The sequence below is a fragment of the Oryctolagus cuniculus genome, chromosome 5 (genome assembly GCF_051225735.1).
Source record: "Oryctolagus cuniculus isolate XC-2025 breed Fujian yellow rabbit chromosome 5, ASM5122573v1, whole genome shotgun sequence".
Taxonomy (NCBI): Eukaryota; Metazoa; Chordata; class Mammalia; order Lagomorpha; family Leporidae; genus Oryctolagus; species Oryctolagus cuniculus.
In genome coordinates, this window is record NC_142871.1 from 18,053,182 (window position 1) to 18,122,538 (window position 69,357).

Genomic DNA, 69,357 nt, shown 5'->3' on the forward strand with positions numbered 1-69,357 from the left:
CTTGTATGCCAGCAAACAGGAAAATCTATCAGAAATGCATAGATTCCCTGGACACATGCAACCTACCTAAATTGAACCAGGAAGACATAGAAAACCTAAACAGACCCATAACTGAGACAGAAATTGAAACAGTAATAAAGGCCCTCCCAACAAAGAAAAGCCCAGGACGAGATGGATTCACTGCTGAATTCTACCAGACATTTAAAGAAGAACTAACTCCAATTCTCAAACTATTCAGAACAATTGAAAAAGAGGGAATCCTCCCGAATTCTTTCTATGAAACCAGCATCACCTTAATCCTTAAGCCGGAAAAAGATGTTGCATTGAAAGAAAATTACAGACCAATATCCCTGATGAACATAGACGCAAAAATCCTCAATAAAATTCTCGCCAATAGAATGCAACAACACATCAGAAAGATCATCCACCCAGACCAAGTGAGACTTAACCCTGGTATGCAGGGATGGTTCAATGTTCAGAAATCAATCAATGTGATACACCACATTAACAGACTGCAGAAGAAAAACCATATGATTCTCTCAATAGATGCCGAGAAAGCATTTGATAAAATACAACACCCTTTCATGATGAAAACTCTAAGCGAATTGGGTATACAAGGAACATTCCTCAACACAATCAAAACAGTTTATGAAAAACCCACAGCCAGCATCATATTGAATGGGGAAAAGTTGGAAGCATTTCCACTGAGATCTGGTACCAGACAGATGCCCAGTCTCACCACTGCTATTCAATATACTTCTGGAAGTTTTAGCCAGAGCCATCAGGCAAGAAAAAGAAATTAAAGGGATACAAATTGGGAAGGAAAAACTCAAACTATCCCTCTTTGCAGATGATATGATTTTTTATTTAGGGGATCCAAAGAACTCTACTAAGAGACTATTGGAACTCATAGAAGAGTTTGGCAAAGTAGCAGGATATCAAATCAATGCACAAAAATCAACAGCCTTTGTATACACAGGCAATGCCACGGCTGAGAAAGAACTTCTACAATCAATCCCATTCACAATAGCCACAAAAACAATTAAATACCTTGGAATAAACTTAACCAAGGATGGTAAAGATCTCTACGATGACAATTACAAATCTTAAAGAAAGAAATAGAAGAGGAGACCAAAAAGTGGAAAATCTTCCATGCTCATGGATTGGAAAAATCAACATCATCAAAATGCCCATTCTCCCAACAGCAATTTATAGATTCCATGTGATACCAATCAAAACCAAAGACACTATTCTCAAATCTGAAGAAAATGATACTGAATTTCATAGGGAGGCACAGGAGAACTTGAATAACTAAAGCAATCTTGTAAAACAAAAACAAAGCTGCAGCATCACAATACCAGATTTCAAGACATACTACAGGGCAGTTATAATCAAAACAACATGGTACTGTTACAGAAACAGATGGAAAGACCAATGGAACAGAATAGAATCACCAGAAATCAATCCAAATATCTACAGCCAACTCATATTTGATCAAGAGCTAAAACCAATTCCTGGAGCAAGGACAGTCTATGCAATAAATGGTGCTGGGAAAACTGGATTTCCACATGCAGAACTATGAAGCAAGACCCTTACCTTACACCTTACACAAAAATCCACTCACAATGGATTAAAGATCTAAATCTACGACCTGACACCATCAAATTATTAGAGAACATCAGAGAAACCACACAAGATATAGGCAAAGGCAAATATTTCATGGAAAAACCCCAGAGGCACAGGCAATCAAGAGCAGAATTAACAATAAGGATTCCATCAAATTGAGAAGTTGCTGTACTGCAAAAGAAACAGTCAGGAAAGTGAAGAGGCAACCAACAGAATGGGAAAATATTTGCAAATATGCAACTGATAAAGGATTAATAACCAGAATCTAAAATGAAATCAAGAAATTCCACAACAACAGAACAAACAACCCACTTAAGAGATGGGCCAAGGACCTAAACAGACATTTTTCAAAAGAGGAAATCCAAACAGCCAACAGACACTTGAAAAAATGTTCAGGATCACTAGCCATCGGGGAAAGGCTAATCAAAACCACAATGAGGTTTCACCTCAACCCAGTTAGAATGGCTTACATACAGAAATCAACCAACAACAGATGCTGGTGAGGATGTGGGGAAAAAGGCATACTAACCCACTGATGGTGGGAATGCAAACTGGTTAAGCCACTAGGGACGACAGTTTGGAGCATCCTCAGAAACCTGAATATAGCACTACCATACAACCCAGCCATCCCACTCCTTGGAATTTACCCAAGGAAAATTAAATTGGCAAATAAAAGAGCTGTCTCCACCTCAATGTTTATTGCAGCTCAATTCACAATAGCTAAGATGTGTAACCAACCTAAATGCCCTTCAACAGTAGACTGGATAAAGAAATTATGGGATATGTACTATATACAATTATATACATTGATAAAAAAAAAGAAATCCTGTCATTTGCAACAAAATGGAGGAATCTGGAAAACATCATGCTCGGTACTCTCTCCCCCATCACTGGGAGACAGCTCCTTCAGGACACTCACCTGCCTGTCCTACCTGTCCTCCTGCCCACCCCCACCACCCCCCCGTCACTGGGAGACAGCTCCTTCAGGACACTCACCTGCCTGTCCCACCTGTCCTCGTGCCCCCCCACCCCCGTCACTGGGAGACGGCTCCTTCAGGACGATCATCTGCTTGTCCCACCTTTCCTCGTGCCCCCCCCCCGTCACTGGGCGAGAGCTCCTCCAGGACGCCCACCCGCCTGTCCCACGTGTCCTCCTGCCCCCCCCCCGTCACTGGGAGACAGCTCCTTCAGGACGCCCACCCGCCTGTCCCACCTGTCCTCGTGCCCCCCCCCCCCATCACTGGGCGAGAGCTCCTCCAGGAATGCATTCTTCACCTGCCCACAGCACCCTAGGTGATGAAAACTGCAGTTGACCAAGTTACACATAACACAGACTGATGCTCCAATTCTGCTTTAAAAAAGAAAGTTTGTTTTTACTTACTCAAGAGGCAGCTAGCGAGAGAGAGAAACCTGCCATCCACTATTTCACTCCCCAAATGCCAAGAACAGCCAGGACCAGCGGGACCAGGCCAGAGCCAGAATTCCATCTGAGTCTCCCATGTGGGTGTCAGGGACCCAAGTGCTTAAGCCACCATCTGCTGACTCCCCGGTCACATCTGCAGGAAGCTGAACTGGAAACAGAGCAACCAAGACTCAGCCGGGTTCTCGGATACGGGATGCAGCCTCCCTGCACTGTGCCATGAACCCTCTGATGCCTCCTCTTGACTGCAATTGTGTCGTCCTTATCCCACTCCAGCTGAGTGCAGGCTGGGGTCCTGGGTGCAGAGGCAGCAGAGTAAATGCAGGCAGAAGGGCCGAGCACCCGAGCTCCGCAGCACAGCCTTCCAGGCCGAGCAGCTCCGGGGCTTCCATCTCCTCTTGGAGGGCCGCCCACAACCCTCTTCTTGCATCTCCCCCGGAATTTCTGGCCAGGTGGGCACGGTTATGTTCACACACTGCTCAGATTCATTCAAGCTGGATTCTCTGCAAAAGCAGGGAAAATCCTTTTCCTAACGTCAGAAATTCTTCAGGAAACTGGGCAAGCCACTCCCAGAAGGCAAAGCCAAGTTCCCGGGCACTGTCCCTGTTTCTTCCCTGTGTCCCTTTTCCTGTGAAGGCGGCTTTCAACCACTGCAAACCCCTGGCTGGTCTCCAAAGCCCAGTCTTGACCTGACCCCCCGACCCCGCACTGGGGATCCTTCCGGTAACTCTTCAAGACCAAGCCCTCGTCCCGTCCATTCCACAGCAGTCGCAGTGAATGAGGATGGACCACCTCACTACAGAATTCAGAATTCCTCCTTCTGGCAACTCTTGTTATTTCTTCCTTTAGAAAACAGGCAACAACAAGGACAACAAACCCACAAGCTCCATCATATGCAAACACCACCTGGGGGCATGGCCTGAGAAGGAGCAGCTTCAGCAGACCTGTCTGGAAGGTTCTTGGGGGCCAGCTGCAACCTCACGTCCACTCAAGGCCACACACGGCAACTGTGCTTGAGCAGCACGAGGAAGCCAGCTCCTGGGGGGGGGGGGCATCTTCCAGCCTCCTCATGTTTGCTTCCTGCCTCCCCTCTGAAACTAGCACTAGCCTATTGGTTTTTTTTTTTTTTTAATAAGATTCTTTTTTTTTTCTTTTTTTTTTTTTTTTTGACAGGCGGAGTGGACAGTGAGAGAGAGACAGAGAGAAAGGTCTTCCTTTGCCATTGATTCACCCTCCAATGGCCGCCATGGCTGGCACGCTGCAGCCGGCGCACTGCGCTGATCCGATGGCAGGAGCCAGGTACTTATCCTGGTCTCCCATGGGGTGCAGGGCTCAAGCACTTGGGCCATCCTCCACTGCACTCCCTGGCCACAGCAGAGAGCTGGCCTGGAAGAGGGGCAACCGGGACAGAATCCGGTGCCCCGACCGGGACTAGAACCCGGTGTGCCGGCGCCGCAAGGTGGAGGATTAGCCTAGTGAGCCATGGCGCCGGCCAAGCCTACTGCTCTTTTGCTTCCCTCCCACCCCCATAATCACATTATCTTTTAAGGCACGTGGTCTTTTCTTAAGCTAGCCTGTCTAGGAGAAGTGAGCAGAAATACCCTAAATAGTCTCTTCAGGGCCCAGGCATGGCCACAAAACTATTTCGGGGCTCCTTCTAGGCGGGGGCCACCTGGTCAGGGCGTGGGGACACGTGGTGGGTCCTAAAGCATCTTCCCAGGGCTGCTCGGTGTTGTTTGTTTCCTGATTACCAAAGCAACATACGTGCCTCCTGCCAAGGCCTTCCGGGGGGGGGGGGTGCACCTCATGGAGTCACCTCTGCCAGGACTTGACGCCTTCTTTGGCCAGAACAACTCAACTCCATCCCCCCAGCGTCATTGGCCCCTAGACAGAAACAACCCAGGCACTTTCCCAGTGCCTAAAACCAGATCCAGAGCGGCCCCGCCCTTCCTCCACCTCTAATCAGGGCTACCAGTGACCAGAGGGAGTGTGCAGAAGCCCAGCCCTGTTGGGGCATTGGGAATCACTCATTCCAAATTCTCCAATACTGGCTTAGGTATAACACGCTGAGCGGCCAGACTTCTTTTTTTTTTTTTTTTTTTTTTGAGAAGTTTGCTTTTATTCTTAATGAGTTCTTTGTTTTATGAAGACAGGAAGGGGTGGGGGGCACATCTGAAGAAGAGGCTGCACCCGCAGCCTCGGGAACCCCATATCCCTAAGGGGGTGCCTGGGTGCAGTCCCTGCCACTCCCCCTGGATCGCGCTCCCTGCTGGTGAGAGCTCCAGTACCAGAGCCCCTGTGACCCTCCCGGGAGACCCACATGCAGTTCTTGGTCCTGGATTCCTGGCCCAGCCCTGGCTGCTGCAGGCGCTGGGGAATGAGACAATGAATGCAAGGTCTCTGTTTCTCTGCGCGTACAATAAAAATAAAATATTCAAAAAAAAAAAAAAAAGCCTTAAGAAAGCGGAGAGGAAGTGCGAGGCGCGGGCTGGCGGCACCGGGCAGCGGAGCCCTGGGCTCTGAGTCACCACCTGTGAGCACTTCCTACAAGCCCCATGTTTGCAGCGGCACCGCACACCCGCAGGCTTTTCTGTGCCCCTGCCGCGTGTGGAGAAGACAACTCCAGGGTTCGGGTCGTCCGCGGCGCTGGCTGGAGTTGGCAAGTTCCTTCCTTGCTTCCGGGTTCCGCTCCAGCTGCGGGACGGCACCTCGGGGCGCGGCGCTGGCAGCAGGTGAGCTGGGCTCTGGCGCCGCCGCACCTCCGCAGGGCGCTGGCGAGGAGAGTGGGGCATGAGCGCGGTGGCCAGAGAAATCCGGGCAAAATGTGTCCTCGGGGCGAGAGGTGAAGCCAGGGCAATGGCAGCGGAAACCGCGGGGCGTCCGGGTGAAGCCAGGGCAATGGCAGCGGAAACCGCGGGGCGTCCGGGTGAAGCCAGGGCAATGGCAGCGGAAACCGCGGGGCGTCCTGCAGCTGCAGTGCAGGGGGATGGAGATCGCAGGCAGGAGCCTCCTACATAGGGACCAGCTGTGGCTGCCTCATGTCTGTCTCATATTCACCTGCCTCGTGTGCAGGTGCTGTGGGCCTGCGATTGAATCTTTACTCCCGGTGCTTGCCTCACAGAGCTAAGAGTTTAAAGCAGAGGTTAAAAAACAAACAAAAAAACCACCATGCTCACGTGGGAGCAATATATTTAATTAACAGAGAATATACACTCACACGTGCCTGTGGACCACCCCACACAGAGATACCTGTCACGCGTGGGCCCCAGTTACCTGTGGGGGGAGGGGAAGCCGGAGAGGGAGGGATTCACATGCTCCATCAGCCTCCTGTGAGATAGAGGGAGGCGCCCTAACCGAATGCCTAAATACAGTGAAGCTGGGCTTGTGTGCGGCTCTCTGGGGCTTCAAGGTGCCTCCAGGTGGAGTTTAATTTCCACATGGCCATCATGGTGTCTCCTGCTTCCTGGTCCTGGATGAGACACAAGGGTGTGGTGGGAAAGTGGGCATCCTGGGCTGACAGGTGAGGGGCACAGAGACACAGTGCGGGGCAGGCAGATCCAGCTCACCTGTCCCTGCCTGAGCTTCCTGCCGACTCCCCCCATACCCAAGGCGGACAGAGACGCCATGCAAGCGAATGGAGCCCAGAGTTGGCCGCCATCCTACTTTGCCTACCCCAGATGAGAACACCCGACTACCGGGGTGCAACCCTGCCGTGGTGGCTTCAGGGGGAGTCCCTGCTGCCTGTGTAAGACGCGGCAGTGGGTCCTATCTTGCCTGTGGCTTCTGGTGGCCTCTAGGGATAGCAGTGGAGTCCTGTGGTTTGGGGCCTACTGTCCCTTCTCTCTTACCCAGCAGCCGCGTGGCTTACGTGGGCCAGAGGGTCAGTCCAGGAACTACAGGTGTGAGCTGAGGGCAGGAGGTGCTGCCTCAGTGCTGGTATCTCAGAGAGCCGGCCACCTGCCCCTGCAGTCGCTGAGTTCCCTCCGGCCCTGCTCTGCCAGCTGAGAATCCTGTCCACCTGTGGCTGCCGGGCCTTTCTCATGACCGAGGGAGTAAGGAGTCCGGCTCATGACGGCAGCCCTGAGGCTGGTGGTCACCGAGAGCCCATGACCAGAAGCCTCCTCTCTCCCAGGGCCCAGTCTCAAACCAGGAGTACACTCACATGGTATGCTTGTCCCTGCTGCGAGTGGCACGGGACACTGGGAGCCCATGTCCTGATTCTCCATTAGGAATAGCCCTGGGGGCTGGTGCTGTGGTGCAGTGCATTAAGCCGCCAACTGCAGTGCCAGCATCCATATGGGCGCTAGTTCAAGTCCTGGTTGGTCCACTTCTGATCCAACTCCCTGCTAATGTGCCTGGGAGAGCAGTGGAGGATGGCCCAAGTACTTGGGTCCCTGCCCCATCTGCGGCCATTTGGGGAATGAGCCAGTGAGCCAGTGGATGGAAGATCTTTCCCTTTCCCTCTCTCTGTAACTCTGCCTTTAAAAAAAGGAATCACCATGAAATCCACACAGGATCTTTTGCCACCACAAATGCCTGCTGTTTTGAGTGGTCCTGAGTCAGGGCCACAGTAGCCAATGCAGCCTCACTCACTCATTCATGTACTCTCTCTGACTGCTTCTGTGCTACAAAACCAGAGGTGAGTGGATGTCAGTAGGACAACAAGGCTTGCAAAGTCTAAGAAATTTACAGAAACTTCTAGGGACCAGGGTGGGATCAAACATGAGAGAAGATAGAACACTAGTGTAGTGTCAGAGGTATTGGGTTTTTAAATGTACTATCCAGGTTATGGGGGAGGCAGTGCCCAACACTGCACGTGGCCTGCCTAGCAGGGCAGCCCTGATGCCCTGATGCTGCAAGTGGCTCACTTAAAGACTATTCATTCCTTTTTTTTTTTAAGATTTTATTTATATATTCAAAAGTCAGAGAGTTACACAGAGAGAAGTGAGGCAGAGAGAGAAAGGTCTTCTATCCACTGGTTCACTCTCCAATTGGCCGCAAAGGCTGGAGTTGAGCCAATCCGAAGCCAGGAGCTTCTTCCGGGTCTCCCACAGGGGTGCAGGGGCCCAAGGACTTGGGCCATATTCTACTGCTTTTCCAGGCCATAGCAGAGAGCTGGATCAGAAGAGGAGCAACCAGGACTAGAACTGGCGCCCATATGGGATGCCGGTGCTTCAGGCCAGGGCGTTAACCCACTGCACCACAGCGCCGGCCCTAAGACTGTTCATTCCTAATACAACTGCATGGAATGTGAACTGGCCATTGTGTGGGGTACTGACCCAGAAAAACTCCTGTGAGTAGAACCTGGACCAGGTGTCCACTCACTACCTGGCCACACTGTACCACAAAATTACAAGGCAGCCACAAAACTGCTTCAGATACTTGGGTGTTATTAATCAATATACTATGCATTATATGAATGTCTAGGTGTTGTATTTTCTTTTAAATTTTTATGTATTTATTTTCATTTACTTGAAAAACACAGAAAGAGAGAGGGAAAGAGAGAGATCTTCCATTCACTGGTTCACTCCCCACAACAGCCAGGGCTGAGCCAGGCCAAAGCAAGGAGCCTAGAATTCGGTTTGGTCTCTCTTGTGGGCAGCCAAGGCTCAACTACTTGAGCCATCACCTGCTGCCTCCCCAGGTGCACAATAGCAGGAAGCCAGAATGCAAAGCTGAGCCAGAATTCAGCCCCAGGCCCTCCAATGTGGGGTGTGGGCACTCCAAGCCACAGCTTAACCACTACTTCAAACACCCACTTTCCTGGGGTAGTTTCTACTTTGCCACTGGTTAGCCAAGCAAATGGCCGTCCACCCCCTGAGAAAGGCCACCAGTGTCACTGCCCTTGCCATGGGGTTGAAGGGCCCTTCCTGGAGGGAACGTGACCTCTCCCCTCAAGTTGTGGGGTCTGGGTCAGAGCCATGGCTGAAGTCTGGAAACTGGACACAAGGATTTCAGAATTCTTGCTGGGGCAGCTGCATTTCAGCCTCCTGAGTGCTGGCCCTTGTGTTTTGTGGGTTTTTTTGTAATGATTTAGTCAGGCAGTTCCAGGTTGGCTGCACATCTGGTTTGCCGCTAGGTCCCCACAGCATTGTAATCACAGCACCTTCCTTAGTTCCGGCAGCTCGGCACGTGCACTTGGGATCTCTTGAGTCAGGATTCTTCACCCCCATTACCACTGGGAGCCCACTTTGGGGACACCTTCTGCTATGGCCAGTCCCAGGCGTGAGCAGGAGGCATGGCTGTGGCTCTGATGATGCGGGCGCTTTTCTCTGTTTGCTTGGTGAACCTGTGTCCCGTGGAGCAGAGGCCTGGACATTTCCTTGCATTTTTGTTTTATTTCCACCCTGGCACGTGTGCTTCTCTCAACATTTTGTTCCCTCCCTGAACAACCTACCATGGAGGTTCTGAGTTGTCCAGTGCATGTAGTATGGGACATCGCCTCCTGAGCTTCCAAGAGTTGTACTAGTACCACATCAGCATCAGTGTCCAAGGGACTGAACTGTATCCTGCACCTGGAACTCTCCCTCATCCAACTCTGATTGCACCCTGACCCTGTCCCACGATGATCCAGCACCCTCCAGGGCAACCCCACACACTCCCAGCTTCCCGCAATCTGTGTGGGCTGCATCTGCAGACCCTCTGCCATCCAGGCCTGGCACCTCCCCAACAGGGCCATGGGCTAGGGGGTAGGAAGAGTGATGGTGGAGCCATATCTGAAGAGTGAGGTTTCTTTGTGGGCAGAGGCAAAAGGAGGAGCATTTGATTGATGAAGAGATGAGCCCAGGAAACTGTCAGTTTTTGACCCCTGCCTTTTAGTAGGATTTTCTGCTGTCACAGAGCTGGTGACAGCTCTTTGACCCGGACACCAGAAAGTGGACAGAGGTTCATCCTGGGGCCAGCTGGATGAAGACCACCTGGGAGAATGACAGGCAGCTGACTGAGTTCTTGCAGAAGGTGTCCATGGGAGACTGCACAAGGTGGCTGGGGAACTTCTTGTTGCCCAGGGAGGAGATGCTGGAGTCTACAGGTAACGAGGGCCAGGGGTGGCGGGAAGGGGTTTTCCCTGGAGATGAGGTGAAGCCACCATGTGCATGTGTGTGTGCAAGGTGTGGGTGCACTGTGCATGTGAGTGTGCTGTACCTGGGTGTGTGTGCATGTAAGTATTGGAATGTGTACATAGATGCATGGGCTGTGCCTGTGTGTGCATGCAAGTGTGTGGGCGTGTGCATGTGGGTGTGATAGTGTTGGTGCGATGGTGTGGAATCCGGCAGATGTACATGTGGGAATGTGGATGTGTGTGCCTGTGTGTGCATGTGAGAGTGTAGACATGAATGCATGTGTGTGTGTGTTGTACCTATGTGTGCATGTCTGAGTGTGTGTCTGAGAATGTGATCCAGTGTGGTGTGTCCTCCCTACAACAGCAGCAGCATCTGGCGCTGTGCCTTCCCTCACGCCTCTCCTCCTCCTCCTGCTCATCTCTTCCTCACGGCTTGGATTTCAGTGCCCTCACCCCGCTCTGCTGGCCTCCACCCCGTGGCTGTCACTGTTCTAGAGCTGCTCGTTCGCCGTCCTCTCTTCCTAGAATCCCGGTTCTCCCGATTCTTCTACTCTCTCTCTCTCTCCCTTGGTTCCTTCAGAACCATCTCCAATGCCAGCTCCTGCCTCCCTTCCTGGTGCCACCCCAGGACGGTCTGCATGGTCATCCCAGCTTCGTCTGGCAGATCTTTCCCATCCTCCCTCCCTTCTATCCTAGGACCTGGTTCTAGTCCTGGCTGCTCCTCTTCAGGTCCAGCACTCTGCTGTGGCCTGGGATAACAGTAGAAGATGGACCAGGTGCTTGAGCCCTCCCACATGGGAGACCGGGAGGAGGCACCTATCTTCTGGCTTCGGATTGGTGCAGCTCCAGCTGTGGTGGCCATTTGGGGAGAAACCAGCAGAGGGAAGACCTTTCTCTCTATCTGTCTCTCTCACTGTCTGTAACTCTACTGATCAAATAAATAAATACAATATTAAAAAAATGAACAAGCAAGGTCTGTTGTAAGCAAAGTCCACTCTCAGGGCAGGAGAGCGGGCGGGCAGGGGGTACAGCATCTGTGCTGAGAATCTGAGGAAGATTCCTTCTTTATTGCATCTGATGGGGTGTGTGTGTGTGTGTCTGTGTGTGGAGAATTCCTGAGTCAGGAGGAGGACTCTAGGAGTAGCCAGGGCTGTCCTGGAGCAGGGCATCACCTGTCTTTTCTCTAACCAGGGCTTTTCCCAACTGTGATGCTGGAATCACAACCACAGTGACACACGGCTGACATGACGCTGCCTACCTGGGACATTCACCACTGGGTGCTTTTGGAGTTTCTGTACCATTTTGTTTTTATGTATTGATTCTGTATTTTAACCTGTCATGAGCCGTTAGCCCAAGTTCAGTGAGGCTGGTACTATGACTTGGATCACATCTCTTCACTAGCTGTGCCTCGCCATTCCCTGTTCTAACTATGGCCCAGCGACCCAATGCAGCACACTCCACTGTGGGAGATCCCATGAGACTGCCTGCCTAGCCCATGCAGTTAGCCTGAGTGCTGGCAGGCCCAGGAGCCCCAGGCACGTTTTCCCCAGCCCTGCCTCTGCCAATCAGGTAAACTGTTCCTGGGTGTGGCCCAGGCCCACCTGGAAAGCTATGAGCCTATGTGACCTTCAAGCTGATTGAGAAGCATAGTGGCACCAATACCACCTTCATCTATAGAATTAGTGCTGCCCTGAATCAGTTATGCACCCTCTGCCTGCCCTTTACAAGGTGTGCTTGGTCGTTAATAAAGCTGTCGTGTGCCCTGAAACTTGTCTCCGTTGCATCTTGTGGAAGAGTGTTGCTGCCCCACCCCAGTGCACAGGACTCCTGGGATGAGCCCACGACTGGCCCCCAACGTGGGGTCTGAACACGTATGGTGACCTAGGTTCAGGCTCGCAATGCCTCTGTGCTAGGTGAAGAGGGTACCTCATTGTTTTAGGGACCACGGACACAGTCGTGGGCTCCCCGTGTGGACATGTGAGAAATGGCTGGCCATGTTTCTAACTTATCTTTCCACCTCCCACCCTGTCCCTTATCTTCGTACTCTGCCTGAGCCACAGCCCAGGGATAGAGCTCCCATGGGGAAAGTGAGACAGCCCTGGGAGCCTGGTCCCAGCATGAGACCTGATCAGAGAGTGAGGGCTACTCCAGCCCTGCAGGCCGGGCCTTCCAGCTGCTCCAGCGAGGCGCCCTGGAGGATGCATGTATGGGGGTAGAGGTGGGGTCTATGGCAGTCAAGGTGGAATCCAAACCCCAGACCCCTCTATGGTTGCTGCTGGCATAGTGAGGGCACAGAGAGAATGGATCCCAAGCATCAAAGTGTACAACTTGATAGAAGATTTGTTTCCTAAATACTGTGTGCTTTATTTATGTACTAGTGTCCCTGAGCTGGCGCTCCATGCCATAGAGACAGCAGTGGAGAACAGCGGGTGCTCCATGGACACCTCTCACCCATCAAGAGGGAAAGGGGAGCCTGAGCTGTGCCCCACCCCGGAGTGGGGTTTTAACAAGGCCAGGAACCCAGGATGCCTGCCTGCCTGCCTCCCTGCAGCCCGCCCACCTGTTCTTCCTCTGTCTGTCCTCCTTCCCTCCTTCTCCTTCTCCCCACCCTCCTCTGCCTTTCCCTCTGTAGGTAGAGCAAGACACACACACACACACACACACACACATACACACAGAGAGAGAGAGAGAGAGAGAGAGAGAGAGGGTGGGAGGAAGGCAGAGAGGGAGAGAGCGAGCGCTCTCACCTGCAGTGTTCAGGCTTGTAGGTACTGGACTCACTCACTCCTGGCAACCTGCTTCCTGTGTGGCCTCAATGCCCTTTTAACACCAGGGCCCTTTTAGCATCCAGCGCTCAGGGCGGGACAGGGCAGGCCTAGTTGTCCCTCAAAAAGATTCGGGGGCGGGGGCAAGCTCACTGGCTGTCCCTTCGATTACTGAAAAAAAAAAAGAGACACCAGAAATCTCACGCACATTTAACTAAAGCAGCAAACTTCAACGGGGAGAAAACATTTATAACAATAGCGCTAGTTTTCCTTGGGGAAGACGGGTATCGGCGCAACTGCAGACGAAGCCTTAGTGGCAGCCGCAAAGATTAATCTATAACTTAGCTGTCTTGGAGCCACTCTCACCCCATCCTCCCTTCGACCAATAAAACCACTTGACATCACAATTCCTGCACTAGAATACCCAGTGAGCTCCGAACTGACTCACACAGCCATGGAGCTGCTGGACGGGCACTGCTTCCCTTCCCTGCTGCTTCTGCTCCTGTGTCTGCTGGCAGCCGGGCTCGGGGCACCGCTGGCCGGTGAGTGCTTTCAGGGCAGGGCACAGGGCAGGGAGAGAGGGTGGGGACCTCCTCGAAGGCCTGAGCTTCCCTGTGGAGGCTTCTCCCAGAAGTTACAGGAGGAGGATGGGAGGGGGCGGTGGAAAATGCTGGTGCCCCAGCCCTGGGCACGGATCCAGTGGTCACATGGAGGAGAGCGCACCCTGCACGGAGGCAACCTCGGCTATCCCCTGACCCCTCCTGCAACCAAAAACTCCCCTTCCAACCCATCAGCATCCACTTGCTGCTACACAGCTCACAGCCTCATCAGGCCACTTCACTCCTGAGTTGATGAGTCCTGTGAGCCCCGGGGCCATCTCAGCATGAGACCAGGAACACAGGGATTCTCTGCCAGTCTGCCTTTCTCATCCAGCCACCTCCCCCCTGAGTCGCCTAGTCACTGTAAGCCTGTAGACTAGTCTTGGCACAGGACCAGGATCCCCGGGCTTCGGGTCTAATCTGTCCCTCTCTCATTGGGCCGGTCCTGACTTTTCCCCTACCTGATGGCGTCATTCGCTGCCTGAGGTCGCCCCAGGCAGGCACACCCAGACCTCAGCCCAGGACCTGAATTTGAAGGGATGGGGCCACCATTCCAACACCACGGCCCTGGGTTCAGGCACCTTCTCCTGACTTCCTCCTGGCTGCTGGGAGGAATCACTATAGGTGATGAGCCTTGTTTTGTACAGAACTGGCCAACTTTTGTGCAAAGGACGACTGTACTGGCTCTGAGTCATCTGTCTCCCCAGCTGCTCAACTCTTTCTGGGGGTGGCAGTGACACCACCAGCCAGGGACAACTTGCAAAGGAACTAGGGCCCAGATCTGAGCAGGGTCCCATTTGCTCAGCCCAGGTTCGCGGCATCCTCAATGTCCCGGCTGTTGGAGCCCTAGCCCGCAGGGTGTCCTTCTCGAGTGGAGTCTTGGGTGCGTGGGTGAGAGTCAGCAGTGGATTCTGTCCTGTGGCGGCTTCTGGTGGCCGCAGGGAGAGGAGTGGGGTCCTGTGGTTGCAGCATTACTGCTACTCCTGTGCTGTCCAGCGGAGTCCTGGGTCCACGTGGGGACACTCCCTGAGCCGCAGGTGTGAGCTCACCTCGGGGTGAGTGGTGCTGCCTCGTGCTGGCATCTGGGGACAGGCTCCCTGCTCCTGCAGCTGCTTTGCTTCATCTGGCCCTGCCCCCACACCCCCGGCTCCAGAGAATCGTGTCCAGCGGCCACTGCCAGGCCTGTCACTTGAATGACCTCGTGGGTGAGGAGCCCTGCTCATGATGGCAGCTGGGAGGCTGTGTGGTCCCCCCTAGCCCATGGCCAGATGCACCCCCTCTCTCCATTGCCCGCACCCATACCAAGAACCACCCTGAAATGGCTGAACGTCCCATTCAGAGGGAATTCTGGGAATCAGCCTGGTATTCACCCAGTGTTCACCTGCATCACTACCTGTCCAGGAGACTCAGCTATGTTAGTTAAAAGGTGACTCCCCCATAATCTGTGTTCAGGTTCTTGCAGGAGGAAATTCTTCCACACTCAGGGGAGGATGACTCACACCCTGTGTTTGGAGGGCTGCCAAAAAACTGTTCATAGCAGTGAAAACGTTCTGTTGGATTAAGAGAGGCAGATGTCCAGGTATTCCCCAACCCCTCTTGACAGGCTTCCTGTGATCTCCAGCCATGGAGCCTGCGATGACTGTGAACTAAACAGACCTGCTGCTCTGCCACCCTCCAGAGGCCCCTCTGTGGCCCAGGGTCCCTCTCCAACACCTTCCCTGCTCACTTCCTTCCAAATCCACAAGCCAGTAACCTCCAGAAGAGGTAACAAGACGCCTGCCTTTCATAGGGCGCCCACCAGGAGTTCCTCACAGGCGAGGGGCACATGTGGCTCCAGCTCAGGAAACTGAAGTTCTGGGCTCGAGTTCTGTGTTTTACCCAGGACCGGCATCCATGGGATGTACGTGGAGATCTGCGGTCTCTGGTGGTGAATGTTGGTGTCCTCGTGTGCCCATTCCCCGAGTTACCCAGGCTTTTCTACAACCAGAGTCCTGCAGTAAAAGCTGTTGCTGTCTCTCACTGTAAACCTGTGACTGCCTTGACCTTTCCTGAGAAAGTTTCCTCTCCTCTCACTGGGTCCCGCTCAGTGCTGCTGTTTTCAGTCCTCGTCTGGACAGGAGATTTGGCCTCAGGTGCGGGTAGGGGAGGCGGTCATCATCCAGCCACTGTGCTAACTGCTTCTGCCAGCTTCTTCCCGGTGTGTGGTGTCAGCCCTGGTTGGGTCCACGTAGGTGCATGTGTGCATGCACTCAGGTGACAGGTGCACTCCTGTATGTCCACCTGTCTCTTCACACTCTTCCCTGTAGGACCCCCCAGCTGACTGATCAGCCCTGATCGCGCACTCCTGCCATACTCTGGAAACCGTGTTTCTCAATCCTGCCCTCCTATGCACAGCTGTCTTGGTCTTTCTCTTGCCTCTTAGAGTCAGTTCTGCCAGATGCTCCCAGAAGACAGTGGCTGCCCAGGGACCATGCACACCATGGTTTGCACTTTCTAAGCACGTGGTGTCTGAGTTTCTGTTAAGATGCATGTAGGCTTAGGTACTGTGTGTGCTTACACAGGACTCCTGTCACCAGCTCCCTCCGAGTCTCGGGGGCATGCTGGGACCCTGTGTACTTGGTCAGAGAACCTGAATGAATCACAAGGAGCACAGGTGGGAGAAAGTCAGGAGCCAGTGATGGAGTTGCCATGGCGGGAAGTGATTTCCCTGCGTCCCAGCCCCGCCCTTCAGGTGGGCTCCTGAGTATCTTGGAGCTGGGGGAGAGGTTGAGTGTGAGCCCTTTCTCATCCCCACACCTCACTTGTGTTTCTCTTCCACAGATGCTCATTCCCTCTGCTATGTCATAACTGTCAATCCCAAGGCCAGACCTGGACAGCAACGGTGTGATGTTCAAGGTCACGTGGATGACAAGAGGATTCTGCACTGTGATTGCAGCTTCACTCAGATCAGCTTTTTTGACCCCCTTGGGAGGGAAGTGGATGCCATTGACAACTGGGCAGAGCAGACAGATATGCTGCGAGATGTGGTGGACACCCTCATCCAGCAAGTGGCTGAAATGAAACATTCCACAAGCAAGGGTGAGCCTGAAAAGACCCTGGGCAGAGGACAGGTATTGTGAACCAGGACTGAGGATTTCCATGTGCAGAACTGGATACTGGGGTTCCTTTGGAGGCCCAGTGGCAGGGCAGGAGAGGTGGGACATCAGGGCCAGGCGATGCTAAGGGGACGGGAATGCAGGATCCCAGGTGGGGCAAAGGGTCTGTCAAGACTGATCTGGGCATGGGGACTTCCTTATGTTTCTGTGAAGTTGCAAGTTGGCCCCAACCAACTACCCCCAGAGAAAGTGTAGGATACAGAGGACAGAGCAGGGCCAGGAGATACCAAGGGACAGACAGAGAAGTGGATTCCAGGTGGGGCAAAGGATCTGTCAAGACTGATCTCTGCCAATGTCTTTCCAATGGGGCAGATCCCCTGAGCCTGCAGGGCAGGATGTGCTGTCAGCGTGGAGCCAGTGGTGGCACACACGGGTCCTGGCAGTTCAGCTTCGGTGGACAGATCGGTCTCCTCTTTGACCCAGACACCAGAAAGTGGACAGAGGTTCATCCTGGGGCCAGCTGGTTGAAGACGACCTGGGAGAATGACAGGCAGCTGACTGAGTTCTTGCGGAAGGTGTCCGTGGGAGACTGCACAAGGTGGCTGGGGAGCTTCTTGTTGCCCAGGGAGGAGATGCTGGAGTCTACAGGTAACTAGGGCCAGGGGGGGCGGGAAGGGGTTTTCCCTGGAGATGAGGTGAAGCCACCCCAGTGCGTGCATGCACGGTGTGGGTGCTGTGTGCATGTGAGTGTGCTGTACTTTGGTTTGTGTGTATGCGAGGGTATGGGTGTGTGTGCATATAAGGGAGTGGATGCTGGTGGGTGTGGCGTGGGAATGTGGGTGTGCATGTATGAGAGTGTGGGTGTGATAGTGTATGTGTGTTGAGTGAGCCTATGCGTGTCCTTTGCTGTTTGTGTGCATGTTAGGGTGCTGTGTGCATGTGTGTGTGATCCTGTGTGTCTAAGAAAGCAATCCAATATGTGTCCTCACATCCGGAGCTGTGCCTGTCCTCACGCCTCTCCTCCTCCTCCTGCTCATCTCCTCCTCACCCATGTATTTCAGTCCCCTTACCCGCCCCCTGCTGGCCTCCACCCCGTGGACATCACTGTTTCTAGCCCTTCTTCGCAGTCCCCTCTTCTTAGATTCGCTTTTCTCCCGTTTCCTCCGCTCTCTCCCTTGGTTCCTTCAGAACCATCTCCAGGTCCAGCTCCTGCCTCCCTTCCTGGTGCCACCCCGAGCCTCTCCCATCTTGGCCCCCCAGGAGGGACGGTCTGCATGGTCACCCCGACTTCCTCTCTGGCAGATCTTTCCCATCCTCCCTCCCTGCTCCCCCAGGACCTGTCCCAGCAGTTCACAGTACGGGTGCCAGCTGTGTGCACAGCTGCCTTTCCCAGGAGCAGGAGCTGGAAGATCTCTCTGGGGTTTGGGGTCTGGACAGGGCCTCCAGTGTTCTGCTTCCATTTCAGCACGGCCACCCACAACCTCAGGACCAGTCCCATTCAAGGCCACGGCCACCATGCCCATGCCCTGGACCATTCTCCTGCTCCTCACCAGCTCAGTCCTCCTTGTCATGCAAGGGGAGCCATTCTGAGTGACAGGTATGGAGGGCAGCATTGGGAGGGAATCAGAGGGCAGATGGGATTGGGTGGGACGATGGCAGAGGGAATTCCCTGAGTCCAGCCCTGCCCCCTGGACTGCACTGTCTCATTCTGGAAGTGAGACAGGAAAATCAGTCCTCATGTCCCTCAGAAGCATTAACTGGGACCAGCTCAGCCCTGAGTTCTAAGAAATTTTCACTTTTAAGAGCCAGCCTGTTGGAGGGCGAGGGAGGGGCCCTTTCCTACACCAGGTTTCAGCAGCTGGTTTATGGCCGGTTGGTAGAAGAAGGCTTAGCCAGCTCTGGGTTGTGTAGCGCAGATTCAGGGCCCAGTCACGGGAGATTGGGGCACAGGAACACAGGCATAGGGTTTGTGGGCAGCAAGCAGCATGGACGCTCACTTGAGGAGTCGTTGTCAGAGATCCCACCCTCCAAGCAAAGAGGAGGCTGAGCCCATCCCAGGATGAGGGGTGGGAAGGCCTTTGGGAACCAACTCCTAAGGCAGAGCGCAGGGCGTTCCTGGTACCAGAGAACCTGTCCAAGGTCTTGGTCCCCCTGCAGGAAGAGAACTCTGGAATGCTCCAAGGTTAAAATGAACTAGCAAGGTCTGTTGTAAGCAAAGTCCACTCTCAGGGCAGGAGAGCGGGCGGGCAGGGGCAACAGCATCTGTGCTGAGAATCTGAGGAAGATTCCTTCTTTATTGCATCTGATGGGGTGGGGAGTTGAGAATTCCTGAGACGGGAGGAGGACTCTAGGAGTAGCCGGGGCTGTCCTGGAGCAGGGCATCACCTGTCTTTTCTCTAACCAGGGCCTCTCCCATCTGTGATGCTGGAATCACAACCACAGTGACCACACGGCTGACATGACGCTGCCTATCTGGGACATTCACCACTGGGTGCCTTTGGAGTTGTTGGGCCGTGGAAAGTGCTTGCAGCCCTCTTGGGCCTCTGGGGTCTACTCACGTCGAGCTGTGTGCATTGAGAGCTCCCCTACTCAGGGACTCTGGCCCCTTCCTTCTCTACTGGGAAACAGGACGAGCCTGTCTCCTGTGACCTCATCAGGCTGAGGAAGGATGTAGGCCCTGCCTAGCCCAGGAGCCCAGATTCCGTGCTGAGTGGCCCAGAGTCCTATTTGGAAGCGTTCCTTTGAGGGAATAGGGAAGACCTGGGAGACTTGGTCAAAGAGTCCTTTTTATTTATTTATTTATTTTTAGCTTTTTTCAATTGACACCTGGAAGAGCCCAGTTTAACATCCAAGTTATAAAGAGAAACACGGAATATAAGAAGGAGAGTGACTGCAAGCAGTCGTGCCAGTGAGAGTTTAGATCAGCCTGCAAGACACTACCTGTGCACTCCTTCTCGTCTTACATTTCTGTACCGTTTTGTTTTTATGTATTGATTACATATTTTCACCTGTCATGAGCCGTTAACCCAAGTTCAGAGAGTGCAGGCTACTCCAGCCCTGCAGGCCGGGCGTTCCAGCTGCTCCAGCGAAGCCCAAAGCCCAGAATGGGCGCCCTAGATGATGCATGCATGGGGTTAGAGGTGGGGTAAGGCAGTCAAGGTGGAATCCAAACCCCAGACCCCTCTACGGTTGCTGATGGCACAGTGAGGGCACAAGAGAGTCTGGATCCCAAACACCAAAATGTTTGACTTGATTGAAGATTTGTTTCATAAATACTGTGTGCCTTATTTATGTGCTAGTGTCGCTGAACTCATGCTCTTCACCATAGAGACAGCAGTGGGCGGCAGCGGGTGCTCAATGGACACCTCTCAGCCAGCAAGGGGGAAAGGGGAGCCCAAGGTGTTCTGCACCCCACACCCCAGAGTGGGGTTTTAACAAGGCCAGGAACCCAGGATGCCTGCCTGCCTGCCTCCCTGCAGCCCGCCCACCTGTTCTTCCTCTGTCTGTCCTCCTTCTCCTTCTCCCTACCCTCCCTCCACCTTTCCTTCTCTAGGAAGAGCAAGACACACACACACACAGAGCAAGCAACAGAGAGAGAGACAGGGAGAGGGAGAGAGAGAGAGCGAGCCCGTTCAGGCGTGTAGGTGCTGGACTCTGACTCACTCTTGGCAACCAAGAGACTCACTCTTGGCAACTGGCTGTGCGGCTCTGCGCCCTTTTTTTTTTTTTTTTTTTTTTACAGGCAGAGTTATAGACAGAGAGAGAGACAGAGAGAAAGGTCTTCCTTCTGTTGCTTCACTCCCCAAATGGCCACCATGGCCGGCGCTAGGTGCTTCCTGGCCTCTCATGCGAGTGCAGAGGCCCAAGCACTTATGCGATCCTCTACTGTCTTCCCGGGCCACAGCAGAGAGCTGGACTGGAAGAGGAGCAACCAGGACAGAATCCAGCGACCCAACTGGGACTAGAACCCAGGCTGCTCATGCCGCAGGCGGAGGATTAGCCTTGTGAGCTGCAGCACCAGCCCTCCGCACCCTTTTAAAACCGATGCCCTTTTAGCTCCTAGCGCTCAGGGCGGGACAGGGCAGGCCGAGCTGTCCTTCAAAATGATTCGGAGGTGGGGGTGAGCTTCTCACTGGCTGTCCCTCCGATTACTGGAAAAAAAAAAAAAAAAAAGGCACCAGAAATCTCACACACATTTAACTAAAACAGCAAACTTCAAGAAGGAGAAAACAATTCCAACAATAGCGCTAGTTTTCCTTGGGGAAGACGGGTATCAGTGCCCCTGTCAGCGCCCTTGCAGACGAAGCCTTAGAGGCAGCCGCAAAGATTAATCTATAACCTAGCTGCCTTGGAGCCACTCTCACCCCAGCCTTCCTTAACCAATAAACCCGGGTACCTACACAATTCCTGTACTTAAATACCCAGTGAGCTCTGAACTGACTCAGTACTCTGCAATGGAGCTGCTGCCCGGGCACCCCTTCACTTTTCTGTAGCTTCTGCTTCTGCGTCTGCTGGCAGCTGGGCTCTGGGCGCCGCTGGCCGGTGAGTGCTTTCAGGGCAGGGCACAGGGCAGGGAGAGAGGGTGGGGACCTCCTCGCAGGCCTGCGCTTCCCTGAGGCGGCTTCTCCTGGAGTCCAAGGAAGAGGATGGGATGGAGCAGTGGGAACTGCTGGTGCCCTACCCCCCATCCTGCCCACAGTAGGCACGGAGCAAGGGGGCACGCAAATGAGTGCGAACCTTGCACGGAGGCGTCCCCGCTCGACACCCACAAACTCCCACTCCAACCCACCAGCGTCCACTTGCTGCCAGCCACTGACAACTGGGCAGAGCAGACAGAAATGCTGCGAGACGTGGTGGACGCCCTCAACCAGCAAGTGGCAGAAATGAAACATTCCACAAGCAAGGGTGAGCCTGAAAGTCCCTGGGCAGAGGGCAGGTTTGTGAACCAGGACTGAGGATTTCCACGTGCAGAACTGGACAATGCGCTTCCTTTGGAGGCCCAGCGACAAGGTGGAGAGGTAGGAAATCAGGACCAGGCGATGCTAAAGGGGACGGGAATGCAGGATCCCAGGTGGGGCAGAGGGTCTGTCAAGACTGATCTGGGCATGGGGAGTTCCATATGTTTCTGTGAAGTTGCAAGTTGGCCCCACTCAAGTGCCCCAGGAGAAATTGCAGGATGCAGAGGACAGAGCAGGGCCAGGAGATACCAGAGGGATGGATGGGAGAAGTGGATCCCAGGTGGGTCAGGGGATCAGTCAAGACTGATCTCTGCCAATGTCTTTCCAATGGGGGCAGATCCCCTGAGCCTGCAGGGCAGGATGTGCTGTCAGCGTGGAGCCAGTGGTGGCACACACGGGTCCTGGCAGTTCAGCTTCGGTGGACAGATCGGTCTCCTCTTTGACCCAGACACCAGAATGTGGACAGAGGTTCATCCTGGGGCCAGCTGGATGAAGACGACCTGGGAGAATGACAGGCAGCTGACTGAGTTCTTGCAGAAGGTGTCCGTGGGAGACTGCACAAGGTGGCTAGGGAGCTTCTTGTTGCCCAGGGAGGAGATGCTGGAGTCTACAGGTAACTAGGGCCAGGGGGGGCGGGAAGGGGTTTTCCCTGGAGATGAGGTGAAGCCACCCCAGTGTGTGCGTGCACGGTGTGGGTGCACTGTGCATGTGAGTGTGCTGTACTTTGGTTTGTGTGTATGCGAGGGTATGGGTGTGTGTGCATATAAGGGAGTGGATGCTGGTGGGTGTGGCGTGGGAATGTGGGTGTGCATGTATGAGAGTGTGGGTGTGATAGTGTATGTGTGTTGAGTGAGCCTATGCGTGTCCTTTGCTGTTTGTGTGCATGTTAGGGTGCTGTGTGCATGTGTGTGTGATCCTGTGTGTCTAAGCAATCCAATATGTGTCCTCACATCCGGAGCTGTGCCTGTCCTCACGCCTCTCCTCCTCCTCCTGCTCATCTCCTCCTCACCCATGTATTTCAGTCCCCTTACCCGCCCCCTGCTGGCCTCCACCCCGTGGACATCACTGTTTCTAGCCCTTCTTCGCAGTCCCCTCTTCTTAGATTCGCTTTTCTCCCGTTTCCTCCGCTCTCTCCCTTGGTTCCTTCAGAACCATCTCCAGGTCCAGCTCCTGCCTCCCTTCCTGGTGCCACCCCGAGCCTCTCCCATCTTGGCCCCCCAGGAGGGACGGTCTGCATGGTCACCCTGACTTCCTCTCTGGCAGATCTTTCCCATCCTCCCTCCCTGCTCCCCCAGGACCTGTCCCAGCAGTTCACAGTACGGGTGCCAGCTGTGTGCACAGCTGCCTTTCCCAGGAGCAGGAGCTGGAAGATCTCTCTGGGGTTTGGGGTCCGGACAGGGCCTCCAGTGTTCTGCTTCCATTTCAGCATGGCCACCCACAACCTCAGGACCGGTCCCATTCAAGGCCACGGCCACCATGCCCATGCCCTGGACCATTCTCCTGCTCCTCACCAGCTCAGTCCTCCTTGTCATGCAAGGGGAGCCATTCTGAGTGACAGGTATGGAGGGCAGCATTGGGAGGGGAGCAGAGGGCAGATGGGATTGGGTGGGATGATGGCAGAGGGAATTCCCAAGTCCAGCCCTGCCCCCTGGACTACAATGTCTCATTCTGGAAATGAGACAGGAAAATCAGTCCTCATGTCCCTCAGTAGCATTAACTGGGACCAGCTCAGCCCTGAGTTCTAAGAAATTCTCCCTGTCAGGAGCCAGCCTGGTGGAGGGAGAGGGAGAGGGAGGGGCCCTTTCCTACACCAGGTTTCAGCTGCTGGTTCATGGCCTGTGGGTTGAAGAAGGCTTAGCCAGCTCAGGATTGTGTAGCGCAGATTCAGGGCCCAGTCACGGGAGACTGGGGCACAGGAACACAGGCATAGGGTGTGTGGGCAGCAAGCAGCATGTACGCTCCACTCGAGGAATCATTGTCAGAGTGGGCAGCAGCGGGTGCTCCATGGACACCTCTCGCTCAGCAAGAGGGAAAGGGGAGCCTGAGCTGTGCTGCAGCCACACCTCGGAGTGGGTTTTAACAAGCACCAGGAATGCAGGACGCCTGCCTGCCTGCCTCCCTGCAGCCCGCCCACCTGTTCTTCATCTGTCTGTCCTCCTTCCCTCCTCCTGCTCCTTCTCCTTCTCCTAACCCTCCCTCCACCTTTCCTTCTGTAGGCAGAGCAACACACACACACACACACACACACATGCACAGGGAAAGAGGGAGAGAGAGAGAGAGAGAGAGAAGGAGGGAGAGAGAGGAGAGAGCGTTCTCACCTGCAGTGTTCCGGACCCTGCAGGTGCTGGACTCTTTCTGGCTCTTGGATGGCACAAAGCATCCCAAGGAACAACTCCATCCAATGCTCCCTGTGCAGCCTCTGCGCTTTTAGCTCAGAGCGCTCAGGGCAGGACAGGGAAGGCCCATTCTCCTTCAAAACGATTGGAGGGAGGCAAGTTTCTCACTTGCTGCCCCTCCAATTACTGAAAAAAAAGAGAGAGAGAGAAACAAGAGAAATCCACACACATTTAACTAAAGCAGCAGCTTCTACAGGGAGAAACATTTCCAACAAAAGCCACTAGAGTTTCCCTGTGGAGGATGGGTGTCAGCGCCCCTGCAGGCAGCCTTGGTAAGTGCAGCCACAAAGCCAGCACGGGTAACTGCAGACAAGATTCAGGCGGCTACCTCAGAGCTGCTCTCACTCCACCCTTATTTCCAGGGCACAGGGCCAGCAGCCAGTGGCGCGAAGAAGTCCTTGTAACTGTATGTAAATGAGTTGGCTGTCCTTAAATACGCAGTCAGTGCTGAACTCACTCACTCCGGCATGGAGCTGCTAGCCCTGCGCTGCTTCACGTCCCTGCTGCTTCTGCTCCTGCCTCTGCTGGCAGCCGGGCTCCGGGCACTGCTGGCCGGTGAGTGCTTTCAGGGCAGGGGAGCAGGGCCTGGGAGAGAGGGTGGGGACCTCCTCGCGGGCCTGTGGCTACCCTGAGGCCCCTTCTCCTAGAGGTCACAGGAGGAGGATGGGAGGGGGCGGTGGAAACTGATGGTGCCCCAGGCCCTTCCTGGGGTCACTGAGCCAGGGGGCGTGAATGAGTGCGGACCCTGCAGGAAGGCCATCCCCTGAGCCCGCTCTGCAACCACAACTCCCCCTCCAACCACCAGCGTCCACTTGCTGCCAGCCACCACCCACTATCCCCACCGCTCACAGCCTCATCAGGCCACTTCACTCCTGAGTTGATGAGTCCTGTGAGCCCCGGGGCCATCTCAGCATGAGACCAGGAACACAGGGATTCTCTGCCAGTCTGCCTTTCTCATCCAGCCACCTCCCCCCTGAGTCGCTTAGTCACTGGAAGCCTGTAGACTAGTTTGCCACAGGACCAGGATCCCCGGGCTTCGGGTCCAATCTGTCCCTTTCTCATCTGGCAGGTCCTGACTTCTCCCCTACCTGATGGTGTCATTCCGCTGCCTGAGGTCGCCCCAGGCAGGCACACCTGGACCTCAGCCCAGGACCTGAATTTGAAGGGATGGGGCCACCATTCCCCCACCACCACCCTGGGTTCAGGCACCTGGTCCTGCACTTCCCCTTGCTGCTGGGAGGCAGCATTATAGGTGACGAGCCTTGTTTTCACAGGAGCTGGCCAACTTGTGTGCACACTGAAATGGGTAGACGTCCCTTGTGTAGTGGGTGTGGCCTTGCCTGTCCACACTGGAGGTCCAGGCTAGCATTCTCCAGATAGGAGTTGCCCGACACGGCCCCTTTCCCAGCACAGAGCTCTGGCCGTGGAGAATGGGGCAAATACAACCGCGTTCATTCATTCATTCATTCATTCACATCTTCAACCAATTTGTGGAGAGATGGGATGAAAAGGTGTCTAATTGGGCGCAGAAAACGTTTTGAAACCTGTGCACACAAAGTCCCTGTTTTCCTGGGAACATGTACTTTCTGTGAGCACCTTGAAGACCCACGTGTTGTCTGAGGTTCCTGTGGTGCTGGAAGCTCAGAGCGGGGTGGTTGCAGCTGATGCTACATGGCCTGCAAGCCCTCAGCTGGTTACTAGATATCCTCTCAGAGGGAATTCTGGGAATCAGCCTGGTATTCACCCAGTGTTCACCTGCATCACCACCTGTCCAGCAGACTCAGCTACCTTAGAGGGTGGTCTCACCCATAATCTGTGTTAAGTTCCTGCAGGAGGAGTTTCTTCCACACGCAGGGGAGGATGACTCACACCCTGTGCTTGCAGGGCTGCCGCTCAAACAGCTCCCAGCAGCTGAGAGGCCTCCCTTAAGGGAGGAATGTGAGCTGGCAGATGTCCAGGTCTTGCCCAACCCCTCCTGACAGGCTTCCTGTGATCTCCAGCCATGGGAGCCTGCCATGACTGTGAACTAAACAGACCTGCTGCTCTCCACCCTCCAGAGGCCCCTCTGTGGCCCAGGGTCTCTCTCCAACACCCTCCCTGCTCACTTCCTACCTAACCTACAGCCAGTACCTCCGGAGCAGTTAAAAAGACACCTGCCTTTCACAGGGCGCCCACCAGGAGTTCCTCACAGGCGAGGGGCACGGGTGGCTCCAGCTCAGGAAACTGAAGTTCTGGGCTCGAGTTCTGTGTTTTACCCAGGACCGGCGTCCATGGGATGTACGTGGAGATCTGCGGTCTCTGGTGGTGGACGTTGGTGTCCTCGTGTGCTCACTCCCCGAGTTACCTAGACTTTCCTTCACCCAGAGGCGTGCAGCGAGAGCCGTTGCTGTTTCCCACTGCCTGCCTCTCGGGAAACCTTGTTCTCAGTCCTGCCCTCCTAGGCACACCTGTCTCTGTCTTTCTCTTGCCTCTTGGAGTCAGTTCTGCCAGATGCTCCCAGAAGACAGTGGCTGCCCAGGGACCATGCACACCATGGTTTGCACTTCCTAAGCACGTGGTGTCGGAGTTTCTGTTCAGATGCATGTGAGCTTAGGTACTGTGTGTGCTTACACAGGACTCCTGTCACCAGCTCCCTCTGAGTCTCGGGGGCCATGCCAAGGACCCTGTGTACTTGGTCAGAGAACCTGAATGAATTACAAGGAGCACAGGTGGGAGAAAGTCAGGAGCCAGTGATGGAGTTGCCATGGCAGGAATTGATTTCCCTGCGTCCCAGCCCCGCCCTTCAGGTGGGCTCTTGAGTGTCTTGGAGCTGGGGGAGAGGTTGAGTGTGAGTCCTTTCTCATCCCCACACCTCACTCGTGTTTCTCTTCCACAGATGCTCACTCCCTCTGCTACAACATAACTGTCAATCCCAAGGCCAGACCTGGACAGCAACGCTGTGATGTTCAAGGTCACGTGGATGACAGGAGGATTCTGCACTGTGACTGCAGCTTCACTAAGATCAGCTTTTTTGACCCCCTTGGGAGGGAAGTGGATGCCATTGACAACTGGGCAGAGCAGACAGAAATGCTGCGAGACATGGTGGACGCCCTCAACCAGCAAGTGGCTGAAATGAAACATTCCACAAGCAAGGGTGAGCCTGAAAGTCCCTGGGCAGAGGACAGGTATTGTGAACCAGGACTGAGGATTTCCATGTGCAGAACTGGACACTGCTCTTCCTTTGGAGGCCCAGCGACAAGGTGGGAGTGGTAGGATCAGGGCCAGGTGATGCTAAGGGGACGGGAATGCAGGATCCCAGGTGGGGCAAAGGGTCTGTCAAGACTGATCTGGGCATGGGGACTTCCTTATGTTTCTGTGAAGTTGCAAGTTGGCCCCACTCAAGTGCCCCAGGAGGAAGTGCAGGATGCAGAGGACAGAGCAGGGCCAGGAGATACCAGAGAAACGGATGGGAGAAGTGGATCCCAGGTGGGGCAGAGGACCTGTCAAGACTGATCTCTGCCAATGTCTTTCCAATGTGCACAGATCTCCAGAGCCTGCAGGGCAGGATGTGCTGCTGGCGTGGAGCCAGCGGCGGCAGGCACGGGTCCTGGCAGTTCAGCTTCGATGGAAAGATCGGCCTCCTCTTTGACCCGGACGCCAGAATGTGGACAGAGGTTCATCCTGGGGCCAGCTGGATGAAGACGACCTGGGAGAATGACAGGCAGCTGACTGAGTTCTTGCGGAAGGTGTCCATGGGAGACTGCACAAGGTGGCTGGGGAACTTCTTGTTGCCCAGGGAGGAGATGCTGGAGTCTACAGGTAACTAGGGCCAGGGGGGGCGGGAAGGGGTTTTCCCTGGAGATGAGGTGAAGCCACCATGTGCATGTGTGTGTGCAAGGGTTTTGGTGCAATGGTGTGGTTGCCGGTGGATATGCGTGTGGGAACATGGATTTGTGTGCATGCTGTGTGTCTGTGTGTGCATGTGAGGATGTAGGCATGAATGCATGTGTGTGTGTTGTGCCGGTGTGTGCATGTCTGAGAACGTGATCCAGTGCTGTGTCCCTCCCTATGACAGCAACAGCATGGTTGCCTTTCCCAGGAGCAGGAGCTGGAAGGCCTCTCCTGGGGTTTGGAGTCTGCATGGGGGCCTCCAATCTTCTGCTTCCATTTCAGCGCAGCCACCCACAACCTCAGGAGCTGTCCCATCCAAGGTCACGGCCACCATGCCCATGTCCTGGACCTTTCTCCTGCTCCTCACCGGCTCAGTCCTCCTTGTCAGGTAAGGGGAGCCATTCTGAGTGACAGGTATGGAGGGCAGCACGGGAGGGAAGCACAGGGCAGATGGCTGGCTTGGGAAATGGGAAAGGGATTCCCTGAGTCCACCCCTGCCCTCTGAGCTGGACCTGCTTGTGTGGAGATGAGTCCCGGAGAAGCAGACCTCATGTTCCTCAGTAGAAAGCTGAGCCCCACCCTCTGAGTCACCAGCACCTTCCCCAGGGACTCTTAGTGTAGTCAGAAAAAATCCACACTGAGCGTCTGAACATGCAGAGCACCATCCATCCCTCTGTCTCCTCCATCCCTACCCCACCCTTTTCCTTATCAGGTGATCTCCTGCTGTTTCTGCCTTTGTGCCTTAGGTGTCTTCACTAGCTTGACCCGTGCAGTTGATGCAAGATGTGATATGGAAGCTTGAAGAGCTTGAGGCAAATGGGATGGAGACATTGGGCTGCCAGAGAAGGCTGATGCACAAGTTTCTTTTTTTTTTTTTTTGTCTTTCTTTCTTATTTAAAATTTCTATTTAATAAATACAAATTTCAAAATTACAACTTTTGGATTATAGTGGTTTTTCTTCCTATAACCACCCTCCCACCTGCAAACCATCCCATCTCCTCCTCCCTCTCCCATCCCATTCTTCATTAAGATTCATGTTTAATTATCTTTATATACAGAGATCAACTTAGCATATCCTAAGTAAAGAATTCAACAGTCGATGCATACGTACTCATCACAAAACTTCTTTTATCCAGTCTTCAGTTAATGGGCATTGGGGTTGATTCCATATCTTAGCTATTGTGAGTTGAATTGCAATAAACATGAGGGTACAGATAACTCTTTCATATGCTGATTTCATTTCACTTGGTAAAATCCCAGGAGTGGGATGGCTGGGTCATATGCTTGGTCTCTATTCAAATTTCTGAGGTAACTCAATACTGACATTCCACAGTAGCTGTACCAGTTTAATTCCTACCAACCATGGATTAGGGTACGTTTTCCCACAAATCCACACCAGCCATGTTGTTTATTGATTTCTGTATGAAACCCATTATGACAGGGGTGAGGTGAAACCTCACTGCAATTTTGATTTGCATTTCCCTGAGGGCTAGTGACCCTGAGCGTTTTTTAGGGTGTCTGTTGGTCATTTGGATTTCCTCCTTGGAAAAATGCCTGTTTAAGTCTTTAGTTCATTTCTTGACTGGATTGTTTGCTGTTGTGGAGTTTCGTGATCTCTTTTCATATTCTGGTTATTAATCCTTTAGCAGTTGCATAGTTGGTAAGTAATTTCTGCCATTTTACCAGTTGCCTCTTCACTTTGCTGAGCATTTCCTTTGCAGTGCAGAAGCTTCTCAATTTGAAGTAATCCCGTTTGTCAATTTTGGATTTGATTGCCTGTGCCTCTGGGATTTTTCTAAGAATTCTTTGCCTATGCCAATGTCTTGCAGGGTTTTCCCCAATGTTTTCTAATAATGTGATGGTATCAGGTCATAGACTTGGGTCTTTGACAGATTTGAGTGGATTTTGTGTAAGGTGTAAGGTAAGGCATTGTCTGTGTATACAAAGGCTGTTGATTTTTGTGTATTAACTTTATATCTTGCTACTTTACCAAACTCTTCTCTGAGTTCCAATAGTCTGTGGGTAGAGTCTTTTGGGTCCCCTATATATAAAATCATGTCATCTGCAAATAGAGATAGTTTCACTTCCTCCTTCTCAACTTGTATCCTCTTGATTTCTTTCTTTCTTTCTTTTTTTTTTTTTTTTTTTGACAGGCAGAGTGGACAATGAGAGAGAGAGACAGAGAGAAAGGTCTTCCCTTGCTGTTGGTTCACCCTCCAATGGCCGCCGCGTCCAGCGCATTGCGGCCGGAACACCCAGCTGATCCGAAGGCAGGAGCCAGGTGCTTCTCCTGGTCTCCCATGCGGATGCAGGGCCCAAGCACTTGGGCCATCCTCCACTGCAATCCCGGGCCACAGCAGAGAGCTGGCCTGGAAGAGGGGCAACCAGGACAGAATCCGGTGCCCCGACCAGACTAGAATCCGGTATGCCAGCGCCACATGCGGAGGATTAGCTTATTGAGCTGAAGCGCCGGCCCCTTTTGATTTCTTTTTCTTGTCAAATGGATCTGACTAAAACTTCCAGGACTGCACTGAATAGCAATGGTGAGAGTGTGCATCCTTGTCTGGTACCAGATCTCTGTGAGAATGCTTCCAACGTTTCCTCATTCATAGGACAATGGCCATGTGTTTGTCATAAATTGATCGGGTTGAGGAATGTTCCTTCTATACCCAAGTTGCTTAGAGTTTTCATCATGAGAGGGTGCTGTACTTCATCAAATGTTTTCTCTGTATCTATTGAGATAATCGTATGGTTTTTGTTCTTCAATTTGCTAATGTGATGTATCACATAGATTTGTAAATATTGTACCATCCCTTTATACCAGGGATACATCCCACTTGGTCCTTGCGAATGATCTTTCTGATGTGTTGTTGGATTTGATTGGCTAGTATTTTGTTGAGGATTTTGCATCTCTGTTCATCAATGTGAGCACAGAGCCCTCTGTGACAACCCACCCCAGGCACTCAGGGAATTCTCAGACTCTGAATCCTCACATGATGCTTACCCAAAGACCCAGCCATACCCCACACCCTATCACACAGTCACAGAATTCCCACATTCATAGTGCGTAAGGCCCCATGGTCTCAGGTAGAAGGGGATCTGCTTGCAGCCCCTTGGGCCCCCTCAGTCCAGAGAGAGCAAACAGGATGAGACAGCTTCCTGCCCAAAAAAGTTGGCCAGTGCTGTGCCTTAGCAAGTTGAGTTCAGCCACCTTGGTTGAGTGAGGGAAGGTTAGTCCTTCATAGGCCTAATTGGCACCCTGCCCCCGACCAGTCATCCAGGCCAGACTCAAAGTCAGTGAGGACCACAGCATTTTATCCCTCCAGTAAAAATCCCCCAGTTGTGTGGCCCACAGCAGCCTCTGCCCACCTTATTAAGGTAGCATGTGCTTCCTGGTCGTTGCCAGGCACCCTTGTTGGTGATGGGAAGAAAGCAACATGCTCTGGCTTCACAGGATTAGGTGGGCACCACGGTCCCCATTAGTGCCCCAGGCTGGACTCAAAGTCATGTGGACCGCGAGTTGTCCCTCAGGCAATATCACCAGTGACAGAGCTGCTGCAGGTTTCTCTCACCTTGCTCCAAGGAGATGGCCTCTCCCTCACCACTGGCTTTGGGAGTCAAAGGTTGTGTCCTGGGGGCTGCATGACTAGCCCGCCCCACTGCTCCATGCTATCCATCTTATTTTTGTAGAATATCTATTAAGGGGCGGTGCTGTGCCTAGCAGGTAAAGCCACCGCCTGCAGTTCCAGCATCCATATGGGCATCAGTCCTAGTCCCAGCTGTGCCTCTTCTGATCCAGCTCTCTGCTATGGCCTCGGATACCAGTGGAGGATGGCCCAAGTCCTTGGGCCCCTGCACCCACTTGGGAGGCCCAGATGAAGCTTCTGGCTCCTGACTTCAGATTGGTGCAGCTCCAGATATTGCAGCCTTCTGAGGAGTGAACCATCGGATGGAAAATGCTTTCTCTGCATCTATTAAGATAGTCATGTGATTTCTCTTCTGCAGTTTGTTAATATGGTGTATCACATTGATTGATTTGCAAATGTTGAACCATCCCTGCATACCAGGAATAAGTCTCACTTGGTCTGGGTAGATGATCTTTCTGATGTGTTGTTGGATTCTATTAGCCAGGCTTTTATTGAGGATTTTTGCACCTATGTTCATCAAAGAAATTGGTCTGTAATTCTCTTTCTCTGCTACATCTTTTTCAGGTTTAGGAATTAAGGTGATCTGGCTTCAAAGAAAGAATTTGGGAAGATTTCCTCTCTTTCAATGGTGTGTCAATTTTGTTTATTTTTTCAAAAACCAGCTCTTAGTTTTGCTGATCTTTTGTAATTGTTTTATTCAATTTTGTTGATTTCTTCTCTAATTTTCTCAAAGATTTTATTTATTTATTAAAAGGCAGACTTACAGACAATGAGAGAGAGAGACAGACAGAAAGATCTTCCATCTACTGGTTCACTCCCCATATGGCTACAATGGCCAGAGCTGAGCCGATCCAAATCCAGGAGGCAGGTGCTTCTTCGGGTCTCCAACACGGGTGCAGGGGCCCAAGGACTTGAGCCATCTTCCACTGCTTTCCCAGGCCATAGCAGAGAGCTGGATTGGAAAAAGTGCACCCAGGACTAGAACCAGTGTTCATATGTGATGCTGGCACCACAGGTGGAAGATTAACCTACTGTACAACAGCGCTGGCCCTGATTTCTTTTCTAATTTTAATTATTTCTCTTCTACTAGTTTCAGTTTGGTTTGCTGTAGTTGTTCTAGATCCTTGAGAGGCATTGATAGCTCATTTATTTGGTGCCTTTCCGATTTCTTGATGTAGGCACCTATTGCTATAAAATTTCCTTGTAACACTGCTTTTGTTGTATCCCATAAGTTTGGTATGTTGTGTTGTTATCTTCATTTGCTTCCAGAAGGTTTTTGCTTTATTCTATGACACACTGTTCATTCAGGAGCATGTTGTTCAGTGTCCATGTATTTGCATATGCTCTAGAGTTTCCTGAGTTGCTGATTTTCAGCTTCATCCCATTGTGGTCCGAAAATGCATGGTATGATTTCAATTCTTTTGAATTTACTAATCTTGCTTTATGGCCTAGTATGTGGTCAATCCTAGTGTAGGTTCCATGCACTACTGAGAAGAATGTGTATTTTCTAAATGCAGTACAAAATTCTGTAGATATCTGTTAGGTCCATTTGGTCTATAGTGCGAATTAAATTTGCTTTTTCCTTATTGATTATTGGTCTGATTGATCTGTCCATTGCCGAAAGTGGAGTATTGAAGTCCCCCAATACTATTGTATTGTATTGTATTGTAAATCCCTTAGCATATTTTTTAAATAGCCCAGTGCCCTGTAATTAGGTGCATATACAGTTCTAATGGTTGCATCTTCCTGTTGAATTGATCCCTTAACCATTATATAGTGCCCCTCTTTGACTATCTTAACAGTTTTTGTGTTAAAGTCTATTTTGTCTGGTATTAAGATGGTTATGCCAGCTCTTTTTTGGTTTCTGTTGGCATGGAATATCTTTTTCCAACCTTTCACTTTCAGTCTGCATGCACCTTTCTTGTAAGCAGCAAATAGATGGGTTTTGTTCCTTAATCCATTCAGCCAGTCTGTGTCTTTTAACTGGAGAGTTGAGGCCATTTACATTCAATGTGACTATTGGTAAGTAGTGACTTTGCCCTTCCATTTGTCCAAAGATATTTTAATTTATAGTTTGAACTTCCTGTAGTCTTTTACTGAGAGATTTTCTTCCTTTACCTTCTTTGGTATTGATGATCATTTTCTGTATTTCTGTGTGTAACACATCTTTAAGCATCTTTTGCAGGGCTGGATGGATGGTGACAAATTCTTTCAATTTCTTTTTGCTTTGAAAGGTCTTTATTTCACCTTCATTCACAAAATGAGCGCTTTGCAGTATATAATATTCTGGGATGGCAGTTTTTTTCCTCTTAGTACTTGGGCTATGTCTCACCATTCTCTCCTAGCCTGTAGGGTTTCTGATGAGAAGTCTGCTGTGAGTCTAACTGGAGATCCTCTGAGAGTAATCTGATGTTTCTCTCTTGCACAGTTTAGAATCCTTTCTTTATGTTTCACTGTGCTGAGTTTGATTACAATGTGTCATGGCGAGGATTTTTCTGGTCATATCTATTGGGAGTTCTGTGTGCCTCCTGTACTTGGACGTCTCCTTCTTTCTCCAAGGCAGGAAGTTTTCTGCTAGTAGCTAAAAAGGCCTTCTAATCCTTCTTTCTCTCTCTCCATGCCTTCAGGAACTCCTGGAACCTGAATGTTGGGTTTTTTAATAGTATTCCATAGATTCACAATGATATTTTTTAGGTTTCTAATTTCTTCTTTTTCTCTTCAGTTTGACTGTATATTTTCCTGTGCTCTGTCCTCTAGTCCGATAGTCTCTCCTCTGCCTAAATAATTCTGGTTTTTTTTTTTTTTTGACAGGCAGAGTTAGACAGTGAGACAGAGAGACAGAAAGAAAGGTCTCCCTTCCGTTGGTTAACTCCCCAAATGGCTGCTACGGCAGGCACACTGCGCCGCTACGAAGCCAGCAGCCAGGAGCCTCCTCCTGGTCTCCCATGTGGGTACAGGGCCCAAGCACTTGGGCCATCCTCCACTGCTTTCTGGGCCACAGCAGAGACCTGGACTGGAAGAGGAGCAACCGGTACAGAACCAGCGCCCCAACCGGGAATAGAACCCGGGCTGCCAGTGCCACAGGGGGAGGATTAACCTAGTGAGCCATGGTGCTGGCCTCTAATTCTGTTTTTAAGGATCTCAAGTGCCTTTTTTATTCTATTGAATTATTCATTTCGTTTTGATTCCTTCTAAGATTTCAATTTCATGAGAGAGAGTTTCTTTCGTGTCCTGCATGGATTTCTGTAGTTCGTGTGTTTGCTTTTGATTACTTCTAAGTATCATATCATCAATTTTTTGAGTTCCATTTCTTGCATTTCTTCTATCTCATCATCTTCATAATCTTGTATTGAAGTATTTTGTTCTTTTAGGAGTGTCATGTTGTCTTTCGTATTCTTATTTCTTGTATTGTTGTGTTTGTTGTTCAGCATTTGTGGCGATACTTGTTGTACTATGACTCTGTAGATAAGTGACTGTCTGCCTTCACTGAATCTCTAGAGGCTTGTAGTGGGTGTGGCTAGAGAGCTGTGTTCAGTTCTCCAGGATTAAGGGTGTGCCTAAGGTGACACACTCAGGTTTGGCATGATAAATCTTCTCTTTTTTTAATCTGAAGGGAAGTAATTGTGCTCAGCTGAGCTCTTCTCAATGGAGACCAGTGCCTGAGTGCTAGCCCCAGTGGGTGTAATATTCGTCTGCTCTGTCCCAAGGACCACATAAAGGATCTGTGTAGTCCTCAATGTAAGTTCAGATTCCCCAATGTCTTTCACTGAGTAACCAGGACTCCCTGAGCTTGTGGCGTCCCCTACCAAGACTACTCAAAGTCACAGCCACACCGTGAGTTCTGATACACAAACCCTCAGTTTGTTTTTTTGTTTTTGTTTTTTCATAATACTGGTTCAGAAGTTCCACACAGTCACTAGGTCTTAGCCTCCTGTTATTACTCCCCACCAGAGTCAGTCCCCACAAGAGTCATGTTTCTACACTCAGCTGATTGCCAGGCACAGACACAAGCTGGCACAGCTCTTACGTATGTCCAAAGTGGTGCCTGCTCTATCGGCTTGTATGCCTTTGTGAGGTGATCAGAGAGAGAGAAACGTGTCCGTACTATGCCTTTTATTTTTTCTCTCCTCTAGTTAGGCTGGTATACTTTCCCCCACAGGGCTTCAAGCCTCATTCCCTCTAGGCACTTCCTGCCACTTTTTTAAAATTTATTTGACAGGTAGAGTTATACACAGTGAGAGACAGAGAGAAAGATCTTCCTCCAAATGTCCACCATGGCCGGAGCTGTGCCAATATGAAGCCAGAAGCCAGGTGCTTCTTCCTGGTCTCCCATGCGAGTGCAGCGGCCCTAGCACTTGGGCCATCCTCCACTGCACTCCCAGGCCACAGCAGAGAGCTGGACTGGAAGAGGAGCAACCAGGACTAGAACCTGGTGCCCATATGGGATGCCGGCACCATAGGCAGAGGATTAACCAAGTGAGCCACAGCGCCAGCCCCCCCTGCTGCCTTATTGCCAGTTTCTCCAGCTATTGCGGTCTCACCTCACCTCACTTTCCAGCGCTGGTGCGTAGGCACTCAGCAGCTGGAGTCCCGAGCTGTGGGTGCCCACACCCTCCACGTAGGTCCATCATGTCCCTTAATTTCAGAATAGCTTCCTCTGCTGTTTTGTCCCTAGCTCTTCCTTGAGACTATACTATCTCCACTTTTTGTATTATCATCTCCTGGACTAGATCAGTAAGCTCCCTCCCTATTCTGCCATCTTGGAACCGCGCCCAACCATTCCATATTAGATTGCCCGTGTGCATGCAGGAGTCCAACCAGTTATGTTTGCCCTCATTTTCCCTCTATGGTGCTGCTACGTTCAGCATTTGCTATCCACCAACATCAATAGTTTTCAACTTCCCTCCCTTGACAATGTGGTCTTAAGATCCGTTGTCATTTTTCTGCTTGTCCTGCTGATTCTAAAACAATAAACTCAATTCTTCTTGTATCTGCCATTCTGAGACACACTGACTTGCTCAGAATACATTTGTTGGCCCTTGGGGTCTATCTGATATACCATGTCCTACATTGTCACACTAATTATCTTTTTTCAGTCCAACGTTGGCAAAATCCTCAATCCCATCAAAATATAAATTTGTCAAAATGTAAATGAAAGCTGCTAATGCAAATGATCCATCCTAGAGAGCTTGCTTAGAATAGAAAAGCTTACAAGCCACAGAGCAGCCTCGCTTTTTCCTCTGGCAGGGTGAGGCCAAGCCCTTAAAAAGCCAGATGGGTGTTCTGAGAGTGGCTCTGTCCTGGAAGGAACCCAAGCTAGCCTGAAACTGGGGAGAGAGGAGTCTGGGGCTTCAGATTTCACCTAGGCTCCCTAAGAATGCACCCCTCCCCCTGGCATGCATCCCCCAGGGCTCCCTGTCCAGCTTCCCTGGAGCACCTGGAAGGCCCAGCCTGCAGGGATGGAGTAGCGTGCACTCTGTGATCCAGGTCCCATGCTGCGACCAGGTGCCCAGGGCAGTCTCACTATCCCCATGGGAGCTTCCTTCCTGGGATGGTGCTCAAACACAGTGCACACATAAGGGACAGTGTGGAGGTAGAAAGATAAGTAAAGTTAGAAACCTTGGCCAGCCATTATTAACCATGTCCACATGGGGAGCCAACGAATGTGTCTGCAGTCCCTAGAAGGAGACAGAGGTACCCTCTTCACCTAGCAGACAGGCATTGTGGGCCTGCACCTGCGTTCACACCTCACATTGGGTGCCAGTGGCGGGCTCATCCTGGGAGTCCCGCACACTGTCTGCATGGGTGGGGCACCAGCACTCTTCCATAAGACACATCGGAAACAAGTTTCAGGGCACACGACAGCTTTATTAGCACCAAGCACACCTTGTAAAGGGCAGGCAGAGGGCACATAACCGATTCAGGGCAGCACTAATTCTATAGCTGAAGGTGGTATTGGTGCCACTATGCTTCTCAATCAGCTTGAAGGTCACATAGGCTCCTAGCTTTCCAGGTGGGCCTGGGCCACACCCAGGAGCGGTTTACCTGATTGGCAGAGGCAGGACTGGGGGAAACATTCCTGGGGCTCCTGGGCCTGCCAGCACTCAGATAACTGCATGGGCTAGGCAGGCAGTCTCACGGGATCTCCCACAGTGGAGTGTGCTGCATTGGGTCGCTGGGCCATTGGTAGAACAGGGAATGACAAGGCATAGCTAGTGAAGAGATGTGATCCAAGTCATAGCACCAATGTTCCTGAACTTGGGCTAACGGCTCATGACAGGTTAAAATACAGAATCAATACATAAAAACAAAATGGTACAGAAACTAACACAAGAAGAAGGACACAGGTATTGTCTTGCAGTCTGGATTCAAACTCTCACTGGCACGGCTGCTTGCAGTCACTCTCCTTCTTATATTCCGTGTTTCTCTTTATAACTTGGATCTTAAACTGGGCTATTCCAGGTGTCAATGATACAAAGCTTAAAAAATAAAAGGGTCTCTTCGACCAAGTTTCCTAGGACTTCCCTTGTTCCCTCAAGCCTAACGCTTCCATATACAGACTCTGGACCACTCAGCACGGAATCTGGGCTCCTGGCCTAGGCAGGGCCTACATCCTTCCTCAGCCTGATGAGGTCACAGGAGACAGAGGCTTGTCCTGCTTCCCAGAAGAAGAAGTCAGAGGCCAAAGTCCCTGGGTAGGGGAGCTCTCAATGCACACAGCTCGACGTGAGTAGACCCCAGAGGCCCAAGAGGGCTGCAAGCACTTTCCATGGCCCAACAACTCCAAAGGCACCCAGTGGTGAATGTCCCAGATAGGCAGTGTCATGTCAGCAGTGCGGTCACTGTGGTTGTGATTCCAGCATCACAGATGGGAGAAGCCCTGGTTAGAGAAAAGACAGGTGATTCCCTGCTCCAGGACAGCCCCGGCTACTCCTAGAGTCCTCCTCCCATCTCAGGAATTCTCCACCCCCCCCCCATCAGATGCAATAAAGAAGGAATCTTCCTCAGATTCTCAGCACAGATGCTGTACACCTGCCCACCCGCTCTCCTGCCCTGAGAGTGGACTTTGCTTACAACAGACCTTGCTAGTTCATTTTAACCTTGGAGCATCCCACAGTTCTCTTCCTGCAGGGGGACCAAGACCTTTTACAGGTTCTCTGGTACCAGGAACGCCCTGCCCTCTGCCTTAGGAGCTGGGTTACAAAATCCTTCCCACCCCTCATCCTGGGAAGGGGTCAGCATCCTCTTTGCTTTGAGGATGGAATCTCTGACAACGACTCCTCGAGTGGAGCGTCCATGCTGCTTGCTGCCCACAAACCCTGTGCCTGTGTTCCTGTGCCCCAATATCCCGTGACTGGGCCCTGAATCTGCGCTACACAATCCTGAGCTGGCTAAGCCTTCTTCAACCCACAGGCCATGAACCAGCTGCTGAACCTGGTGTAGGAAAGGGCCCCCCCCCCCTCTCCCTCCACCAGGCTGGCTCCTGACAGTGAGAATTCATTAGAACTCAGGGCTGAGCTGGTCCCAGTTAATGCTACTGAGGGACATGAGGACTGATTTCCTCGTCTCATTTCCAGAATGAGACAGTGCAGTCCAGGGGACAGGACTGGACTTGGGGAATTCCCTCTGCCATCATCCCAGCCAATCCCATCTGCCCTCTGCTTCCCTCCCAATGCTGCCCTCCATACCTGTCACTCAGAATGGCTCCCCTTGCACGACAAGGAGGACTGAGCTGGTGAGGAGCAGGAAAAAGGCCCAGGGCATGGGCATGGTGGCCGTGGCCTTGGATGCAACTACTCCTAAGGTTGTGGGTGGCCGCGCTGAAATGGAAGCAGAAGACTGGAGGCCCCCATCCAGACTCCAAACCCCAGGAGAGGCCTTCCAGCTCCTGCTCCTGTTAAAGGCAGCCGTGCACACAGCTGGCACCTATACTGAGCAGCTGCTGTGACAGGTCCTGGAGTAGCACGGAGGGAGGATGGGAAAGATCTGCCAGAGAGGAAGCCAGGGTGACCATGCAGACCATCCCTCCTGGGTGGTGGCCAGGAAGGGGGGCAGGAGCTGGACCTGGAGATGGTTCTGAAGGACCAAAGAGAGAGAGCAGAGAAATGGGAGAACTGGTATTCTAGGAAGAGGGGATGGCGATGGGAGAAGGTCTAGAAACAGCGACAGGCACGGGTGGATGCCAGCAGGAGGGCACGTGAGGGGACTGAAATACACACCGTGAGGAAGAGATGAGCAGGAGGAGGAGGAGAGGTGTGAGGGAAGGCACAGCGGTGGATGCTGCTGTTGTCATAGGGAGGGACACATCACACTGGATCATGTTTTCAGACACTCAGGCTCACACACACCTGCACACAGCACCCTACCCTGGCACACACACAGCACAGGACACTCACAGGCTCACACAGCACACATAAATCGTCACACCCACACTCTCATTCATACACACCCACATTCCCACACCACACGCACCAGCATCTACACCCTTACATGCACACACACCCATATCCTGGCATGCACACACACCCCGGTACAGCACACTCACATGCACACAGCACCCACACCTTGCATGCACACACTACGGTGGCGTCATCTCATCTCCAGAGAGCACCCCTTCCCGCCACCCCATCCCTAGTTACCTGTAGTCTCCAACATCACCTTCCAGGGCAACAAGAATTTCCCCAGCCACCTTGTGCAGTCTCCTATGGACACCCTGCTTAATTTGTCAGTCAGCTGCCTGTCATTCTCCCAGGTCGTCTTATTCCAGCTGGCCCCAGGATGAACCTCTGTCCACTTTCTGGCGTTTGGGTCAAAGAGGAGGCCGATCTGTCCACCGAAGCTGAACTGCCAAGACCCGTGCCTGCCGCCGCTGGCTCCATGCCAGCAGCACATCCTGCCCTGCAAGCTCGGGGGATCTGCCCCCATTGGAAAGACATTGTCAGAGATCAGTCTTGACAGGTCCTCTGCCCCACCTGGGATCCACTTCTCCCAACCGTCCCTCTGGTATCTCCTGGCCCTGCTCTGTCCTCTGCATCCTGCACTTCCTCCTGGGGCACTTGAGTGGGGCCAACTTGCAACTTCACAGAAACATAAGGAAGTCCCCATGCCCAGATCAGTCTTGACAGACCCTTTGCCCCACCTGGGATCCTCCACTCCCGTCCCCTTTTCATCGCCTCGCCCTGATGTCCTACCACTCCTGCCCTGTTGCTGGGCCTCCAAAGGAACCCCAGTATCCATTTCTGCACATGGAAATCTTCAGTCCTTATTCACAAACCTGCCCTCTGCCCAGGGTCTTTCAGGCTCACCCTTGCTTGTGGAATGTTTCATTTCGACCACTTGCTGGTTGAGGGTGTCCACCACGTCTCGCAGCATTTCTGTCTGCTCTGCCCAGTTGTCAATGGCATCCACTTCCCTCCCAAGGGGGTCAAAAAAGCTGATCTGAGTGAAGCTGCAATCACAGTGCAGAATCATCCTGTCATCCACGTGAACCTGAACATCACACCGTTGCTGTCTGGGTCTGGCCTTGGGATTGACAGTTATGTTGTAGCAAAGGGAGTGAGCATCTGTGGAAGAGAAACACGAGTGAGGTGTGGGGATGAGAAAGGACTCACACTCAACCTCTCCCCCAGCTCCAAGTCTAAGGAGCCCACCTGAAGGGCAGGGATAGGACGCATGGAAATCAATTCCCGCCATTGCAACTCCATCACTGGCTCCCGACTTTCTGCCACCTGTGCTCCTTGTAATTCATTCAGGTTCTCTGACCAAGTACACAGGGTCCTCGGCATGGCCCACTAGACTCGGAGGGGGCTGGTGACAGGAGTCCTGTGTAAGCATACACAGTACCTAAGCTCACACGCATCTGAACAGAAACTCCGACACCACGTGATAAGAAAGTGCAAACCACATGGACATTCCAGAAAGCTGGCGCAGACGATGCTGGCCCAGGCAGCAGCAGGGGAAGCCTGGTGTGGGTGGTCCCTGGACAGCCACTGTCTTCTCCGAGCTTCTAGCCGAACTGACTCCAAGAGGCAAAAGAAAGACCAAGACAGGTGTGCATAGGAGGGAAGCATTGAGAAACACGGTTTCCAGAGTATGGCAGGAGTGGGCGATCAGGGCAGATCAGTCAGCTGGGGGGTCCTACAGAGAAGAGTGTGAACAGACAGGTGGACATACAGGAGTGCACCTGTCACCTGAGTGCACGCACACATGCTCCTACGTGAACCCAACCAGGGCTGACACCACACACCGGGAAGAAGCTGGCAGAAGCAGTTAGCACAGTGGCTGGATGATGACCGCCTCCCCTACCCGCACCTGAGGCCAAATCTCCTGTCCAGACGAGGACTGAAAACAGCAGCACTGAGCGGGACCCAGTGAGAGGAGAGGAAACTCTTTCTCAGGAAAGGTCAAGGCAGTCACAGGTTTACAGTGAGAGACAGCAACAGCTTTTACTGCAGGACTCTGGTTGTAGAAAAGCCTGGGTAACTCGGGGAATAAGCACACGAGGACTCCAACATCCACCACCAGGAACCGCAATCTCCACGCGCATCCCATGGACACTGGTCCTGGGTAAATCACAGAACTCGAGCCCAGATCTTCAGTTTCCTGAGCTGGAGCCACCCGTGCCCCTCGCCTGTGAGGAACTCCTGGTGGGGTTCAGGAGCAGGGAGCCTGTCCACTGATGCCAGTGCAAGGCAGCACCACTCACTCCGAGATGAGCTCACCCCTCGGCTGCAGGGAGTATCCCCATGTGGACCCAGGACCCCGCTGGACAGCACAGGAGTAGCAGTAATGCTGCAACCACAGGACCCCACTCCTCTCCCTGCGGCCACCAAAAGCCACCGCAGGACAGAATCTGCTGCTGACTCTCACCCACGCACCCGAGACCACTCAATAAGGACACCCTGCGGGCTGGGGCTCCAACAGCCGGGGCACTGTAGATGCCACAAACTGGGGTGGGCAAATGGGACCCTGCTCAGATCTGGGCCCTAGTTCCTTTGCAAGTTGTCCCTGGCTGGTGATGTCACTGAGGCCACCAAGAAAAATTGAGCAGCTGGGGAAACAGATGACTCAGACTTGTACAGTCACCCTTTACACAAGTTGGCCAACTCCTGTGTGAAAAAAAAAAAAGCTCATCTTCTACAGTGCTGTCTCCCAGCAGCCAGGGGAATTGCAGAAGTTGCCTGAAAGGGGCGGGGGGGGGGGGGTGCGGGATGGTGTCCCCACCCCTTAGACTTAGGATCCTGGGCTGGGGATTTGCTTGCCTGGGGCGTCCTCAGGCAGAGGATAGGCGCCAAGGGGTAGGGGAGAAGTCAGGACCCGCCCGATGAAAAAGGGACAGATTGGACTGGAAGCCCAGCGTTCCTGGTCCCGTGCTGAGACTGGCTCAGAGGCTCACAGGGACTCAGCAACTCAGGAGGGCCGTGGCCTGATGAGGCTGTGAGCGGTGAGGCAGTGAGTGGACACAGGTGGGTCGGAGGGGGAGTTTGTGGATGCAGGCAGGGAGGGGGATGGCCGCGGTCGCCTCCGTGCAGGGTCCGCACTCATCCAGGCTCAGCACCCAGTTTCGGAGGACGGGGCTGGGGCTCCAGCAGTTTCCACACCCCCTCCCATCCTCCTCCTGTGACTTCTGGGAGAAGCCTCCACAGAGAAGCGCAGGCCCGCGAGGAGGTCCCCACCCTCTCTCCCTGCCCTGTGCCCTGCCCTGAAAGCACTCACCAGCCAGCGGCGCCCAGAGCCCAGCTGCCAGCAGAGGCAGCAGTAGAAGCAGCAGGGAAGGGAAGCGGTGCCCGGGCAGCAGCTCCATCCTGGAGTGAGTGTCAGCTCTGGAGGCGTGTGAGAGCTGGTATTTAAGGACCCCAACTCCCCTCTTTCAAGGGCGGTTATTGGTGGACGGGAGAGAGGACCTTCCGTCGCTCTGAGGTAATTGTCAGGCTCCTTACAACTTCCTCTTTCAAGTTTCAGGCTAGCATTGAGTCTGAGTCTAAAACAGAGGGCAGGGCTGTCTCCCACAAGGTAAATTCTAGCGCTATTGTTGAAGGTTGCTGCTTTCCTTAAATGTGCGTGAGATTCCTCATGTCTCTTTTTCTTATTTTCTGCTCGCACGTCTTTTTGAGCAGTTTTTTTGTTTGTTTGTTTGTTTTCAGTAGTTGGAGGGGCAGCAAGTGAGAAGCTCAGTCCCCTGCCTGACAACTCAAACTACCCTGTCCTGCCCTGAGTGCTCAGAGCTAACAGGGCTCTGGTGTTAAAGGGGGGTGGAGGCTGCCCAGCGAGTGGCCAGTGGAGTTGCTCCTTGGGACGCTTCTGTCCAATCCAAAGGCCAGAGTCCAGCACCTGCACGGTGGCCCAGACCACGGTGTGCATAACAGAAAGCCTTAAAGCTGTTCTCCAAGTCAGATTCCGAAGTGATTTCGCTGTCCTGTTTAAAGCAGCCTTTTGCATTTTTCCACATTTCCATTTTCAAAATGCCTTCATGGTTAATCAGTGGTGGCTTTTTGGCACTAATTTGTTATCTTTTTTATTTTCCTGCCTTTTTCAAGGACGATAACTTAGTGGGAATGTTTGGGTTTAGCTGTCCAGAATATGTTTGGAGTTTATTTTTAGCTCTTTCAGCCTTGCACAGGTTTTATCCCCACCACCATTGGCTATTTTCACCACTTCTGCTGTTTAATATTATTATTAAATTAATGACATGAAAAAATGTCTATTTTTCCATGCTTATACATCCTGATAAAAGTGGTCTAAATGTGAATGGGGAAAACACACACTTTCTAAGTAGTCTCTTTCTTGAGTCTCTTTTGAGCCCTGGACTTCCTGAGGGACAGCAGTTTTATTCATTGAACTTAAATGTGTGGTCTCAAGGGAACACCAGAGAGAAGAGTCATTGTAGTTCACAGTCAGATACTTGAAAAATAAACTACAAAGGGTACTTTTTGGTTAAAGTTATCTTTTTTTCCTTCAAAATTCCTTTTTAGATGTTCTTTGAAGATCATATTGATGATGCCAAATAGTGTGGTCACTTGCATGGCCTTGGTTCTGCTTCGTCCTATGCACAGAATGGCACAGGGAAGTTCATGAAGAGGAAGCCGACGAGCAGTCATGACACGAAACAGTCCTTTTATTCTCTCTGAGCTACACACATGCCTGTATATTCTAACAGCCTTTTCATATTTCCAGTCTTGCACTGCCAGCTTCCTGGGCACACCGCGGCTCTCCGCCCACGCGACCTTGACTCTGTGGTGTTGGGTGCCGCTGCCCCAAGGCAAGAGTGGCAGGTTACAGGAATTGAGAGACAGCGGGACTAGCTGCGCGTGAGCCAGGGCGACTAGCTGCGCTCCAGCCGCGCCCTCCCGTGCGCCAAGCGAGCTACCCTCCGCAGCACGATGCTCATTTTTGAAAATACAGCTACAGGCTCCGCTGTCGCTGGCTTGTAAATCAGAACAGTACGTCCTGAACATCCTCCAAGAACGGATTTACTTCTTTTCAACTCTGCCTGGCGTTGGTGGCAGCGTGACTGTATCACACTGTAGGTAATCCGTCCTCATCTGTTCATGAAGTGAAAGACTGTCGCCAGGGGCTGGCGCTGTGGCGTAGCGGGTAAAGCCGCCCACTGCAGTGCCGGCATCCCATATGGGTGCTGGTTTGAGTCCCGGCAGCTCCACTTCCCATCCAGCTCTCTGCTGTGGCCTGGGAAAGCAGTAGAAGATGGCCCAAGTGCTTGGGCCCCTGCAGCCACGTGGGAGACCTGGAAGAAGCTCCTGGCTCCTGGCTTCCATTGGCTCAGCTCTGGCTATGGCAGTCATCTGGGGAAGTTAACCAGGGGATGGAAGACCTCTCTCTCTGTCTCTGCATCTCTGTAACTCTGCCTTTTTAAATAAATAAACAAATCTTAAAAAAAAAAAAAACACCTGTCTCCAGTTAATTACTGTAACAAAAACAAAATGCTGCAATAACCATCCCTGGCTAAACCTCTAGGCAATTATTGAAAAATAATATAGATACAGAATTGATATAAGAATTGAAAACAATTTACAAACATGTCATTTCACAGGTTGAAACACTAGCCAAATACTTGTCACTATTAAGACCTAGCTTAGGCAGAGGACAGTGGAATATATACTTATAGTAAGATTAAAAATGATGTCACTTTTCTGAAAGACAATGTGACACTATTTTATCAAGAGCCTGAAATGTCAGTGTAAAATTAAGAACATTAATTTTTGTATGAAAAGTTCTAATCTTAGCCATGTGGCCCATGAGAATGTATGCCAATTACCTATTGGTTTGATTATGAAATGTGAATATACTAACATGAGGAAGTAAATATAGGGGCTGGTGTTGTGGCACAGTGGATTAAGCCACTGCTGAGACACCAGGATCCCATATGGACAACCAGTTCCCTGCTGTGGCCTGGGAAAGCAGCAGAAGATGGTCCAAGTGCTTGAGCCCCTGCACCCATGTGGGAGGCCCAAATGAAGCTCCAGGCTCTTGGTTTCAGCCTGGCCCAGCCCTGGACATTGTAGCCATTTTGGTAAGTAAGCTATCATAGGGAAGATCTCTCTCTCTCTCTCTCTCTTTCTCTCTGCCTTTTAAAAAAGTAAATAAATTTTTTTACAAAAACTAATCATTTTGAGATATATTTATTTATTTTTTTCTTTCTTTTTTTTATTTAGTAAATATAAATTTCCAAAGTACAGTTTATGGATTACATTGGCTTCCCCCCCACCATGATTTTCCTCCCACTCACACCCCTCCCATCTCCCGCTCCCTCTCCCATTCCATTCACATCAAGATTCATTTTCAATTCTCCTTATATACAGAAGATGGATTTAGTATATATTAAGTACAGATTTCATCAGTTTGCACCCACACAGAAACACAAAGTGTAAAAATACTGTTTCAGTACTAATTATAGCATTACTTCACATTGGACAACACATTAAGGACAGATCCTACATGAGAAGTAAGTGCACAGTGACTCCTGTTGTTGACTTAACAATTTGACACTCTTGTTTATGGCGTCAGTAATCTCCCTAGGCTCTAGTCATGAGTTGCCAAGGCTATGGAAGCCTTTGGGTTCACTGACTTCGTTATTATTCCGACAGGGTCATAGTCAAAGTAGAAGTTCTCTCCTTCCTTCAGAGAAAGGTACCTCCTTCTTTGATGGCCCTGTTCTTTCCACTGGGATCTCACTCTCAGAGATCTTTCATTTAGGTCTTCTTTTTGTTTCCCAGAGTGAGACATGTTTATTGGCACAAAAATATGCAATCTAATGTTTAAAGGAAAAGTTCCCGCGTAAGATTTCCATAGCCTGCCAACATTTTTCAATGAATAAGGTTCTACTCCTGATGATTCACTATCTTGCACTTCTCTCATCGGTTCCCAAAAACAGGTGATGGAAAACCAAGACAAACTTTCACAGTTCTTGAGAAAGTCCAGGTGCACTCCGTCTAGCCACAGGCCACCTTTTTCCCATAAAGCCTCTTTTCGCCAGTCTTTCTGGCATGGGCACCCATCATGTTGCTTCTGCCCAAGATGGCGCTTCTGTCCTCTTTCTTTGGTCTCACTTCTGCTCTTGGTGGTGGCTGGGCTCATACACGGGGTTCCCCCAAACCCCTCAGCACAGGTGTCCTCCCCTCTCCCACTCAGCCAGCGCTGCCCACGTCCTGGAGTCCAGAGGAGGAGGTACAGGCGCAGGAGAAGGGCTCAAGGGAATTGAGCTGTGGTTGGGGCAATGGCCCATGAGCTTGGAGGGGTTGCAGACAATGAAAGCTTGTCAGGGACCAGAACTAAGGGAGATCCCTTCTGCAGGACCTACAGCCTCCACGGTAATTCCACACTGCAAGTCCTCCATCAGGTCGTCAGGTCTAAGCACTTACTGTGTGCAAATGCTTCTCCGAGAGTCTCCCCTCTGCTCAGAGAGCTGGGCAGCCCAGTCCAGGAGGCAGACAGCTCGCGGGCACCCACATCACGGTGACGCTCTTAGCACCCAGAGGGAAGAAAGTCAATTCTTTCTGGGAAACACTGGGAAACTTGAGGGGGGATGACATTGGGCCTGAGCCTGAAGAACTATGACCACTTATTTGGGTGGGAAAAGAGATCAGATCGACAAAGGAATGAGAGGAAGTTGCTGCATACCAGTGTGGGGACCAGCAAGAAGAGGGAGGAAGGCAGAGGAGCTGTCCTGAGGGCGGGGCCAGGCTGGGGGTGAGGGAGGCCGTAATGGGGACAGTCTCACAGAGAGATGCTCACTCACTACGCAGTCTTTCCGCAGACTTAGAAGCTGGGCTTGTTTGAGCACATCTGCTTCTGTAAATTTGACTTTGGGGGTGTTTCAATATTTTACAGAATAAGACGTCAAATCAAATTTGACAAAAAGCGATCTCTGAATATCAAAAGCAAAATAAAACTAACCTCTCTACACACTAATTTCATTGCATAACCTCACACACCGGTACTCGATGCTAAGTGAATCTTGTCGTAACCCCTCCACATTTTATATCCTTGCTGTTGGTAATCTCAGCTTGACTTTTGTAAATTTGTTTATTTGAAAGGCAGAGTTACAGACAGAAAGGAAGAGACAGAGAGAGAGGGGTCTTCCATCTGCTGGTTCACACCCCTGATGGTCACAATGGCCAGGGCAAGGCGGAGTGGAAGCCAGGAGCTTCCTCCAGGTCTCCCACGTGAGTGCAGGGACCCGAGCACTTGGGCCGTCATCCGCTGCTTTTCCCAGGCCATAGCAGGGAGCTGGGTGGGAAGTGGAGCCGCCAGCAAGAGGAAAGGAGGCTGCAGAGAGGAAGGAAGGCAGGACCCCAACACAGCCTTGAAAGTGGCTGCTTGCACTTGTCTGAAGCAGCTGCCCACAGTTATCCTGTCTAGGGAGGGAAGGTGTCCTAGGCTCTGCCTCTGTAACTCCAGTCATAAATCCGTCCTAGAAATCTGCCCCAGGTGTCTCCTTTACAAACACACGGGACCCACCAACATGGTCCTAAGTCACTTGGGCTGCAGTTTAAACCCACCAGTGCTGTATTGGTTACTGCATGAGGCTGATGAACCCACAAATATGGTGAGAAACCTGGGTTCCAGGCTCAGTCTCAGGAAATGATTCCCACCGAGGCGGCGCGCATTAAAAAGCTGTTTTCCCAGCACTCTGGCCTCAGAATCAGTCCTTAATGCATTCAGATCTGGCTAAAAAGCCCATGAGAGTATTTCAGGCATGGAAAGCCAAGACACTCTGGCAAAAAAAAAATGACCTAAAGATCTCTGTGAGTGAGAACCCAGTGGAATGAACAGGCCATCAAAGAAGGAGGTACCTTTCTCTGAAGGGAGGAGAGAACTTCCACTTTGACTATGACCTTGTCTAAATATGATCAGAGTCGGCGAACTCAAAATGCTTCCCTAGTCTTGGCAACTCATGACAAGAGCCTCGGGTGATTACTGACATCAAAATAAGAGTGTGAATTGTTCAATCAACAATGGAAGTCACTGTGCACTTACTCCTTAGGTAGGATCTCTGTCCTTAATGTGTTGTACTATGCGAACTAATGGTAAAACTACTACTCAAACAGTACTTTATACTTTGTGTTTCTGTATGGGTGCAAACTGTTGAAATCTTTACTTAGTATCTGCTAAATTGATTTTCTGTATATAAAGATACTTGAAAATGAATCTTGATGAAGAATGGGATTGGAGTGGGAGATGGGATGGTTGTGGGTGGGAGGGTGGTTATGGGGGGAAAAGCCACTATAATCCAAAAGTTGTACTTTGGAAATTTATATTTATTAAATAAAAGTTTAAAAGTTTAAAAAAAAAAAGCTGTTTTCCACCCTCCGCTGTCTCGGGGCCAGTTTTCCCAGCCCGGGTTTCTGTAACACTCAGAATCCAGGCATTGCTCATATGGGATCTGCGCACTGTAGGCGGCAGCTTTCCCTGCTGGGCCACAGCGCCGCCCCTACTTTAACTACTGCTGATGATGCACACTAATCTCAGAACAGGTTTCTCACTAAGGCTTTGCTCTGTGGCTTTTCAAGTTGGTTTGTTTTTCCTAGAAGTGCATAAGCCAATTGGAAAGAGGTTCATGGACCACTGAGTTTTCTTTTTAATAAAATGTGCATATGTATGTGCAAGTGCTTACTTTCAGAACGCAGAGAAGGTTCTGTGCACTCTGCCGTAACCAGGTGAGCGCTCACACTGCAGCACGAAGCTCCACTCAATCACGGTTTTAGCACAACATTCTCTGGAACGACCACATCACAAGATATGCAAATCTCTGCTCTGCTTATGAGCAGCCCTGGCCATGCTTTTGTGGTCATCTGGGCAATGAACCAGCAGATGGAAGCTATCTATCTCTGTGTGTAATTCTGCTTTTTTTTTTTTTTTAAGATCTATACTTTATTTGAAAAGGAGAGGAAGAGTGATCTCCCATCTGCTGTTTCACTCTCCAAATGGCCACAATGGCCAGGGCTACGCCAGGCTGAAGCCAAGAACAAAGAACTTCAATTGGGTCACCCACATGGGCGCAGGGGTCCAAGGGCTTGAGCCCTCCTCCACTGCTTTCCCAGGCACATTAGCATGGAGCTGGATCAGAAGTAGAGTAGCTGGGACTCCAACCAGAGCCTGTGTCACAGGCAGCAGCTTAATCTGTTATGCTATAACACTGGCCCTGTAACTCTGCCTTTCAAATACATAAATAAATCTTTAAAAAATGTATATAATGCTTAGTGAAAAAGTTATGTCATAAAGTATACGCATCACGGTAATTTTTAACTCTTTTTGGATTAATCTATTTATTTGAAAGAGCAACAGGAAGAGAAAAAGAGAGAGCTTCCAACCATCACTTCACTTCCCAAATGGCCTTAACAGCCTGATCTTGGGCAGACTGAAGGCAGGAGCCAAGAACTCCATTTGGGTCTCCCACATGGGTGGCAGGGTCCAGGCACTTGGGGCATCTTCCACTGCCCTTGCAGGCGTATTTGTAGGGAACTAGGTCAGAAGCAGAGTAGCTGGGACTCTGATATAGGATGCTGCTGTCACAAGCAGCAGTGTAACCCACTGTACCGCAACTCCAATCCCTACACTAACATTTTTAAATAAATGCGTCCAGACTTGTGTGAGACCCCTGAAAGGAAATAGAGCTCAGGTAACTGAGTTAGCTTACATTGATTTTATTTAGTTCTTTGATATGTGTAATGTTCCTTTTTTTAAGATTTATTTTATTTATTTGAAAGACAGAGTTACAGAGAGAGAGAGAGAGAGAGAGAGGTCTTGCATCCATTGGTTCACTCCCCAGAAGACTGCAATGGTCAGAGCTGAGCTGATCTGAAGCCAGGACCCAGGAGCTTCTTCCTAGTCTCCCACACGGGTGCAGGGGCCCAAGGACTTGGGCCATCTTCTCCCACTTTCCCAGGCCATAGCAGAAAGCTGGATTGGAAGTGGCACAGCCAGGACTCGAACTGGTGCCCATACGGGAGGCTGGTGCTGCAGGCCAGGGCTTTAACTGCCTGCGCCACAGCACAGACCTCTAATATGTGTAATTTTCAAAAGGTCATGATGACCTCGTATCAATTTTATAATCATAAATACAAGTGGTTATAAACAGTCTCTTCTCATGTCTGGTTCTTGCCGTTAATCTTCACCACCACTCACGGCTTCAGAAATTCTGCTTCTCTGATGCCATTTGGATATTTGCAGCCTCAAGCATTGTTCACTTCTGCCTAAGGACAGTGTGGTCAGGAATTCTAGCTTGGGGCCGGCGCTGTGGCGTAGCAGATAAAGCCGCTGCTTGCAGTGCCGGCAACCCAAATGGGTGCCGGTTCCAGTCCTGACTGCCCCACTTCCGATCCAGCCCTCTGCTGTGGCCTGGGAAAGCAGTAGAAGATGACCCAAGTCCTTGGGTCCCTGCACACACGTAGGAGGCCTGGAGGAAGCTCCTGGCTCTTGGCTTCGGATCAGCGCAGCTCTGGCTGTTGCAGCCAATTGGGGAGAGAACCAGCAGAGGATGGAAAACACCTCTCTCTCTCTCTCTCTCTCTCTCTATTTCTCTGCCTCTCCTCTCTTTGTGTAACTCTGACTTTAAAATAAATAAATAAATAAAGTCTTTTTAAAAAAGAATTCTAGCTTTTAGGTGAGGGGAGTGACTCTGAAACTCAAAAGGACAGAACAAACCTTGTAAAGGGAAAAATGGAAATTCTCAGAGGGAGTAGCAAAAAGAGGAAGAATTCTCAGCGTTCTCAACTTAGGTTTCTGGCTCAAGATATTCACATTGCAGAACTCTGAGCACTCTGCAAATAGGAGTACTGAGCCACTGTGGGGAGTATGCTACGTGTTACACACAAGGTCTCATGGGCGCTGTATTAGGGACAAGGACAGCAGTGTTCCACAGTGGAATTAGGTTTCTGCACCTCTCACTATGGATATCGCAGGCTGGATAAAGTTGTGACTGCTGGTCTTGTGTGCTGGAGGATGTTTGGAGGAAAACCAAGCCCATCAGGTGCCGGTCACCCCTAATCGGAGGGCAAAATGAAGCCCTGCTTGCTCGGGAGTATGCGAAGCCCACTCCTGTGAGTTTGATGGCAGTCCTAGAAGAGATTCCTGAACCGCCTTGTGAAGGCCAGTTTGGAGTGAGGTATGCAGAGGTAATAATTTTCATTGAAAAATTTTTCATTTAAATTGTTTAAATTTTTACTTGTTTATGAGATTTATTTATTTGAAAGAGTGAGAGAGAGAGAAAGAGGGAAAGGCAGGCACACACACACACACACAGAGAGAAAGAGAGAGAGAGAGAGATCTTCTATCCACTGGTTCATTCTCCAGATGCCCACAAAAGCCAAAGCTGGGCCAGGCCAGAGCCACCCTCTTCCACTGCTCTCCCAAGCACATTAGCAGGAAGCTAGATGGAAAGCAGAGCAACCGGGACTCAAATCGGTGCTAGTATGGGATGTTGGCATCACAGGCAGCAGCTTAACCTGCTGAGCCACAGCGCCAGCCCCAAGCTAAAATCTTTGGTTAAGGTGTAGTACTTGTTTCCTTTGATGAGGTACAGAACAATACTTCAGTGCACAGACGGCATAAGCCAGTCATGCCTGGCAAGCTGCTGTTTGTTCTCCTCATCCTTGCTCCATGTTTGGCCCCCACCGTCCCATTCCTTCTAGTTCTTGTATGCAAGACATTAGTCATCCCCCATGCTTGGGCCATAGCAACCGGCTCGCTCTGTCTGTGTCTTAGCACCTGTTACCTGACCTCCTTCTAGCCCTCTTCCCCTACCCTCCCCAGCCTGTAGCAATCACTATGCTAAGTTCAGGTCAACTGTTTTGTTAGCTTCCACATATGAGAAAAAACATACCGTATTTGTCTTTCTGAGTCTGGCATATTTCACCTAACATAATGATCTCCAATCCCACCCATTTTGCTACAGATGTCAGAATTTCCTTCCTTCTTTTTGTGACTAATACACCATTGTGTACATAGACCACATTTTCCTTATGCATTCACACATCAGTGGACACTTAGGTTGATTTCATAACTTGCTTTTCGTGAATAGTGCTGCACTGAACATAGGAGTGCAGGCATTTCTTTTAAATGCTGATCTCAGTTCTTTTGGATATATTCCCAGATTTGGAATAGCTGGATCAACTAGCAGATCTACTTTTACTTAGGTACTTGAGGAAGCTATGAGAAAATACAGAAATTCACAACATATACACACACAGAAATGCAGAGTCTCAAAAAGGCCCTTACACCTCAGCCTGTTTCCTGTCCCAGAGAAAGGCGATCAAAATCAAAGAACAAAAACCAGCAGACCCTGTGGAAAGGAGAGAATCCGACGTTCAGAGTTACTATGTCAGTAGGTTCCACTGTCCCATTTTTATAAGAACATCACAAGACATACAAAGAAATTAAAAAAGCCTCATTCAATGAAAAAAAATACACCATCTCCAAGAAAGATAGGAAGGCAGGCTTGCTATACAGACGTTAAAACAACGCTCTTAAAGATCAGAAAGACAAATAAAGGCACAGAGAGAAAGTTAAGAAAACAATGCGGGGCCGGTGCTGTGGCAAGGTAGGTTAATCCTCCACCTGCGCCGCCAGCATCCCATATGGGCACCAGTTCTAGTCCCGGCTGCTCCTCTTACAATCCAGCTCTCTGCTGTGGCCTGGGAAGGCAGTAGAGGATGGCCCAAGTCCTTGGGCCCCTGCACCTGCATGGGAGACCCAGAGGAAGCTCGTGGCTCCTGGCTTTGGATCGGCGCAGCTCCAGCCATAGCGGCCATTTGGGGAGTGAACCGGCAGACAGAGACCTTTCTCTCTGTCTCTCCCTCTCACTGTCTGTATCTCTACCTCTCAAATAAATAAAAAAATAAATAAAATATTGTTTTAAAAAAGGGAAAATGCATGAGAAATTGGAAGTTTCAATAAAGAAACAGAGAACCTCAAAAAGGACCAAAAAATGAATTCTAGAGCTTAAAAATAAAAACAAAAAGGAAAAGCCCCCTAGAGGGACTGGAACACAGATTGGAGAGGGCAGGAGAAGGAATCAGAGCAGTGAAAGTTGGACAATTGAGACGATCGTCTCTGAGGAACACTGTGCACACAGCCTAGCGTCCCACGTGTGTGCTCTGTGGAGCCCAGAGGAGTAGAGAGGCAGAGGGGAGAGGCGATTCTCTGAAGAAATACTGGCTGAACACGTCCCAGATTGGAGGTCAGCCTTCCATATAAACGTGCAAGAAATCCAACGACCTCCAAGAGACTCCTGCAAAGACACACCACGACCAAACTGCAAGCAAAGGCAAAATCTTCAAAGCAGCGAGAGAGAAGTGGCTCCTCCCACACAAGGGAGCCCGAGTGAGCTCAGCAGCAGATTGCTGTTGGAAGCTTCAGGTCAGGAGAGGGACCCACCTGCTCAGGAGGCAAAGTGCTAGCAACCGTCCTCCAGGAATCCCACCTCTGGAAAAGCACTCCTTCCTAAGTGAGAGAGGAGTGAAGACATTCACAGGTCAACAAAGCTGAGGAAGGTCCGCCTCACTAGACTCGCCCTGCCAGAGTGTGTAAGGGAGCCCAGTAAGGTGAAATAAAGGGACACTAAGTAATACGAAGCCACACGAGGAAACAAGGCTCTCAGAGAAGGTACACACGTAAGCACTGTAAGAGTTATTGTTGCTCTACTGTGTGTTGTAGCTCCATTTCTTGTTCTCTGCAGGATTTAAGAGGTTAACACTTTTTAAGAAAACTATTAGTAGCTCTAAAGCTGTGGTTATTGCAACCTTGGTTTGTAACTCTACATTTTGAGGTATGAAAAAGCGATCAGTAGTTGATGTTTTTGGACATACGATGTATAAATATATCATTTTGTGGTATCAATAACAAAACGATTGGAGATGGAGAAAATAGGAATGTGGTTGTAGGATCTTACTGAAGTTAAGCTGGCAAAAATTCAAACGAGAGTATTACATCTACAGAATGTAGAATGTAGCCCCCAAGACAACTGCAGAATACATACAAAAGCAAATGAGAAGGGAATTAAAACATTTCACCTCAAAAAAAGTCAACCAAACACAAAAGAAGGCAGGAACGCAGGAAATGAGTGATGAAAACCGATAGCACATACAGAAAACTAACAGCAGAAAGAAGTTGCTCTGCCTTATCAGGAATTACTGCAAACATGAATGAATTAAACTCTCCAATCAGCAAAGTGTCAAAAGGCAATGATAAAAACGTATGCTAGCTCCAGGAGACTTACTTAGATCCAGAGATATAAATGGGCTGAAAATAAAGGGATATCTAGGCTGGCGCCGTGGCTCACTAGGCTAATCCTCTGCCTAGTGGCGCCAGAACACCGGGTTCTAGTCCCGGTTGCCCCTCTTCCAGGCCAGCTCTCTGCTGTGGCCCGGGAGTGCAGTGGAGGATGGCCCAAGTGCTTGGGCCCTGCACCCCATGGGAGACCAGGAGAAGCACCTGGCTCCTACCTTCAGATCACTGTGGTGCGCCAGCCGTGGAGGCCATAGGAGGGTGAACCAACTGCACTCTGGCCTCAGAATCAGCCCTTAAGGCATGCAGATCGGCTGAAAAGCCCATGAGAGTATTTCAGGCATGGAACGCCAAGAAACTCTGGCAAAAAAAAAAAATGACCTAAATGTAAGATCTCCGTGAGTGAGATTCCAGAGGAAAGAACAGGTCATCAAAGAAGGAGGTACCTTTCTCTAAAGGGAGGAGAGAACTGCCATTCTGACTACGACCTGATCAGAGTCGGTGAACTCAAAAGGCTTCCATAGCCTTGGCACTCATGACAAGAGCCTAGGGTGATTACTGATGCCATAAACAAGCGTGTCAATTTGTTAAGTCAACAACAGGAGTCACTGTGCACTTACTCCTCATGTAGGATCTCTGCCCTTAATGAGCTGTACAGTGTGATTTAATGCTATAACTAGTACTCAAACAGTATTTTTCACTTTGTATTTCTATGTGGGTGCAAACTGTTGAAATCTTTACTTAATACATGCTAAACTGTTCTGTATATAAAGAGAATTGAAAATGAATCTTGATGTCAATTGAAGGGGAGAGGGAGTGGGAAAGGGGAGGGTTGCGGTGGGAGGGAATTTATGGGGGGGGGAAGCCATTGTACTCCATAAGCTGTACTTTGGAAATTTATATTCATTAAATAAAAGTTTAAAAAAGACTTTATTTATGTATTTGAAAGTCAGAGTTACACACACACATACAGAGAGAGAGAGAGAGAGAGAGAGAGAGAGGTGTCTTCCATCCGCTGGTTCACTCCCAAATTGGCTGCAATGGCCAGAGCTGCAACAATCCGAAGCCAGGAGCCAGGAGCTTCTTCCAGGTTTCCCACAGGACGCTCACCTGCCTGTCGCGCCTGTCCTCGTGCCCACCCCCTCCACCCCCCTGTCACTGGGAGACAGCTCCTTCAGGACGCTCACCTGCCTCTCCCACCTGTCCTCGTGCCCACCCCCACCACCCCCCGTCACAGGGAGACAGCTCCTTCAGGACGCTCACCTGCCTGTCCCACCTGTCCTCGTGCCCCCCCCCCCGTCACTGGGAGACAGCTCCTTCAGGACGCTCACCTGCCTGTCCCACGTGTCCTCCTGCCCCCCCCCCCCCCGTCACTGGGAGACAGCCCTCCAGGAATGCATTCTTCACCTGCCCACAGCACCCTCGGTGATGAAAACTGCAGTTGACCAAGTTACACATAACACAGACTGATGCTCCAATTCTGCTTTAAAAAAGAAAGTTTGTTTTTACTTACTCAAAAGGCAGCTAGCGAGAGAGAGAAACCTGCCATCCACTGGTTCACTCCTCAGATGCCAAGAACAGCCAGGACCAGCTGGACCAGGCCAGAGCCAGAATTCCATCCGAGTCTCCCATGTGGGTGGCAGGGACCCAAGTGCTTAAGCCACCGTCTGCTGACTCCCAGGTCACATCTGCAGGAAGCTGAACTGGAAACAGCAACCAAGACTCAGACGGGTTCTCGGATACGGGATGCAGCCTCCCTGCACTGTGCCATCAACCCTCTGATGCCTCCCCTTGACTGCAATTGTGTCGTCCTTATCCCACTCCGGCTGAGTGCAGCTGGGGTCCTGGGTGCAGAGGCAGCAGAGCAAATGCAGGCAGAAGGGCCGAGCACCCGAGCTCCGCAGCACAGCCTTCCGGGCCGAGCAGCTCCGGGGCTTCCATCTCCTCTTGGAGGGCCGCCCACAACCCTCTTCTTGCACCTCCCCCGGAATTTCTGGCCAGGTGGGCACGGTTATGTTCGCACACAGCTCAGATTCATTCAAGCTGGATTCTCTGCAAAAGCAGGGAAAATCCTTTTCCTAACGTCAGAAATTCTTCAGGAAACTGGGCAAGCCACTCCCAGAAGGCAAAGCCAAGTTCCCGGGCACTGTCCCTGTTTCTTCCCTGTGTCCCTTTTCCTGTGAAGGCGGCTTTCAACCACTGCAAACCCCTGGCTGGTCTCCAAAGCCCAGTCTTGACCTGACCCCCCGACCCCGCACTGGGGATCCTTCCGGTAACTCTTCAAGACCAAGCCCTCGTCCCGTCCATTCCACAGCAGTCGCAGTGAATGAGGATGGACCACCTCACTACAGAATTCAGAATTCCTCCTTCTGGCAACTCTTGTTATTTCTTCCTTTAGAAAACAGGCAACAACAAGGACAACAAACCCACAAGCTCCATCATATGCAAACACCACCTGGGGGCATGGCCTGAGAAGGAGCAGCTTCAGCAGACCTGTCTGGAAGGTTCTTGGGGGCCAGCTGCAATCTCACGTCCACTCAAGGCCACACACGGCAACTGTGCTTGAGCAGCACGAGGAAGCCAGCTCCTGGGGGGGGGGGGGGGCATCTTCCAGCCTCCTCATGTTTGCTTCCTGCCTCCCCTCTGAAACTAGCACTAGCCTATTGGTTTTTTTTTTTTTTTTAATAAGATTCTTTTTTTTTTTCTTTTTTTTTTTTTTTTTTGACAGGCGGAGTGGACAGTGAGAGAGAGACAGAGAGAAAGGTCTTCCTTTGCCATTGATTCACCCTCCAATGGCCGCCATGGCTGGCACGCTGCAGCCGGCGCACTGCGCTGATCCGATGGCAGGAGCCAGGTACTTATCCTGGTCTCCCATGGGGTGCAGGGCTCAAGCACTTGGGCCATCCTCCACTGCACTCCCTGGCCACAGCAGAGAGCTGGCCTGGAAGAGGGGCAACCGGGACAGAATCCGGTGCCCCGACCGGGACTAGAACCCGGTGTGCCGGCGCCGCAAGGTGGAGGATTAGCCTAGTGAGCCATGGCGCCGGCCAAGCCTACTGCTCTTTTGCTTCCCTCCCGCCCCCATAATCACATTATCTTTTAAGGCACGTGGTCTTTTCTTAAGCTAGCCTGTCTAGGAGAAGTGAGCAGAAATACCCTAAATAGTCTCTTCAGGGCCCAGGCATGGCCACAAAACTATTTCGGGGCTCCTTCTAGGCGGGGGCCACCTGGTCAGGGCGTGGGGACACGTGGTGGGTCCTAAAGCATCTTCCCAGGGCTGCTCGGTGTTGTTTGTTTCCTGATTACCAAAGCAACATACGTGCCTCCTGCCAAGGCCTTCCGGGGGGGGGGGGGGGTGCACCTCATGGAGTCACCTCTGCCAGGACTTGACGCCTTCTTTGGCCAGAACAACTCAACTCCATCCCCCCAGCGTCATTGGCCCCTAGACAGAAACAACCCAGGCACTTTCCCAGTGCCTAAAACCAGATCCAGAGCGGCCCCGCCCTTCCTCCACCTCTAATCAGGGCTACCAGTGACCAGAGGGAGTGTGCAGAAGCCCAGCCCTGTTGGGGCATTGGGAATCACTCATTCCAAATTCTCCAATACTGGCTTAGGTATAACACGCTGAGCGGCCAGACTTCTTTTTTTTTTTTTTTTTTTTTTTGAGAAGTTTGCTTTTATTCTTAATGAGTTCTTTGTTTTATGAAGACAGGAAGGGGTGGGGGGCACATCTGAAGAAGAGGCTGCACCCGCAGCCTCGGGAACCCCATATCCCTAAGGGGGTGCCTGGGTGCAGTCCCTGCCACTCCCCCTGGATCGCGCTCCCTGCTGGTGAGAGCTCCAGTACCAGAGCCCCTGTGACCCTCCCGGGAGACCCACATGCAGTTCTTGGTCCTGGATTCCTGGCCCAGCCCTGGCTGCTGCAGGCGCTGGGGAATGAGACAATGAATGCAAGGTCTCTGTTTCTCTGCGCGTACAATAAAAATAAAATATTCAAAAAAAAAAAAAAAAAGCCTTAAGAAAGCGGAGAGGAAGTGCGAGGCGCGGGCTGGCGGCACCGGGCAGCGGAGCCCTGGGCTCTGAGTCACCACCTGTGAGCACTTCCTACAAGCCCCATGTTTGCAGCGGCACCGCACACCCGCAGGCTTTTCTGTGCCCCTGCCGCGTGTGGAGAAGGCAACTCCAGGGTTCGGGTCGTCCGCGGCGCTGGCTGGAGTTGGCAAGTTCCTTCCTTGCTTCCAGGTTCCGCTCCAGCTGCGGGACGGCACCTCGCGGCGCGGGCAGCAGGTGAGCTGGGCTCTGGCGCCTCCGCACCTCCACAGGGCGCTGGCGAGGAGAGTGGGGCATGAGCGCGGTGGCCAGAGAAATCCGGGCAAAATGCGTCCTCGGGGCGCGAGGTGAAGCCAGGGCAATGGCAGCGGAAACCGCGGGGCGTCCTGCAGCTGCAGTGCACAGGGATGGAGATCGAGATCACAGGCAGGAGCCTCCTACATAGGGACCAGCTGTGGCTGCCTCATGTCTGTCTCATATTCACCTGCCTCGTGTGCAAGTGCTGTGGGCCTGCGATTGAATCTTTACTCCTGGTGCTTGCCTCAGAGCTAAGAGTTTAAAGCAGAGGGGAAAAAACAAAACAAAAAAACCACCATGCTCACGTGCGAGCAATATATTTAATTAACAGAGAATATACACTCACACGTGCCTGTGGACCACCCCACACAGAGATACCTGTCACGCGTGGGCCCCAGTTACCTGTGGGGGGAGGGGAAGCCGGAGAGGGAGGGATTCACATGCTCCATCAGCCTCCTGTGAGATAGAGGGAGGCGCCCTAACCGAATGCCTAAATACAGTGAAATTGGGCTTGTGTGCGGCACTCTGAGGCTTCAAGGTGCCTCCAGGTGGAGTTTAATTTCCACATGGCCATCATGGTGTCTCCTGCTTCCTGGTCCTGGATGAGCCACAAGGGTGTGGTGGGAAAGTGGGCATCCTGGGCTGACAGGTGAGGGGCACAGAGACACAGTGCGGGGCAGGCGGAAACTCCAGCTCACCTGTCCCTGCCTGAGCTTCCTGCCGACTCCCCCCATTCCCAAGGCAGACAGAGACGCCATGCAAACGAATGGAGCCCAGAGTTGGCCGCCATCCTACTTTGCCTACCCCAGATGAGAATACCCGACTACCGGGTGCAACCCTGCCGTGGTGGCTTCAGGGGGAGTCCCTGCTGCCTGTGTAAGACGCAGCAGTGGGTCCTATCTTGCCTGTGGCTTCTGGTGGCCTCTAGGGATAGCAGTGGAGTCCTGTGGTTTGGGGCCTACTGTCCCTTCTCTCTTACCCAGCAGCCGCGTGGCTTACGTGGGCCAGAGGGTCAGTCCAGGAACTACAGGTGTGAGCTGAGGGCAGGAGGTGCTGCCTAAGTGCTGGTATCTCAGAGAGTGGGCCACCTGCCCCTGCAGTCGCTGAGTTCCCTCCGGCCCTGCTCGGCCAGCTGAGATCCTGTCCATCTGTGGCTGCTGGGCCTTTCTCATGACCTAGGGAGTGAGGAATCCAGCTCATGACGGCAGCCCTGAGGCTGGTGGTCACCGAGAGCCCATGACTAGAAGCCTCCTCTCTCCCAGGGCCCAGTCTCAAACCAGGAGTCACACTCAAATGGTATGCATGTCCCTGCTGCGAGTGGCACGGGACACTGGGAGCCCATGTCCTGATTCTCCATTAGGAATAGCCCTGGGGGCTGGTGCTGTGGTACAGTGGGTTAAGCCGCCATCTGCAGTGCCAGCATCCATATGGGTGCTAGTTCAAGTCCTGGTTGGTCCACTTCTGATCCAACTCCCTGCTAATGTGCCTGGGAGAGCATTGGAGAATGGCCCAAGTACTAGGGACCGGGCCCCATTTGCAGCGATTTAGGGAGTGAGCCAGTAAGCCAGTGGAAGGAAGATCTTCCCCTTTCTCTCTCTTCCAAGTGCCCCAAAAGGAAGTGCAAGATGCAGAGGACAGAGCATGGCCAGGAGATACCAGAGGGACGGACGGGAGAAGTGGATACCAGGTGGGGCAGAGGATCTGTCTAGTCTGATCTCTGTCTGAATTCTTTTTTTTTTAACTTTTATTTAATGAATATAAATTTCCAAAGTACGGCTTATGGATTACAATGGCTTCCCCCCCATAACGTCCCTCCCACCCACCACCCTCCCCTTTCCCATTCCCTCTCCCCTTCCATTCACATGAGGATTCATTTTCAATTCTCTTTATATACAGAAGATCAGTTTAGCATACATTAAGTAAAGATTTCAACAGTTTGCTCCCACACAGAAACATAAAGTGAAAAATAATAGATGATTTTTTAAATGATGATGAAATCAGATCAGTCCTATTGTCATGTTTAATCCCAGTGAGAGTCAAGTTGGGAATTGCTAATTTCTTCTTTTTTTTTTTTAACAGAAGATCAGTTTAGTATCCAATAAGTAAAGATTTCAACAGTTTGCACCCACATAGAAACACAAAGTGAAATATACTGTTTGAGTACTCGTTATAGCATTAAGCCTCAATGTACAGCACATTAAGGACAGAGATCCTACATGAGGAGTAAGTGCACAGTGACTCCTGTTGTTGACTTTGCAAATTGACACTCCTGTTTATGGCATCAGTAATCTCCCTATACACCAGTCATGAGTTTCCAAGGCTATGGAAGCCCCTTGAGTTCTCCGACTCTTATCTTGTTTAGACAAGGTCATAGTGGTTCTCTCCTCCCTTCAGAGAAAGGTACCTCCTTCTTTGAAGACCTGTTCTTTCCACTGGGATCTCACTCACAGAGATCTTTCATTTAGGTGTTTTTTTTTTTTTCCAGAGTGTCTTGGCTTTCCATGCCTGAAATACTCTCATGGGCTTTTCAGCCAGATCGGAATGCCTTTAGGGCTGATTCTGAGGCCAGAGTGCTGTTTAGGACATCCGCCATTCTATGAGTCTGCTGAGTATCTTGCTTCCCATGTTGGATCACTCTCCCCTTTATTTATTCTATCGGTTAGTATTAGCAGGTACTAGACTTGTTTATGTGCTCCCTTTGACTCTTAGTTCTTTCATTATGATCAATTGTGAACTGAAATTGATCACTTGGACTAGTGAGATGGCATTGGTACATGCCACCTTGATGGGATTAAATTGGAGTCCCCTGGTATGTTTCTAACTCTACCATTTGGGGCAAGTCAGCTTGAGCATGTCCCAAATTGTACATCTCTTCCCTCTCTTATTCCCACTCTTATGTTTAACAGGGATCACATTTCAGTTAAATTTCAACACTTAAAAATAACTATGTATTAATTACAGAATTAAACCAGTCATATTAAGTAGAACAGACAAAAAAAACTACTAAGAGTGATAATGTATTAAGTTGTTCATTAACAGTCAGGGCTATGCTGATCCAGTCACCGTTTCTCATAGTGTCCATTTCACTTCAACAGGTTTCCTTTTTGGTGTTCAGTCAGTTGTCACCGATCAGGGAGAACATATGGTATTTGTCCCTTTGGGACTGGCTTAGTTCACTCAGCATGATGTGTTCCAGGTTCCTCCATTTTGTTGCAAATGACTGGATTTCATTGTTTCTTACTGCAGTATAGTATTCTAAAGAGTACATATCCCATAATTTCTTTATCCAGTCTACCGTTGATGGGCATTTAGATTGGTTCCAGGTCTTGGCTATTGTGAATTGTGCTGCAATAAACATTAGGGTGCAGACCGCTTTTCTGTTTGCCAATTTAAATTCCTTTGGGTAAATTCCAAGGAGTGGGATGGCTGGGTCAAACGGTAGGGTTATATTCAGGTTTCTGAAGAATCTCCAGACTGACTTCCATAGTGGCTTGACCAGTTTGCATTCCCACCAACAGTGGGTTCGTGTCCCTTTTTCCCCACATCCTTGCCAGCATCTGTTGTTGGTAGATTTCTGTATGTGAGCCATTCTAACCGGGGTGAGGTGAAACCTCATTGTGGTTTTGATTTGCATTTCCCTGATTGCTAGTGACCTTGAACATTTTTTCATGTGCCTGTTGGCCATTTGGATTTCCTCTTTTGAAAAATGTCTATTGAGGTCCTTGGCCCATCTCTTAGGTGGGTTGTTTGTTTTGTTTTTGTGGAGTTTCTTGATCTCTTTGTAGATTCTGGTTATTAACCCGTTATCTGTTGCATAGTTTGCAAATATTTTTCCCATTCTGTCAGTTGTCTCTTCACTCTCCTGACTGTTCCTTTTGCAGTACAGAAACTTCTCAATTTGAGGCAATCCCAATAGTTGATTTTGGCTTTGACTGCCTGTGCCTCCCGGGTCTTTTCCAGAAATTCTTTGCCTGTGCCAATATCTTGAAGGGTTTCTCCAATGTTCTCTAGTAACTTGATGGTGTCAGGTCGTAGATTTAGGTCTTTAATCCATGTTGAGTGGATTTTTGTGTAAGGTGTAAGGTAGGGGTCTTGCTTCATGCTTCTGCACGTGGAAATCCAGTTTTCCCAGCACCATTTATTGAATAGACTGTGCTTGCTCCAGGAATTGGTTTTAGATCCTTGATCAAATATAAGTTGGCTGTAGATGTTTGGGTTGATTTCTGGTGTTTCAATTCTGTTCCATTGGTCTATCCATCTGTTTCTGTACCAGTACCATGCTGTTTTGATTACAACTGCCCTGTAGTATGTCCTGAAATCTGGTATTGTGATGCCTCCAGCTTTGTTTTTGTTGTACAAGATTGGTTTAGCTATTTGAGGTCTCTTGTGCCTCCATATAAATTTCAGCACCATTTTTTCCAGATCTGAGAAGAAGGTCTTTGGTATCTTGATTGGTATTGCATTGAATCTATAAATTGCTTTTGGGAGAATGGACATTTTGATGATATTGATTCTTCCAATCCATGAGCATGGAAGATTTTTCCATTTCTTGGTATCCTCTTCTATTTCTTTCTTTAAGGTTCTGTAATTTTCATCGTAGATATCTTTAACATCCTTGGTTAAGTTTATTCCAAGGTATTTGATTGTTTTTGTAGCTATTGTGAATGGGATTGATCTTAGAAGTTCTTCCTCAGCCATGGCATTGTCTGTGTATACAAAGGCTGTTGATTTTTGTGCATTGATTTTATACCCTGCTACTTTGCCAAAATCTTCTATGAGTTCTAATAGTCTCTTAATAGAGTTCTTTGGGTCCCCTAAATAATCATGTCATCTGCAAAGAGGGATAGTTTGAGTTCTTCCTTCCCAATTTGTATCCCTTTAATTTCTTTTTCTTGCCTAATAGCTCTGGCTAGAACCTCCAGAACTATATTGAATAGCAGTGGTGAGAGTGGGCATCCCTGTCTGGTACCAGATCTCAGTGGAAATGCTTCCAACTTTTCCCCATTCAATAGGATGTTGGCTGTGGGTTTTTCATAGATTGCTTTGATTGTATTGAGGAATGTTCCTTCCAAACCCAGTTTGCTTAGAGTTTTCATCATGAACGGGTGTTGTATTTTATCAAATGCTTTCTCGGCATCTATTGAGAGAATCATATGGTTTTTCTTCTGCAGTCTGTTAATGTGGTGTATCACATTGATTGTCTTGCGCACATTAAACCATCCCTGCATACCAGGGATAAATCCCACTTGGTCTGGGTGGATGATCTTTCTGATGTGTTGTTGCATTCTATTGGCGAGAATTTTATTGAGGATTTTTGCATCTATGTTCATCAGGGATATTGGTCTGTAATTCTCTTTCAATGCTGCATCTTTCCCAGCTTAGGAATTAAGGTGATGCTGGCTTCATAGAAAGAATTCGGGAGGATTCCCTCTTTTTCAATTGTTCTGAATATTTTGAGAATTGGAGTTAGTTCTTCTTTAAATGTCTGGTAGAATTCAGCAGTGAATTCATCTGGTCCTGGGCTTTTCTTTGTTGGGAGGGCCTTTAGTACTGTTTCAATTTCTGTCTCAGTTATGGGTCTGTTTAGGTTTTCGATGTCTTCCTGGTTCAATTTAGGTAGGTTGCATGTGTCCAGTAATCTATCCATTTCTGATAGGTTTCCTGTTTGCTGGCATACAAGTCCTTGTAGTAATTTCTGATGATTCTTTTTATTTCTGTGGTGTCTGTTGTTACATTTCCTTTTTCATCTCTGATTTTATTGATTTGGGTCTTTTCTCTTCTTTTTTTTAGTTAGTTGGGCCAATGGGGTGTCAATTTTGTTTATTTTCTCAAAAAACCAGCTCCTCGTTTGGCTGATTTTTTGGAATGTTTTTCTTGATTCAATCCTGTTGATTTCTTCTCTGATTTTAATTATTTCTCTTCTGAGGTGAATTGAAAGCTCATCTGTTTGGTGCCTTTCCAATTTCTTGATGTAGGCACCTATTGATATAAACTTTCCTCTTAACACTGCTTTTGCTGCGTCCCATAAGTTTTGGTATGTTGTGCTGTTATCCTCATTTACTTCCAGAAAGTTTTTGATTTCTCTTTTGATTTCTTCTATGACCCATTGTTCATTCAGGAGCATGTTGTTCAATCTCCATGTGCTTGCATATGCTCTAGGGATTCCTGAGTTGCTAATTTCCAACTTCATTCCTTTATGGTCTGAGAAGCTGCATGGTATGATTCTAATTCTTTTGAATTTGCTGAGACTTGCTTTATGTCCTAGTATGTGGTCAATCCTAGAGAAGGTTCCATGTACTGCTGAGAAGAATGTAAAATCTTTAGTTGTAGGATTGAAAGTTCTGTATATATCTGTTAGATCCATTTGGGCTATAGTGTCGTTTAAATCTACTGTATCCTTGTTGATCTTCTGTCCTGTTGATCTGTCTATTTCTGAGAGTGGAGTATTGAAGTCCCCCAGTACTATGGTATTGGGGTCTAAGTCTCCCTTTAAGTCCGTTAACAAATCTTTTAGATAAACTGGTGCCCTGTAGTTAGGTGCATATACATGGATAATTGTTATATCTTCTTGTTGAATTGATCCCTTAATCATTATATAGTGTCCCTCTTTGTCACTCTTAACAGTTTTTGTGGTAAAGTTTATGTTGTCCGATATTAAGATGGCTACACCCGCTCTTTTTTCGTTTCTGTTGGCATGGTATATCTTTTTCCAGCCTTTCACTTTCAGTCTGTATGGATCTTTGTTGGAAAGATGCGTTTCTTGTAAGCAGCAAATAGATGGGTTTTGTTCCTTAACCCAATCAGCCAATCGGTGTCTTTTAACTGGACAGTTCAGGTATTAACGTTCAATGTGACTAATGATAAGTGGTAACTTTGCCCTGCCATTTGCCAAAGATAAGTTCTAATATATGCTTTGAATTCCCTGTGATCTTTTGCTGTGAGGTTTCCTTCCTTTACCTTCTTTCATATTGATGACCGTGTTTCTGTGTTTCTGTGTGTAACACATCTTTAAGCATCTTTTGCAGGGCTGGACAGGTGGCAACAAATTCTTTCAATTTCTGTTTGCTATGAAAAGTCTTTATTTCACCTTCATTCACAGATGATAGCTTTGCAGGATATAATATTCTGGGCTGGCAGTTGTTCTCTCTTAGTACCTGGGCTATATCTCGCCATTCCCTCCTAGCTTGTAGAGTTTCTGATGAGAAGTCAGCTGTGAGTCTGATTGGAGATCCTCTGAGAGTAATCTGACGTTTCTCTCTTGCACATTTTAGGATCTTTTCTTTATGTTTCACTGTGGAGAGTTTAATTACAACGTGTCGTGGTGAGGATCTCTTTTGGTCGTGTTTATTAGGGGTTCTGTGAGCTTCCTGTACTAGGATTTCTCTGTCCTTCTCCAAACCTGGGAAAGTTTCTGCTAATATCTCACTAAAAAGGCCTGCTAATCCTTTCTCCCTCTCCATGCCTTCAGGAACTCCTAGAACCCGAATGTTGGTTTTTTTAATAGTATCCTGAAGATTCCTGACAATATGTTTTAGATTTCTAATTTCCTCTTCTTTTCTTTGGTCTGACTGTATCCTTTCCTGTTCTCTGTCTTCTAAGTCTGATATTCTCTCTTCTGCTTCACCCATTCTGTTTGTAAGGCTCTCTATTGTGTTTTTCATTTGATCTATTGAATTCTTCACTTCATTATTATTTCTCGTCACTATCACAGTTTCCTGTTGTACTAGTTGTTTTGTTTCATTTTGATTCCTCCTTAATATTTCATTTTCATGAGAGAGATTTTCTATCTTGTCCATTAAGGATTTCTGTAGTTCAAGAATTTGTTTTTGAGAACTTCTTAATGTTCTTATCAATTTTTTGAGATCTGCTTCTTGCATTTCTTCTATCTCATCATCTTCATAATCTTGAATTGGGGTGTCTTTTTCATTTGAGGGCTTCATGGTGACTTCCTTGTTTTTATTACCTTGGTTTTTGCGTTTGTTATTTGGCATATTGGAGATATTTGGTTTCTTCACTGTGGTGCTTTTTCTTGTTATACTATGACTCTAGATTAAGTGGACTGTTTTTGATGGAGCCTTAGAGGCTTGAGATGGGTGTGGCCTGAGAGCTCTGTTTGGTGTGCCAAAGGTGACACTCCCAGGTTAGGTGTGATAGATCTCTCTCTCTTTCTTTTTTTGATACAAAAGGGAAGTAATTCCGCACAGCTGAACGAAGTTGGAGGTAGTTATCAGGCAAATGATATACCCACAGGAGCCAGAGATTGGAAGCTCTTTCCCAAGGACCACCCAGGGAATCTGTTCTGCCCTCAGAGTGGGCTCAAATTATCCTTCAGTCTCCCACTGGGTTGCCAAAGTTACGGAATGGTAGCGTCTCTGGAGAGTACTCACGTGAATTCTGTGAGTTCTCTCTCCCACCGTCTCTTTTTTCACAGTCTCAGTTCAGTAGCACCACAAATTTACTAGGTCCTAATCTCCTGTTAATTCGCCCCGCCCAGAGTCAGGTTTTTCTGCTAGGCTCAGGGCCAGTGCAGACCTGAGGTCGCTCTGCTTATGACGTATGTCCAAGATGGCGCCTGCTCTTTGTCTTGCTCGCCCTTGAGAGGTGAGCGGAGAGAGAGAAACCCGTGTCCATACCAGTCACTTTTTTATTTTCTCTCTCTCTCTCTCTCTTCCAGTTAGCCTGGTGAACTCCCCCCCCCCCCGGGGGTCATTCCCTCTAGTCTCCTCTCTCCGCTTGCCTGCCGGTGTCTCGGGCTATTGAGGTTCAGCTCACCTCGCGTTCCAGCGCTGGTGTGTTGAGTCTGCCGCTGGTGTCCCGAACTGTGGGCTCCCACGCTCTCCACGCAGGTCCACTGTGAATCACGCGTTCCGGAAGAGTTTCTTCTGCTGTTTCCTCCCCTACTCTTCCTTGAACCTGCAGTATCTCCACTTTTATTAAACTATCTCTCCCCAGACTATCAGTGTGCGCCCTTCCTATTCCGCCATCTTGCCCGGAACCTAATCCTCTCTGTCTGAGTTCTAAGAAATTCTCACTGCCACGAGCCAGCCTGGTGGAGGGCGAGGGAAGGGCCCTTTCCTACACCAGGTTCAGCAGCTGGTTTATGACCTGTTGGTTGAAGAAGGCTTAGCCAGCTCAGGATTGTGTAGCGCAGATTCAGGGCCCAGTCATGGGAGATTGGGGCACAGGAACACAGGCACAGGGTTTGTGGGCAGCAAGCAGCATGGACTCTCCACTTGAGGAGTCATTGTCAGTGATTCCATCCTCCAAACAAAGAGGAGGCTGAGCCCATCCCAGGATGAGGGGTGGGAAGGCCTTTGGGAACCAACTCCTAAGAGCGGAGGGCAGGGCATTCCTGTTACCAGAGAACGTGTCTAAGGTCTTGGTCCCCCTGCAGGAAGAGAACTCTGGGATGCTCCAAGGTTAAAATGAACAAGCAAGGTTTATTGTAAGCAAAGTCCACTCTCCGGAGAGGCAGAGTGGGCGGGCAGGGGAACAGCATCTATGCTGAGAATCTGAGGAAAATTCCTTCTTTATTGCATCTGATGGGGGGGCGGGGTGGAGAATTCCTGAGACCAGAGGACTCTAGGAGTAGCTGGAGCTGTCCTGGAGCAGGGCATCGCCTGTCTTCTCTAACCAGGGCCTCTCCCATCTGTGATGCTGGAATCAACCACAAGGACCACACGACTGACATGACGCTGCCTATCTGGGACATTCACCACTGGGTGCCTTTGGAGTTGTTGGGCCGTGGAAAGTGCTTGCAGCCCTTTGGGCCTCTTGGCTCCACTCATATGGAGTTCTCTTCACCTACAGCTCCCATACCCAGGGACTCCAGCCC

The 69,357-nt window shown here is 50.4% G+C and overlaps 3 protein-coding genes and 1 long non-coding RNA gene across 7 annotated transcripts in view; 3 read left to right on the forward strand and 1 right to left on the reverse strand.

The window, feature by feature from the left end:
- Positions 1–5,362: 5,362 nt before the first annotated feature.
- LOC108176261 (uncharacterized) lies at positions 5,363–11,874 on the forward strand. Of its 2 annotated transcripts, none has more exons than XR_001792926.3 (3): positions 5,363–5,778; positions 9,866–10,076; positions 11,298–11,874. It is a non-coding gene; the product is annotated as an uncharacterized LOC108176261 (long non-coding RNA). The 2 variants fall into 2 exon arrangements; XR_001792925.3 differs by lacking the exon at positions 11,298–11,874 and adding an exon at positions 10,803–11,067 and having other exon boundaries at positions 5,512–5,778.
- A 1,247-nt stretch (positions 11,875–13,121) lies between these two features.
- LOC100342552 (UL-16 binding protein 5) lies at positions 13,122–28,724 on the forward strand. 2 transcript variants are annotated; one of them, XM_089333624.1, is made up of 11 exons: positions 13,122–13,413; positions 16,291–16,548; positions 16,938–17,213; positions 18,031–18,162; positions 18,970–22,136; positions 22,950–23,081; positions 24,282–24,474; positions 26,795–27,052; positions 27,442–27,717; positions 28,072–28,177; positions 28,536–28,724. In XM_089333624.1, the coding sequence occupies exons 7-11, from the start codon at positions 24,387–24,389 to the stop codon at positions 28,546–28,548; spliced, it is 741 nt and encodes a 246-aa protein (XP_089189750.1). In that variant the 5' UTR covers positions 13,122–13,413; positions 16,291–16,548; positions 16,938–17,213; positions 18,031–18,162; positions 18,970–22,136; positions 22,950–23,081; positions 24,282–24,386; the 3' UTR covers positions 28,549–28,724. The 2 variants fall into 2 exon arrangements, 1 of the variants encoding a protein (XP_089189750.1); XR_016234475.1 differs by lacking the exons at positions 24,282–24,474; positions 26,795–27,052; positions 27,442–27,717; positions 28,072–28,177; positions 28,536–28,724 and having other exon boundaries at positions 22,950–23,076.
- An 8,559-nt stretch (positions 28,725–37,283) lies between these two features.
- On the reverse strand, positions 37,284–43,638 carry LOC103347344 (UL16-binding protein 1). The gene is made up of 5 exons (XM_051841273.3): positions 43,152–43,638; positions 40,742–40,999; positions 40,076–40,351; positions 39,125–39,256; positions 37,284–38,316 (listed from the first exon to the last, which is right to left on the reverse strand). Exons 1-4 carry the CDS (start codon positions 43,237–43,239, stop codon positions 39,132–39,134), a joined length of 747 nt encoding a protein of 248 aa, XP_051697233.3. The 5' UTR covers positions 43,240–43,638; the 3' UTR covers positions 37,284–38,316; positions 39,125–39,131.
- Positions 43,639–59,198: 15,560 nt separating this feature from the next.
- The window catches only part of LOC138843152 (UL16-binding protein 1-like), a 17,818-nt gene continuing 7,659 nt past the window's right edge, over positions 59,199–69,357 (forward strand). Inside the window, exon 1 of one of the 2 annotated variants that reach the window (XM_070074495.2) lies at positions 59,199–59,462. In XM_070074495.2, coding sequence (XP_069930596.1) covers positions 59,291–59,462 — 172 coding nt within the window. In that variant the 5' untranslated portion in view covers positions 59,199–59,290. The remainder of the gene's footprint in view (positions 59,463–69,357) is intronic. The other variant, XM_089332357.1, reaches the window with a different exon arrangement.

Excerpts from the sequence above, each read along its gene's own strand:
- LOC100342552 (XM_089333624.1), top strand. The coding sequence starts at position 24,387 with ATGGAGCTGCTAGCCCTGCGCTGCTTCACGTCCCTGCTGCTTCTGCTC. Across the intron at positions 27,053-27,441 it reads GAAACATTCCACAAGCAAGG|ATCTCCAGAGCCTGCAGGGC; the intron begins GTGAGCCTGAAA and ends CAATGTGCACAG. Across the intron at positions 27,718-28,071 it reads GGAGATGCTGGAGTCTACAG|CGCAGCCACCCACAACCTCA; the intron begins GTAACTAGGGCC and ends CTTCCATTTCAG.
- LOC103347344 (XM_051841273.3), bottom strand. The coding sequence starts at position 43,239 with ATGGAGCTGCTGCCCGGGCACCGCTTCCCTTCCCTGCTGCTTCTACTG. Across the intron at positions 40,352-40,741 it reads GAAACATTCCACAAGCAAGG|ATCCCCCGAGCTTGCAGGGC; the intron begins GTGAGCCTGAAA and ends CAATGGGGGCAG. Across the intron at positions 39,257-40,075 it reads GGTGATGTTGGAGACTACAG|CGCGGCCACCCACAACCTTA; the intron begins GTAACTAGGGAT and ends CTTCCATTTCAG.